Raw genomic sequence first — 72,089 nt, forward strand, 5'->3', positions numbered from 1 at the left:
GAAAAAAAAACTATTGTTAGTAAAAACTAATATTAAAAAACGTTTTTATTAATTTCGTGTAAAACTTTGATTTATAAAACTAACTGATCATGGTGTTTATTTCCATTGAACACGTTTTCTGTTTCGTTAACTTTTCTAAGAAGAGCTGAAACTTTGCCTTCTAAGTACTCCACCCTATTTGCCTGTTGTTTTCTTTTAGTTGTTGATAAACAGTATTAGTAGCACTTTATATTAAATAATTGTTTTTAGTGAAGATTTTCAAAATAAAAAAACTTATTGTTTTAGACTACACAAAAATACACTTAGTAAGAACTTTGAAGTCATATGTTTGACAAAAATTGTTTAAATTACAGTACATTCAGTTTATAATTAAATATTTTAAACGATGTACCAAACTCTTATTTAGACACATTTGTCTATAGGTTAAAAAACTATAAAATTAATAGTCATATATTATGCTTTCTTACCAAATGAAAGCTTTCTTTTTCGTTTGGATTGTCAGTAGCTTTTGATTTGTACATCAACTGAAATAAAAAGAATGAAAATATAGTCAGAAATACCCAACAGTTTAAAAAGTATTTTTTATATAAAATCTTGATAAAATTTTTATTATAATTTCTATCATGTTAGAACATATAAATGTTACTATTTTGTATAAAATGTAAGAATTTGTATTATAGTAGGTGTTTTTAGTTAATTGTAAACTTGGAATCAAACAAATATTTTAATTACTAAGTTGTAAAAGATATATTATGCAATTTAAAAACTACAAATTTTTCAAACAGTTGTTAATACATGAAACGTTTTATCATATAAACTTGTGAACAAATCTTTACTGATTACTTTTACTAATACTGTTAAGCTTTTAAAAACTGTAAAATACTTTGTAAGGAATTACATTTTCAATTTATACTTACTTCAAGTTCTTTTCTCACTTCTTCAAATTCTTCCAAAGCAATTTGATGTTCCTCTATAGCTTTATTCTGTTTGAAGTAATTAATTTTATTAAATTTTTACGGTAAAAGAATTTTTTTTTAATAGTTATTAATTTTATTTTAAATAAAATATGAAAATAGCTTTAAAGTTTATAAAAAAAAAGTTAATAATGTTTTTTTCAATGTTTGTTTTATTACAAAACTATTTTCAGTTTAGCATTTTCAGTTTTCAAATATAATACAATCGAATTTATTTTAATATATTAGTTTAATTACTATTTCTATCAAGAAATTTGTTGTGTAGATGTTGTTTTTAATGAAAAAATTATACCGGAAACAGCGTTTAAATTTGTTTAGAACTTAACTTGCATGCATTCCTCTTAAATTTTCAAATATATTTTCAATGAAAATCGACGTCTAATCAAAAAAACTATCGAAATCTAAGTTAGTAATTTTGTTCAAAAAATTGTAAAAAAAAAGCTTTTACAGATTTACATTAGATAAACAATTTACTTTAAATATTTTTCAACAGCTACGAATTATTCAGTATGTAAAACAAATATAAAGAGTTTAAGGTTAAAATAATTAACTTTATTATATACAGTTTATCTTAATTTTTGCAATGCTTATTGTATTTATAATCATGTTATAAATCTACAGTTGAGTTTAAAAGCAAAACCAATAAACTTTTATATAACACTAAGAACAGTTGTTTAATTATTTACTTTCAGTGTTAAATTAAGTTTACAAGTTTATTAGTAGCAATAATAAAAAATATAAATTTGAAAATTAAAAATAAGTCAATAATCGGTTTAATTTAATATTTCTAATTTTCAAAAAAAAATAATTAAATTACTTTCTGAATTTTAATTAAAACGAAAGTTATAAGAAACTTACCATAATGTGGTTATCGGTTCTTCTAGCTACTGAATTGTTGTTGAAAACAAACTCATTACTGACGCCTACACCTATAAAATAGAAATTATTTTCTCTGTGATACTGTAGATAAAATTAAGACTCATTTTAATGAAACAATTTTAGTTAGTTTAGTACTTTTAGAAGCTTTAATTCACTATCTTAACTATTAAATTAGTTTTTTAACATCAAGCCTGTATTGTTTATTAAATGATAAAAAAAGCTTAAAAGTTTGGTCTACGGACCTGGTGCTCAGAGAACCTTTCAGTTATTGAGTTTACACCACATGCTTTTACAATCTCTTACGTGCTAAAAATTTAAATTTTTTAATCTTACCTTTTAAACTTTAATTAAAATAAGTCTATAAAATGAATTAAAAGAAAAAAATAAACAAAAACTAAAAAAAATAGGGTGTTTGAAAGTATAACAATTCATTGTGTACTAAAAAACTTGATTTAAAGCATAAAAATCGAAATACAGTCTAAGCCTAAAACTTAAAAGAGTAAAGTAGAAGTAGAGGGCATTTTTAGATTTTGAAAATTAACTGAAAATTAATCTATAAAAGAGAGAAACAATACTAAATGCAGACATGAAAATACTTGAAATATAGGTCAAAAATTTTTTAAAGAAGGTAAAGCTATAGTAAGCTGAATCATTTTTACATTGAATTTTATCATATTTTATGCTAAAAGTTAAACTTTGTTTTTTAATATTTTGATTAAAGAAGTTAAAGACGTTTATATTTTAATAAGAAGGTATGCATTTTATCACTTTTAAAAGAAGTGAATTAATCCATTAACTAAACGTTACTTTTATAAAAAATTAGTTTTAAAACATTTACACACTATTATGAACTTTATAAAAAAACAAAGTATAACAACAACAAAAATTTATTCTATTTATTTTTTTGTTAAGTGTTTTTTAAGTTTTAAATGTAACTGTAAGGTAGCAAATAATACTTGCTAAGATAAAATAAAAAATATTTTCAAGTTTAATCAGAAAATTAGAGATAAACGTTATAAGTTAAAACAGTAATCTTAGCTTACTAAACAGTATTTCATCTAATAGTATAAATAAAACATATTTTAAGAACCATTTTTCAACATTCAAAATTAATGTTTTAAACTTACCACAAAAGTATTAGTTTTAAAACAACTTATGATTAAAAAAAAACCAAAGAAGTGTAAATATATAAAATGTGCACCTCTGCCTGAAGACCCATCCACATAGACTACTACAAACTTCTTATCAGCTGGATACAAATATTTGTGCTTTTGTGTTGAAGCTGTAAAATAGTATTTATTATTATAATAAATATTCAGTAAAATGCTTCTTTTTTTTTGTGTTGAGGCTATTAAGAAAAATATAAGGTTTTGTATTTTATAAAAATTATAACAACAAATATAAAAATATTCTTGTAACTATTAAATTACTTAAAAAGTGTTTTTTTTAAACTTTAAAAATTATTATAAAAAAATGTTTTTATAACTTTCTTGGCTAAAGAAGTTTAGTTAACTTACTAAAGAATAGATTTTAAACAGTCCAATATACATCACACATACTTGTTTTGTTATTATCAATATAATTTAATTTAATTTTTTAATAAGATTTACAGCAGTCATAAAATAAAAGTACAGTTGTTTAATACATAAAAATTAAACCTACTTTTAATTGATAATGTAAATAGTGTAATTGAAAATTATATCTATTAACAAAAATATTTTTGCAATGGTAAACAACATAAAGTTTACATAAAATATTTCAACAACGTTACAAATGTTCACTCAATAATAAGATTGATAAAAGTACCCAGTTAAAGTCTTTTAATTCATCCCTATAAAAGTGTTTTACAGTTGAACACTTTAGGTTCAATAAAAAACATAGTTAAAATCTTCCTGAATAAACAACAGAGTTGTTAACAAAATTAGTGACTGATCAATTATTGACTTAGAATTTATTTATACTAAAAATAAAAATTATTCAACAGTACTAACCATTGAAGATAAATTTCAATATTCCATTTTTAAAGTTGCTTCTTTTAGCATCAGCAGTGTTGTAATGATCCTTCAAATCTTTAAAATCACTTGGCAATATCATGGCGTAATCACATCCCTTATCTCCTAAGTTAGGGTTGTTAACTTTGCAACTTATCACAAGAACTTCATTTGTTGGGTATGCTCCCCCAACACTTAGGAAGTAAATCTATGAAAATAGTTTGCATTTTAGCATTTTTACTGTAAATAAAAAGCTTTTAAAAACAAATACTTGATAAAGTTTAAAAATTGTAAAAACATAAGACTACTATTTTAAGCAGGCTCCTGCATACTTTTCAGTATGATATTTGAAAAAAAACTTAAATTTTTAGTAACAAAAATAAAAAATAACACCAAAAATATAATTTAGTTAAAAATTAGAGAGCTTGTTTTAGAAATAATTTAGTTATTCTGAAAAACTAAAATAAATTATTAAAAAAGTTAGGTCAAAAATATAATAATAAAACATTAGTATATCTAGTGTTTCATTGTCAGTAATATTTATGAGACTGTATGCTACAAATTAAAGTTTTTTTAACTTTTCATTATTCAGAATTTGTTTTACCCAGTACTTGCAGTTTTTCATTAGAACATCAAAAAAACAGATTTCTAAACTTTTATTATATTTTAATAAAAGATGCAGTAAAATTGAGCTTTTTCATTTGCAAAAGTTGTAAAACTATTCAACAAACCTTGCCATGTCTTTGTGAGTTGTGGTAAGACATTTAATATATTTTATTACAAGCTAATATTTATAAAATATTTGTTTCTTTTTTACCACTAAAAAGTAGGTATGCAATACTACTTGTTGCCAGCATGCAATGAGTTTTAAACGCTTCACTGAGCATAACAAAGAAATAAAAGTTCAAAAATATTTTTGAAAAAAATTATTATTAGTGAAGCGTGTAAAACCATGTTCTCTGTTCTATGTTCTAATTTCTAATGTTCTCTGAAACATTAGAAATTATTCTTATTTGTTTTAAATAAATTTTTCTCGCACAATAAAAAAAGATAAAAAGTTACTCTAATCATGTTTACACTGATATTTTAAAAATTTGTCAATTAAAAAAATCTAAAACTATAGTCGACTATAATTCTTTTAGCTTTATCACTTTGAAAACTAAAATAGTATAAATGACATTAAATATTTTCATAAAAAACAAAGTTTACTTTAAAAAGCAACCTAAATAAATAGAAATCACTACAATACTTCATACTTTCTGTGTAAACTAAAAAGAAATACTTTTTTTATAAGTCTGCTGTTTTACTTTCTAAACTGTTCACTAATTACAAAAAATGTTAACAAACATTTGTTCTATAAGTTTTTAAATTTTCTTCTCTAAATAAATTAGCGCAAATTAAAAGTAATTTGTAGTATGCTAATATTGATTAAAAAACAGTTACTCTAACATTACTGTTAATACTATTGACAAAAATAAATTAAATGCAATACTAATAAACTAATTGAATGCAATATTTATACAGTAAGAATATATGGTGGTTTTAATCAGTTTAAAGTACTGTTACTGAGTTAATTTTTCTTTTTAGTTTTATATCTAATAAGTAAACTTATGTGTATAGGTTAAGGCTTTTTTCTTAAATTTACCAGATTATTTTTTGTTCAAATCTGAGTAAAATCCTAAAACAAAACAAAATTTACGACTGATATAAAACTTAGTTCAAGTAAAAAAATTGCCATGGTTTAACACAATTTTCTAATATTTCAATATTTAACTAGTTTTATTTCAAACTTCATTGTAAACTTTAAAGTAAAGTGACATTCTATGTTTTCTAAACTTAAGTAGTTAAAAAAAAATGTTACAAGTTTATAATTTTTTGAAAATTTTTTTTGTATATTAATTATTTATAGTGCTTAAAAAATTAAACTTAATGTTCAGTGCTGTTTTTTTATCACAATATGTATTGATTAACTTTGAAAACTGTTTTTAGTAGTTTAAATTCTATATTTAAATTATATAAAAAACAACATAATAGAACTAAACTTCCTCAGGTCGATTACTGTAATTTTAATTAGAAATAAAAGTTATCTAAACTTATAAATATTTTTTGTTGTGTCTTCTTCAAATGGTTGTCTTAGTACATTTTTGAGAAGTTTGTAATAAAGTTATCAAAAAAATAATTTTTGTATCTAAAATGTATCACATGTTGTAGTAAAGCCATAATTATTGTAAATTTTATAAAAAGACTTTCTAAAAAAATAAACACCTTTTACTATTTAACTGTGCTAGTTTTTAAAAAATTTAGGAAGTTACTGCTAATAAGTATATGATTAAAAAATTCTGCTACAGTAAATTACTATAAAGCATATTTAAAAAAATAATGCATACTGTATACTTGTTTACAATAATTCTCAATTCATTGTGTCTTAAAATTTTTATTTCTTAGTAGCCGTACAATAAAACTGGTTGGTAAATATTTATCAAAGCTTTTGGATACAGTTTAATAAATGTATTACAATAATTTCTTAACATGGTATTAAATATTTAGCTAAAATTCGTATGATCATAGTAGTTATATAACTGTTTATTAAAGTTTAACTTGAAAAACATTATAGAAAATACTCTTAAATATAACTAAATACCTAGGTAGTTGCTTGTGAATAAATTTTTATTTTTAGTCCTAATATCTTGAAATACTTTAAAAAAAATTATTCGACCATAAAATTTTAAGTTTAAAGAAACAAAAATTTATTAAGCATGCTGTTTTTAGATACCATAGCAACATCAAAGTTCTGACAACTCAAGAGCATAGTCGCTTATCGCTAGGATATAAAACAAACATTATTCATTAACTGCTTAAGAGAATTTATTTGTGATAACCCTTTATGAGTTGTTAAACTTTTAACAAAAAATCTTTAGTCTTATTAACTTTTATGAATCTTTTTAAAATTAAATAGTAATTTCAGTTATATTAACTACCAAATGATAATAATATATCTTTAAAATGTTAGTTACTGTTAGAGAATAGCTGAAAGCTTAATAAAATAATTAAGTTCCAGTTAGAATTTTTCGGTCTAATCTAATACTTTAATAGAATTAAGCACTAAGTTAATAATTATAAAAAAAGACTATATAAGTAATATTAACAAAATTACCAAATTTTAGTTTTAGGTATTTTAAGAAAAATAAAAAAAAAGATCAAATTCAAAAATTTAAAAAGATTATGATGTAAACGTATATAGATACAGAAATATTGCATTTTAATGTTAAACATAATTCCTAAATACAACATTCGACAAGCACCCACGTATATTTGCTTTATAATTCAAAATAGAGATATAAAAGTTACAGTTTAAAAAAAAATTTCAGACTAGATATATGATTTAAAATGGATGTTTAAAACATATTTTTCTAATAAGGTTCAAATAGTTTGTCTACCAAATTAAAAGACTTATCAAGCAACGTTTTATTTTGTTTTTTGGATTAAATTATATGACAAATAAAAAATAGAAAAGTCTATTCAAACTGTTTTTTAAAGTCGTTAAACTTTTATTAAGTCTTAAAATAATTAACTTTAAAAAAAAACACAACGTATCATTTAAACGTTACTTTTAAATAAATAAATGATTTTCCGTTTGACTAACATTTAAAAAAAGCCTAACTTTTTTTAAAAGATTCTTCATACTGTTTTAATTTCATTAAAAACGCTTTTAAACACTTTTAGAAAGCAGTTTGAAATGCACAACAAAAACGACTCTGGTATGCTAATTATTAATTAGGACTTCCCCAAACTTGAAAATCAAACACTTGAAATAATTTTGAAAATTAACGGTTGGCTGAGCAGCTGCTAGGTTTAATAACATTTTGATATAATCTAAATCATGATCATGTTTTTGCTGGTAAACTAATCTATGAAGTATAAATGGAATGTCTTACCCTGCTATTATAATTGACAAGTAAGAACGTTGTGACTAAATTTTGACTTATATACAGGTTGCCACTTTACCTGGAAACCTGGAATTTGAGAAATTTTGAAATAAACCTGGAATTTCGAACAAAAAATAACTTAAAACACCTGAAATTTTAACAATTTTCACACTTTTAGTAGTAAAATTTCAATTTGACTCAAAAAGTTAATCTAACAAATAAAAAATTATTGTCATCATAAAAAAAAAGTTATTAAAAAACATATTTAAATTAACTTTACAGTGTCTTTTTAATGTTTATATAGTATTTAACACAGTTTCTTACCTTTAAATTAACTCTAAGCTAAAAATAAACCCAAAAATTTGTACTTTTAAAAACCTGGAAACATTTTTGAAAAAAACGAGTGGCAACCCTGTGTATAGTAATATTTTTTTAACAACATAAATTAATTTTTTAAACATTTTTATGTTAAGGTTTGATAACATTTTGAAATAAACTAAATCACGATCATGTTTTTGCTAGTAAACTATTTTTTGAAGTATATATGGAATGTCTTACCCTGCTATTATAATTGACAAGTAATAATGTTATTACTAAAGTAATGTAGTAATCTTTTGCAAATAATATTTACTTATAATTTTTTAAACATTTTATATTACAAAGTTTTAAACTTGCAACATTTAGCGTTTTCATGACAAAAACAAGTGTGTTACATAATGTGTAATTTTACGTTCATCTATAATATTTCACTTTCAATAACTTAAACTAAGGATTAGCATTAATAAAGGAATTAGTCCTGGACAAGACATTAAAAGGTATATGTGGTGTGCAACACAATAACCAAAAAGTTATTTTGTTCACCTGGTTTGAGAACCAAACATTTTGAGCATTTTTTTGCTATTCAATGCTGATAAAATACAAGTAAAAGAAATTGATGGCATGCAATTCAGAGAACACTCACAATAAAAACCACAAAGTGTGGACAAATCATGAAGTTCAAGTCCCCAAGCAAGTAATTACTGAATCTTCAACAAAAAAATCAAATTATCAATTCAGCCATTGAGTTTTAAAAAATATAAACTTTTTAAATTCTTTAAATTAAAAACATAGTTTACATCATAATGTGTAGTTTTGCTTAAAATACAACAGAATTAGTTTTTCAAATAAGTTTTGTTGTGTGGCCTGATGGTTTGGGAGTCCTAATTATTGCTTTAAAAACTCTGTGACTTTAACATTACAAGGTAGTTGACACAAATACAATAAAAGAAGTTTTTTATTTATCCAGACTAAGTCCCATAAAAAAATTAATACAAATTTTATAACTAATTATCTTTTAAAATCTTACTATTACTATTAGCAAAGCATTTATTTAGCTGTAAAATTAAATATTATCATAAACATAACTTTGAAGTAAAGTAAATTAGCATTATAGTATAATTGTTTTTAGTAGAAACTATAAAAAGGTGTTGGAACAAAATGCTCATTATGCTCAGTTTATACTTAATGTTAGAAGCTTTCAAAATTATACTGAAGTCAAGATATTTTTTTCAAGTTATAGACACATTTTATAATATAACACTAAAATTTTTGAATAATTCACTTTTAAGTTTTTAAGTTGTAATAAGATAAATCATAAACATTTATCTTAATAAAAAGATATACAGAATTTATTTCAAAATATGTTTAAAAGTTTATTCATGTTTTCAAGTTTTATAGTATCTTATATAAATAAAATTACTAAGTTTTAGATTAATGTCAGGGTTAGCTTATTAAAACTATATCCTTAAGCAATCTTTTTTTTTCATATTGTGTTTTACAAACCACTCAAGTGATAATATTAAACTAATTTTTTTTTGAAAAATACTGTTTGATACAATATATTTATCTTTAAAAATGATTATTGAAATATTTTAATATCTAAGTTACTCAGTAAAAACAAAATGAAAAGTCAGTTTTCTGTCAACAAAACTCCATAGTTTTCTATATATATTTCAACAAGATTGGCTGTCATTTACAGATAGTTACTATGTAAATAGATAGTAAAAAAGATCAAAAAATTTTAAATGATAGAGTATTTTTGTCTGATTTACTAGTTGTTGTGATTTACTTTTTCTTCTTTTTCAATAAACAAAAAATTTGTGTATATATTGTTAAATTTGTTAGAAAAAATGACACATAGTTTTTTTATTGTAAATAATTATTTACACTTTTTTTAAACTAAAATATTTAATAAAGAAGTTGTTTTCAAAGTTGATCCATAAAATAGAAATAATTTTACTGTGAACAATTTCATTTAATCATTAACTTTAACGAATATATATATATATATATATAATTTATTCAAATGGCGATTTTAAAAATTCTGGAACATATGTTTCACAAAGCTTTAATTTTTCATAAAGCTTTGATCATCAGCCAGTTAAATTCAAAATACAAAGCACTGTACTAAACAAAGATACAAAAGTTATGCAAAAAAACAAAAAACAGTATGACGTAATATTGTACATTACAAATATTCAGTACAAAAATCGATCTACCTTCTAACTAATTAAACAACTAAAATTAACGAAAACAACAGTTAATTGACTATAAAATGCTTCAAAATTTGTTGTGTTTTAAAAGAAGCTTTTTTATATGTCGACAAGACGATATAAATTCGCTTCGCTTATTTAAACAACCTTCCTTTTTTAACGCATACATAACGGCTGTTGATTCTTTTAATCACAGCCTACAAACAGGGTTGTTACCATCTGCTATTGGCTGTGCTCTTTTTATCACCTCCCAAGTTAATTTAAAATCAACGTTTAAAAATCAACGGCCTTAAGCGCAAAAACGTTGATTTTAAATTAACTTGGGAGGTGATAAAAAGAGCACAGCCAATAGCAGATGGTAACAACCCTGTTTGTAGGCTGTGCTTAAAAGAATCAACAGCCGTTATGTATGCGTTAAAAAAGGAAGGTTGTTTAAATAAGCGAAGCGAATTTATATCGTCTTGTCAACATATAAAAAAGCTTCTTTTAAAACACAACAAATTTTGAAGCATTTTATAGTCAATTAACTGTTGTTTTCGTTAATTTTAGTTGTTTAATTAGTTAGAAGGTAGATCGATTTTTGTACTGAATATTTGTAATGTACAATATTACGTCATACTGTTTTTTGTTTTTTTGCATAACTTTTGTATCTTTGTTTAGTACAGTGCTTTGTATTTTGAATTTAACTGGCTGATGATCAAAGCTTTATGAAAAATTAAAGCTTTGTGAAACATATGTTCCAGAATTTTTAAAATCGCCATTTGAATAAATTATTTAAAAGCCCTTCAAGTGGGCTCAGTTGAAAGTGTTTACGTTTAAACATTAACCTTATTATATATATATATATATATATATATATATATTAAAATTACTTTTGTCCGGACTATATGATTGTCAATAGGTTTAACAACATTAAAGACTATTAAGTTAAAGTTTTATGACTTTTAATTGAAATAAATGTTCAAATAAAAATCTTTTAAGCAAAAATTTCTTCAATGAAATACAAATTATAAAAGTTATAAGGACCAATTATTTAATGCACAATATTTTTTTTTTGTGAAAATATATTCTATATTATAAAATAAGTTAACCGTTAGTCAGTTATTTTTATATTTATTTTATTTAGATTATTTTGGTCTTAAAAACTGAAGTTTTAAATTTACAAATGTACCCTAGAAAATTAAAAAAGACACCTAATTTTTTTAAAACATATCTCTTAAAAATAATTTAAAATTATGCAACATGACGAAAATGATTTTTGGAGGTAAGCTAAAAATGTAGATTTTCTGTTGATTATGTAATTGTTTTAGTATTTTAAAAATATTCAAATTCAATTTGTTTAAATTTTTCAAAAAGTGTTATTAACTAAACGGTTTTGTTTAATGTTCACAAATTTAAAATTAATTTTTAATAAAAATTTTCTTGCTTTTTAAAATTCCACAAAATACAAGAACTAACAAATCTTCAACTAAAGTATGAATTTCTGTTATGATTGAAAACTACAAAATTTTTACTCTTCTTTTAGTTATGTTTAAATTTATATAATTTGCTTAAAGTTGTAATAAATCTAAGTAAATTTTAATTAACTATATAAATTTTTTAGCTATGAATAACATTTTGAAAATTTTTTATAAGTATAAATAAAAAATGTTTATTGTTATAAAGGCTAGGTATTGAGACAGACATTTTTTTACCTCTAAACATTTAAGTAAAAAAGTACCACACAGCAAAATGTATAGGTTTCCTAAAAAATATATTTATTTATTACCAAATTAGTTTTTTAACATTAACAAGTTTAATTTGTAATCACATCTAACCTGGTGGTGTAGGGGTCCTAATAATATTTTATTTCAACTACAGCTTTTATTTATTTTGACAAAAAACCTTTCACAGATCAGAAAGAGATAAGAGAAAATTGCACAAGCTGGAAAACAGACTCAGAGATCAGGAGCAAGTATCAAACAAGTTGCTAAACAGGAGTTTTGAAGTTAGTTATGTTTCTTTTAGTTTGCTTGTGATTTTATATGAAACAAATTAAATTCTTAACTAAATTAAAAAGATAATGTCTAAGACATAATATTACAGATCAAAAGTTTAAACAAAAAACATAACTTTTATTCTTGATTGTTAAGAAGTACTAAAGTAGTTTACAAGATTCTTTTTCAATTATAAGTTTAAGCATACATACAAATTTTGTACCATTAGTACTGTGCAATGTATCATTACGAATATGTAAATTAACAGTGCAAAGTTATCAGATTACCCACTGTTTATTTTTCTAAAATAATTTTTCACAGTTAGAAGACCAACTAAAAGGAAGTATGACGTCACAAGCAATCAACGGAGCGTGGAACGATCACGTCATCAGTATGACGTCACAATTGAGAGAACTGTCATCAGAAGTTGAAAATATGAAGCAGCAGGTTTGATTTTTCAATATAATGCGTTTTTAAAATTTAACTTTTTGTTATATAGTTGGGTGCACAATGTAAGGTTTTATAGTTAAGAGTAATACTGAATTATATTTTTAAATATTTTATTAAAAAAAATATTATAATAACTATTAAGTTGACCTTTTGGTAAACTTTTATTATATTTTTGAGTGTGGACCCAATGAAGTTTCATGAGAATTTTAAACGTTTTTTTTTGTTGTCAACTTATATTTGTTTTGAAACTAACATTTTTTTTTTCTTTACTTAGCATTTACAATAATATTGAAATACTTTATTAAAACAAGCATTTTTTGATTGTGTCTTAAAAGTGATATTTTTAAACACACATTTTTGCAACTAAACACACTTAATACTCTCATTAAATTTTTGTCAAAGTATTAAATTCTTTCCATCATTGTCAACTATTGAAATACCGTTTATTTTTCTATTAAAATTTGTTTATATAATTTCTTTGAATTTTTTTAAACTTACTTTTTGATACAATTTTGAAGAAATAAGTGTTAAGTTTTTAGAATTATATTCAAATTTTTTTTTAGTTCTAAGTAAGTATGTTGACTTTAGGTTAACTATGTTTGTTATATGAATGGTTAGAATTTATAATTTAAAACAATCTTTTAAGGTATAAAACAATTATAAATTACAGTCAGTATAAGTTTTTCAGTTATCTATACTACAAATTTTATTAGTACGGTTTTCTTAAAAAATACTAAGTTAAGGTAATGTTTAAAATGTTATATTTTCCAAATGTATTAAGTATTATATCTCTTCATTCATTTTTGAAGTATTTATGTTTTTACAATACATGCTGTTTGGATAGAGCTTCAATATTATTAAAAGTTTTATACAATTGAAAAGGTTTGTTCTGTTTATTTAGTACGTAAAACGTACATTGTTGTCATTTATTTACATGGATATATTGACTTTTGTTTTCTTACTGGTTTTCAATTGCTTTTTTAACTTCTATGCTTAGTTAATATAAACTAAATGTTTTAGTAAAAACTATTTTAGTTTGATATTGTATAAAAACTTACTTTTTTCACAAAATAATGTGACTTAGTTTTTACTTAATACTTTGTTGCCTTTTATTTGGTTTTATTTTCAATTTTTGTCATACATTATTTTGCATTATTATGATCTTGTTCCGTTGTAAATTCTTCAATAAGTTTAGTGTTATTAAATTATTACATAACATAAGTGTATAAGGTAAACTTATATTTCTTTTCGTACAGTGCTTTTTTATCGAACATGATACTGCTGATTATAAAACGTTTTTTGTTTAGTATTCTTTTCTATTGTTTTTTTTTTCAGTTCTTCAAAATTTTGACATTTAATAAAAACTCTATGAAGTTCATTAATTATTTTGATGATAAATACTTTCAAATACTTTTATCAAACATAAATAACATTATAATACAATGTAAGTAAGTTATTTTTTAAGAGTATACAAACCAACAAACCAGCCATAAGTGCTACTAAAACACATAAACAGTTTCTAACTTGTAGTTATTCATATGTAAATATTTATTAAAATCAAACAGATAGCAGTAGCAAATTTGAATGAGCAGCAATACACACAACAAGCGATTGGTAATGTTCAGCAAGCAACTACACAAGGGGTATCTGATTTGAGGGGAAGAGTTGTTAGGTAAATAGATATTATCTTAATGTTAATGCATGTAAAACAACTTTTGTACAAAAGTTGCATTGAATCTTAAATATAAGCTTAAGGTATTAGTCACTTTTAAAATAGTTTTTGAAATAGTATTTATTTATTTAGGTTTAGATAACTTTGTAAACAAATTAAAACAAGCTTGGAATTTAAACATTTTTTTGTCATTTTTTATATCTAATAGTTCAGTAAAACATTTTATACTTTTCTTTTTCTGAGTTAAAAATATCCATTTTAATTAAATATTCCTTAAGTTATTGCTATTTGAGAACATAAATGTTTGAGCTTTTTAAAATTTCAAAAAACCTTGGTCTAAAATCATTACAGTTTTGTATAAAAAAGACTTTTTTTAAGTTAAAAAACAAATTGCTTAGAGTTTTTTACTTGATAAAAAATAAACTTCAAATATATAAAAAACATTGAATAAAAAGTTATTAGTTGAAAGATTTTAATTGAAATATTTTTATTTTGCAGTTTTAGTTTGCACATTTTATAAAGAACCTATTGATTTCACCAGTTTAATCCTTTTCATCACAAAAAATACTGTATTTTTTTTTTACCATAAAAAGTATCTAGTAAGTGAAAAAAATATCTTAAAAATCAAACCAATTTTAAATAAAACAATTTTACCCCCTATGACCTCAGTTTCTATCGTTTGAAAATAAGTAAATACTAATCTATAAGTGGCTTTTCAAAACTCAGGCTGTATTTATTTTATTGGAAAAAATAAAACTTGCTTTTACATTTTTAATAGTAGAATATTTACACATCTGAATGCCACAAAACCTGGAATCCTTGAAAAACCTGGAATTTGACTTTTTAGGTTGAAAATCCTGGAATTCTGAAAAAATACGTAGAAAAACCTGAAATTTTATACAATTTTTACATTTTAAGTAGTAAAGTTTTGAATTGACACAAAAAATATATTATATTGGTAAAAAAAAATTTGTGATCATCAAAATTTTTGTCATATTAAAACATGTTCATAGTAACTTTACAGTATCTTTTCAATGTTGTTATACTACTGACACAGTTTTTTATCTTAAACTTATTGTAGACCAAAAAAAAAGTACTTTTAAAAACCTAATGGAAATTCAAAAAACCTGGAAGAAATTTCTCAAAGACTAGTGGCAATCATAGAAATAAAGTAATACTAATTTTTGCTACCTCAAACTAATCAAAAGGTATCGCTTAAAATATTTGTTAGCTAATACTTATCTTAACTTACTCAAATTAATTTTATTTCTTAATTATCAAGCAACCATATATTATTTTGTTTGTTCACATATGGGATACAAACACAAAGCACATTTATTTTAATGATTAGCTTTTTGGTTAACAATTCTTTTAGTAATTTGGATTGTAAGTTAAGTATATACCAAGCTTAAACTGAAAACTGTTAATAACAAACATTTTCAGGTGTGATACAAACACTATTTTTGATCCAAAACTTTTTATAAGCTTAATATAAAAACATTTCAAATAACAAAGTTAAACTGAAAATTATTATTAAATATTTTCAGTCGTGATACAAACACTATTTTTGACTCAAATCGTTTTATAAGCTTGATATAAAAAAAATTTAAATAACAAAGTTTAAATTGAAAGTTGTTATTAAATCTGTTCAGATGTGACACGAACATAGCGCAGTTAGCACAAGAAATGCGAGCTATCAACAGAAAAACAATCCAAGATACAGATAGGTTACACCAGTTAGCAGACAGCAGTATTGAAAAAACTAAATCCATGCAGCAGCAGGTAATAATAATATTTTTATGTAATTTTTGGTTGTATTGAAAACTGTAAAGTTACAGAAAGATTACATTAGTTAGCTGATAGCAGTATTGAAAAAACTAAATCAACTCAACTATTATTAGTTATTAGTTTTTTAATACTAATATTTTATAAAGTATATATGTGTAAGTTTATGATAATATTTTATGTTGCAACAGAAGATTATTATTTGATGATATTTCTCAATCCCTTACTCTTTAAATCTAATACACTATCCCTAACTATAGTCAATAAAGTTTATAGTTTACTTTTTGAAATAAAAACTGTTATTTTTATACCATATATCTTATTTTATAAGTTTGTAGTTATTTACCGCTCTTTTTAAATCTTAGGTCTTTAATCTTGTTCTTATTAAACTATCAGTCTTTATTGTTATGCCTCTTAAACTGTAAATGTCACTCTTCAATTTCTATTACTTTTAACCGTGATCATTAATTCTCAAACCTACCGTAAAAATATACTCTTATAAAGGATTTATTTTGTTAAATCGATACAAATTGCTAAGTGTAAAATAGTTACGCAGAGCATGATGTGAAAAATAATGTTTATTTTAAGATGGATGTATTATCAAGAAGGATGGATAAATTGTTAAACGAGCAAGAACATAAAATAACCCAAGTAGAAGGCAGTTCTTCTCAACAATTGGAACATATTGATCTCAGAATGAAGGTTTGTTTCATTTTATTCCTTTACTAATGTTTCAACATATTGATCTTGAATGATAGTTGTTTGATTAAAAAATTATTGTCAAATATATTTATCATAGAGTAACAATTTGTTAAACTTTTAGCTGCATTTTCAAAACATATTATTATTTTAAAGAAACTTTGTTTATGTAAACTGTTTCTTTAATCAAAAAATTAAGTACAATCAACTTAAGAGGAAAATAGTTTTGTATATTCTATGTCTAGGTATTAATATTTTCAGAGAGAAAACTCAAAAGGTTTAAATATTAAATTTACATGTTTAAATATTTAAAGGTTGTAAACGGTTTGTATGTCATTTCAATGAGCTGAAAACACAATTTCATTTAAACTTATATCTTTTTATGGTATAAAAGAGTTTTTAGAGAACAGTATTTTTTACTTAAAAGTTTTTATATTAGAAAATTATTTGAGTAGTTACTTGTTATTTAAGACCACAGGCGATTGTGGCTTAACGTTCATGTTTAATGTTTTTCGAATACTTATGTTTAAATATTAGCATTTATTTTTCTTCTTGTGTTTAAGTGGCTCAGGTTTTACAGTAAAAACAATACTTAAGCATATATTAGTTCAATTTTTGATGACTAGGTTTTAAGGTCATTAATAACGGTTACAAATTTAATATGACAACGATCTATAAGTTGTAGTTCTTTCTAAGAATAACAAGTTAAATCAAAACTTTTAAGCTACCTAAATTTGCAAACAGTTGTAATTTAAACAATGATGCTTTTATTTAATATTATCAAACTGTATTATCAAACATTTCACAGGCAATAATAGAGGATGTTAGAATGCAAATAGATAGCAACAAGAAGTTATCAGAATCCGAAAGATCAAGATTAGAGCAGCAAATGGGCAATTTACTGCAACTAAGTACTCAGAATATCAATAATAAACAGGTAACAAACTTATTAAGATTTATAACTTTTAGTACACAAAATACTAATTGTAAGTGGGTAAAAATTTGCCACAACTTACTGCACAAAAATTTTATAATAAACAAGTAAATTTGCTCTAACTTTATTAAAAGAGTATTAATAACATACAAGTAAGTTTTCTCTAATTGCATACAGAGAGTACAAATAATAAAAGTTTAAGTTTGTTACAACTGAGCAACAAAAATATTAGTTATGAATAGGTTGTAAGTTGTCCAAGCTTGTGGTATTAGTCTAACAAAATACTTATAATTTTATTTTGGTTAAGGGTGTATTTTTAAAGTATTTATAACTTACAAAATAAATAAGTTCTTCTGTCAAAAACTTAGTTATAAACAGATTTTAGCTCCATAATAAATTCGTGATATCTAATAATATAGATTAAAATTTTGAAAAGTTTATACTGTTATCTGAATATCAAAAAACAACTAGTTGAAATAAACTGTAACTAGTCAGAAAACAATCTGTTCTATGACTGGTAGGTTATGTTTCTGCTTTTTTGTTAACTTAAATTTGTAATCATCACAATTTTGTAAATAATAGCATCATAATAATTATTATATTTGACATTACTGCATAATAATATAATAAAAATTGTCTAATATTTAAATCACTATAATTTAAAATTATTCCATTAGGAAGTATTTGAGTCTAGGATGAATGAAAGAATGCGAGTGTTGGAAAAATATTTGGAAGAAAATAAAAATGATGTGAATAAAATTCGGTATGATTTGGAAAAAAGTAACAAAAATGACCAAGTCCTAGATAGGTTTGAATTAAATTTTATTTTGCAGTATTCAACTTCACATATATTTTAAAGGTTTTTTGAATTTTACTAATTTAGTTATATGCAGGGTTGCCACTTTACCTGGAATCCTGGAAAAACTTGGAATGTGACAGTTTAGGCAAAAAACACCTGGAAAAACCTGGAATTTAAGAAATTAAAAAAAAAACTGGAAAACCTGGAATTTTTAAGAGCTTTAACATCTTCAGTAGTAAAGTTTTGGTTTGACTCAAAACATTTATCATAAAGATAAAAAATTTAAGTCGTTACCAAAAATTTTTTTATTAAAAAACACATTTTAAGTAGCTTAACAGTATCTTTTCAATCTTTTTATACTATTTAGCACAGTTTCTTACCTTAAATTTAACTTTAAACTAAATTAGGCCCAAAAATGTGTACTTTTAAAAACCTGGAAGAAATTTGAAAAACCTGGAAAAATTTTTGAAAAAACGAGTGGCAACCCTGTATATGATGCTTGGTAAGTTTAACATTTGATAGTAAAATAAATACACATGAATATATTTTGAAATCTAAAAAATACGTTAAAATTTTGTGGGAAAGATTAAAATGAAATAACCTTCTGTAATGTAAAAAGAGTTTATAAAAGAGTTAAAATAAAAATGTTATTAATTATAAGTATGGATAAATAATGTTTCAGTCATAAATTAAAAATGTTCTTATATCTACTAGAATCTAAAAATATAGAATAAAAGTTATAAATCAACTTTTTCCCACTGAAACTGCACCTGAGACTTTAACCAAACTGAAGATTTATGTTTTTGTTTTGTATTTTAATATCAAAGTCGCAGTTTTGTGAAAATCTAATAAATCACAAACTTATTCTATAGTTACTTGTTTCATCATCACTAAAACTAAAAATGTATCTGAAACTTTCATTTTATTTTCAGAGTGGGGGATTTTCAAGCAAGCATAGAGGGCGAAATGGCCAAGTTGAAGCGTGAATACAGGGAAGGCTTCAGTTCGCTGAAGGAGAGTATAAATGCCACTAACAGATTGACTGATACAAAATTCAAGTTGTTCAAAGAAAAAGTTAATAAAGATCTCAAGAGAACCTTGAATAACTTGCAATAAAGCTTTAAATAATTAAAATACTAGATCAAACACTTATGGTTTACAATAGTTTTTTTTTATTAAATTTAATCAGTATCTAAAAGTCTAACAAATTTTCAAAGGTTTTTTTGTGCTATATAAATTTCTATTAAAATCTAATTAAATTTAACACATCTACTAAATTACCAAAAGATGCTTTCAAAATAATAAATAAATTAAGTGGTTAAATAAATAGATAAAAGTTAAAATCAGTTAGACACTTTTACGGAATTAATTATATTATAGTTGTCAAATCTTTATTCATGTTTAATTCACTCCTAAGGTTATAAAATACCTATTTTTTAAACAGTATTTTTTAAAAGGTATGTAATATTAAGGATATTTCTTACGTACTAACTTAAACTATTTGTGTCTTAAAATTCTATTTTGTCACTGTGTATATAAAGATGTGCTTCAAAAGTGATTATGTGCCTTATTTCTATGATTCTATGATTACATGTATAACAAATTGAACTTTATTAAATTAATTGTGGTTGAAAATTTATATAATGTTTTGTGTGTTTCTAATATTTTTTTAAATCACGCTTTCTATTCTTAATTTGTTATTTATGTTGCTTTACTTCACCAATTGTGATCTACTTTAAAATTTGCTTTAAGGTTTTAACCTAAACATACTGTATGAGTTTTATTTCTTATTATTGAAACATAACTCACTTTTAAAATTAAAAATTTTGTATCACTGAAAAACATTTCCTCAAATTTGTACTTTATTTGTAATACTATGGGCCTTTTCAACGTTTTATCTACAAATAAATAAAGTTTTATATGCATAAGCACAACTTAAATCCAAAATTAAAATTTATTCAGATTATCGTCGATGCTTCTTATAAAACTGTTATTTTAATGCTTCAAGTCTGATATTTTTCTCAAAAATAAATTTTGTACATACAATCTTAATTCGTATTAATGTGATATATTATTACTTTTTTTATACTGTGTTCATAATCTTGTTTTATTTCAATAAATAGATCGTTAGCCTAAAATATAATGTTTAAAGAATTATTTTGTTTTACTTAATATTGATTTAGTTTTTAGAAAGCCTAGTTATGACCTCTTAAGATTTTTAAAGTAATTTAAATTAACTTAGAAATACTTTTGGTATTGCATTATAATTTGAAAAGTTAATGTTTCTTAGATTCTACAAAACTCAATTAAAGCGATATAAAATATTGTTATTGAGTATTTTTTAATTACAAAGTTAAAAACTTAAGTTGATTTTTTTTAGTATGAATTTTACACAAATAAAAAACAGTTTAGTTTTTTACATAATTTTATTTATCAGATTTTGTCATTTAAATTAAATACCAATATATTGCTTATCACTACTCTATACTGTTGATAAAATGATATTAGTTAAAACTATTTATTATTAAAACTATAACAAAATAACTAATTTTTCTAAATATAAATACTTTATAATTTAGAAACGCCCAGTTACTATATACAGTATGTGATTTAACTTTAAAGATTGAAATAAATTTGTACTTAAAATATAGCAAATTATTACAAAATACTATACAAAAATAAATAAAAAATGATTGCAAATGTTACGCTGTTTAAAAATGCAATAATTATACATTTTAGAAAGTATAAGTTACAAAATTTTCAGTAAAAAAAAAACTCAAGCACGTTTTAAACTAAATATTTAATTAAAATTCTAGTAAAAGAAAACGTTATCTAAAAACATTTTTTTTTAACAACAGCTCTTGAACGATTAATTCTAGATAAAAGAAAATACATTACAATTGAACAATGATTTTTTAGATAAAAAAAAGAAATAAAGAAATGTATTTAATACAAACTAATTTTTTTAAGTTAAGTAAAAAACTGGAGTATTTGTTTTTGTTGTAATTATATATTTCAATCGTATATACTTAATTAAAGCATACAGCTGCTATACATTTAAAAGTTGTAAAAGTTATTCAAAATAATTTTTGTTAAAAATTTTGTATATTTGTAGAATTTATACTAAAAACAAAAGCTTCGCATTAAAAATTTACATTTTAACATTTGTTTCTTTTTAATTATTTTAAACAAGCTGCGAATATGTTTAGCATAAATTACTGTTCGTGTTTATTAAATTCATAAGTTAGTTGTTCATTAACAAAACGTTTAGTTAGTGTTTTAAAATTCAACACTTATTGAATCAAAAACTGTTTCAAGAAGCTCAATTAGAAACTCAATGAAAAGTTTATGTGAAATAGAATATTATATTTTTTTAATAATTCAAAAGTTTAAATTAAAGCAAGCAAACTTTAAAAGTAAGAGATAAACTAAACTTAAAACTTATGCAAATCTCATTTCAGTCTAAATAGTTACTACAAAAAAACAATACGCACAAATACTTACAATTTAACAAAATTAGAATCAGCATTTTTCACACCTTCAACCTTATTTTCATAAAGATCATACAACGGACTACTCTTAATATTCACTTCATCATTCAAAACATCAACTTTGTTCTTCTTCACATTACTCTTCATCTTCTTGCCATGTTCCTTGCTCTTGTTATGCAGATCTTTCTTTTCCTCCTTGTTAGGAGACCCCTCTTCGACAGATGATGACTTTGTAGATGATTGTGAGTAGGACGATGAATAGCTTTTCTTCCTGTACATCTCAACCTTCCTCGTTCTAGTGAAAGATGTCCAACTTTCGGATAATCGAGGACCGCATAATGGAAGTTTGGATAGTATATCCGATATTGTGTTAGCCCACAGTTTTCTTGCCACTTTGTTGCGGATGCAGAACAAATAGAACATCACTAAACCCTGTGAATAGTATTATTCAGTTAAAAATCTCATTTTCTTATTATTCGTCATAAGAAAACTTGAATTTAATGATATACTTAATTTCAATTATAAAACAATAATGGCTGTCTATACTGAGAATGAAAAAAAAAATGCAATGTGTCTATAACCAATTTAGTAACTTAACTTGTGGCTTGAAAAACACTAACCAATAAGTTTTACTTTGTAAACTTGTTATTAGATCAATATTTTTTTAAACAAAACAAAATCACTTTTTTAAACAAAAATATAAAAATTATCAAATGGAACTTTTTTTAAAAAGTTTGCATCTTACAAGTCTAATAAATGATCAAAAAATAAGTAAAGGTTTTTAAGTATATAAAAGTTATAATTTTCTACCAACCTGCGCAGATATTAGTGTTGAGACTACATAAGAAACAGCAGTTGTAAGTTGGGGTATGTCCCCCAATAAATCCACGGGTATAGCCACCACCCACACAAGACCCAGTAAAAAGGTCACCGTGAAAATTATTGAAACTTGTCTCACTGGCTTCATTTGACCGTGGCTTGATGCTTTTCTTATCTAAGTTTTATTTTTCAAGAAGCTTAAAGTTTTAGTAGTTTAATTAAACCGCAAGAAATTATTGAAAATTTTTACACACGAAAGTTTCAATGCTCTTAGTTTATTTATTAATAGTGTTGATTTAACTTTTGAATGGGTCATATAACTTTAAACTTTAAAAATAAAACAATTTTTAGTTGTAAACAAAATTAGTTGGTTAGCTACTTTTCATACACAGCTATTCACAAATTAGAGCCAAATTACAAAAATAACTAGAAACAGTTAAACAACTATTCTTAGAAAACTTATAAGAGCTCAGCCTACTTGTACTACGTACTATAGGTTATAAATTTTTAATGTTGTGAATAAGGCTACAAAACGATAAAACATTTATCAATTGCGTTTCAAAAAAAACATAGTATGTTTATAAAAACTAAAACTTAGAAACACTGCAACAAGATTTAAACATTTCAATAATAAAGAACTTGTTACCACAAAACAGAAATGCACAAAATATTTCTGCTAACAAAATTCTATAAAGTTTGAAGATATTTTTTTTTAATTAAACTGATATTATTTAATGGTGTTACATTAAAAAGTAATGTAAATACTATTCAAATATTTATTAGCTCCAACCTTCCTCCTTCCCCAAGTGATGCTTCTTACAACAAGCAAACAGATCAGTGTATTCGTCCCTGCTACTATTCCCTGAATGGTGAAATATCCGAAATACAGGGTATTTCCCTTTATCCAGCAAAAATCTGATGACACGTAGTGAGACTTGTACACTGCTTCTTCTGTTTAGTACAGTTATTTATTTTATGTTTGTACTTTTGTTTTTCTTGGCCTGTAATGTTTGATTAAAATACTTGCAACGATTTTGCCAAGTTAAAAGCCTTAATCTAACAGTTTTTTGTTGTTGAAACTAAACAGGTCTACAAACTTTAAAATAATGAATTAAACATATCTAAATAATATTTACTTTAAAATAAACGAACTTTTGCTTTTAATTTACTATTCTAGACAAAATTTTAAAAAGTTCTTATTCTTTACAATAAACTGAATAAACGGTTTTATTATTTTTTTAGTTTACGCTGACTTATTAATCAAATAGAGTATAACATGTATACTTTTAAAACTCTATAAAAAACTATCATCTAACGAAACTTATTTTTTGCTGAAAAAAGAATTAAGCTTGTTTTGTTATGTCCTTAAAGAACTTTTAAATTTTATTTAACTAACTATGCTTTTTAAATTAAATTCAGTTGTTATATGTCACGAAGTTATACAAGTTTGTTATTTAATGTTTTAAACTTTCTGTTTTTCGCATAACCATATCAGCTGGTAGAACTTAGAATTTGGTTGTTTTGAAAACAAGTCTAATTAACATATTCCTTTTCGCATCATTTAACTTAGCTGATTTTAGTGGCTTAATAAAAAAACAAACTTAAAAAAGTAGACCTCAACTTTATACATATAAAAGGGGAGCGTAGTTTTACTTGAAATTAAGATTATTATTAAATAAGATTTTACAAATACTTATCTAATAAACAAAATATAATAATGCAAAAAAAAACAGTTTATATAGACTAAATTGATACTTTTTTCTAAGCTTGTGCCATTTTATAAAAACAAATATGTCATACAAACTTTATTATTTTTTAAAAAGTATAAGCAATTTATAGAAAGTAAGTTTAAAAATTATTTTTAGTTATCTTTATAAAAGTAAATAAATTTGGTGTAGTTTTTTTTTCTTTCAATATGAAAAACATAAAAAACAAATTATTATTACAAAAATTCAATGTATGAAAAAACATTAAATATATTTTTAAATTTAAAAATTACAAACAAACACCCACCATCGATCTGGGTCCAGTTTTGTTGTAGGGGCAGGTTGTCGTAGTAACCAACAGTGACCCCTAGTGTCGTGCCCACAACGCAAGCTGGTAGCAAGTATGAAAATATTGTTGCTCGTTTCAGAAAGTTTTCGTTCAAGTACTGGTGTTTCCGTACTAAGAGTCTGTTAATAATATTGATTGAGCTCTATGCAACTATTAGGATCGATTTTAAGTTAGGTAAGTAAACAAAAACGATACATTTAACTAGAAAGAAACAAATAATAGTTTATGTTTTAACCATACAATCTATTTTCTTTTGTTTCTAGGCCAATCAATAGTAATATATAGAACAGGAATTTTTAAAAAGCTTGTTTTCAATTATTATCAAACAATAGATTAACAAACATATTTATGTCCATGTAGGAACATCCATTTACGTTTATAATTCATGTACATAAAATGTATAAAAAATTTTTACAAACTTGTACATGGAAAGCCCATGAGCAAGCATCCACATCCAACTACAAAGCATGAAATAATGGGTGCTTGCTGCCATGACAACGCACATGTGCTTGTTGTCAACCATCCGGCCCCCGTACAACATCGACGTGAACCCCAACAACAAGCATACGCACAAGTTGATGTGTAGCGGTCCTGGTGGACTCGTTCGCAGTTCTCTGTCGGGAGATAAAAAGATAACTTTTGTTTGATAACTCACAAAAAAAATATTTTACGTAAAATATTTAGCTGGTCAATGTAATTACACTGTACTTGGTTTGAAAAGATACTTGTAGTAGAACTTTTTATATTGTACATACCAACTAACTAAATACTGTAAATACTTTTATTTCAAAGTTTTTGTTTGTTTGTTAAAAGTTGTTAAGTAAATTATTTTTAATGTGTTAAAGAAGTTTATTTTTATAAAAATTAAATTTGAGAGAGTTAATATAGTTTACATTTCTATAGTATTCAAAACTAAGATTTACTTAAACCTATAAGTTTAGTTTTTAACCTTTTTAAAAGTAAGTATAAACGAGAATAGTATAGGTTTTACCTTGATTACTTGTGTAAACAAACTAGATTATTTTTTAAAGTTTAACTAAACTTTTTTTTATGTTTTACTAGTTACGTTAACTTTATTACTTAAACAAAACAAACTTGTAAGAAATAAAGATAAGAGCAGTGAAAAAGAAACCAGCGCAAGATAGTATTCCGATTGTTGTGAAAATTGTGTTTGATAAAATGGTCGGTTTCTCTGAGCGCTCGTGAAATTGCTGTAAATAAAGTGTTTCACAGATCAGTTAACAAATAAGTTACTTAATGAAACAATCTCAAACATGTAGACAAGGTGTTCAAAGAATTAGATTCAAAAGAATGTTTTAAAAATTTTGAACTTAATTTTACCGAGCTTGTTACTTACTTAACAGAGTTAATAAAACTTTAAAGTCTAAAAAACGTATATCTTTAAGAGTTTAAATGTTTTTTAGAACAAAATCAAATATTATTGTTTTAAAACAAACTCACAACTAATAGCGCGAAGTTGGTCATGTGATCGCATTTACATAAATGTTTGCCATCCTTGTTGTCATGGTAACAACCATCTGGGGACCATTCAGATGTTTTGTAATCCCACCAAACACACTGAATAAATCTTATGTCCTGATATTAATAAACGTATTTTATTTTGTATCATACTACTTGCAATATTTTATTCTTAGAAGTACAAAAAAATTAATAGCTTAAGTAAGTCTTATGAACAAAAACTGTCAATAAAGAACATAAGATGATTATTGCGTAAATTTTACATAAACTTCTTAAAATAGAATAAAAATTTTTTAATATACGTTAAAGCTTACTGATTTAGATGTTCTGTCTGGAATTATCATTGAGTAAATTACTGGATTTGTCAAATTAAACAAATGAGCTTCATTTACTTGTGCTGATATAACCTATTAACAAAACATATTTAATTTATTTTTACAAAGTTAAGTGAAATATTAATAAAAAAAGTATAGACTAGTTTTCTAAAAAAGCCCATAAAATTCTTTAAGTTGTGCAAAGGATATATACGTAAAAATCAAAAAAAAATCTTCAAATACAAATTGGATAAAAAATGTTTTAAATATGTTACTTTGCGGTGTTTATTGGTTCTAGCTTACAACTTTGTAGTTAAAGATAAAAAAGGAAAAATTAAAAAACATCTCTAGCAAGAAAACAGTTTAAAGACTTACACCAAATGCATTATAATTGGAAGGAAATAAGTCATCATTGTTATATTTGATGAATGTAACTTTATTAGAATTATTTGTATTTCTTCCCTTATAAATGGCTTCTGAAGGAACAGTTATGAAACAATTTTCAGTTTCTTCTTCATATCTGATATCTTTAGTGTTATTTTGAACTGAATGAATCTGAAAGTAAGTCGGTAAATTTAAAAAACAGTTGCTCTTAAATCAAACAAATGAACTTCTTTAATTAGTTCGATAGACTATTTAAATTCTTAATAAAAAAAAATATTTACCCATTTTTAAAAAAAAAAGGTTTTGTTTTGTTTTGAGAAATCAAAATCTAATTACAATCCATTTTATAATTTCTTTTTTTTTTTTGAGCAAAACAAAACAATTAAATTACAAAAAGAAAAATGTTCGAAACTGCTAAAAGTTATCTCTTTGATTTGTTATTTAGTAACACTAGTTAAAGTTTGTAAAATGAAAAACATATAGTTTAATATTAACCTCTGCACTTATATACCGTGTTGAAAACTTTACAACTTTTTTAGTTTCATTAACCAGCACTTTAGTTAACAGGTTTTTCAAAGTAATTGTGATATTAGAAGCTACCTCAGACTTGTACTTCAAATAATCAGTTGAATTCGGCTCAAATGTTGATAAAACTTTACCGATGTTACCAGCTATTACTAATGACTTGTTCAAAGCTTCGTTAGACAAAACAGTTTTCTGTCAAATGGTTTTGTTAAACTTCTAATACTTTTAAATTTTACTGTTCATAAAAAAACACTTTTTGTATTCTTATTCAAAAAAAAAAAAGAATCATTATAAGAACTGCAAATACAATTTACCTTATTAATTTCTTAAGCTAAAAACTTGTTTTTAACATTTTACTTAATTAGAAAACGTACTTAAATAGAAGGTAAATAATTATTTCATAAATTAAACTAACATTATTCAAATTAGAAATTTCTAGTACTTCGTGATATGATTTGGCCAAATCATTTAAATTTTCCAAATAAGTTCTATTTTCACGAATTTCCTTCAGTAAATTACGAGTTTCGTTTATTTGTGCTTTTACATCAGATAGTTTGTTAATCTGTTGAAATTTAAATGAAAAGTTTTTTTAGAACTTAAAACATAGTAAAATTTTTTTTACTTACTCGTAATTTTTTTTTCCTAGTTTATCAAAAAATATGTTTTAAAAATTTAGATATAATTTAACTATAAAATACAAATTACCTCACAAAATCTTATTGTAACTGTAAACAAGCTTTTTGGATTACTTATAACTCTAAATACTTAACACATTTATAAACAAACTTTTTGCACATTAGTTTTTAAAACGCATAATAAGCAATCTTTTGTATTTTTTAGAACTTAAAATATTTAAATTTATACTTTTAAACTAACTTGTTGTGTATAACTTTTTGTTTTTGTTGTTGTTTCTGGAGGTGCCGGCTCTTCTGTTGTTGTTTGTTCTTTTTCTAAAAAATATTTTTATCCTTTAGCAATTGATACTTTTATAAAATTTAAAAAACAGTTTGTACGTTTATATTTTTGTTTTAGATAAAACTAAGATATTTAATATGATATTTTAAAGCTAATCTTAATTGGGTTTTAATTAAACATGTTTTATTTATTATTTTAATTAATAAGAGACATATTAAACGATAAATTTATATGCTTAAGCTTGTTATTGTTTTTGTGGCAACACTTTGTATTTATAAACACCGAACAAAATTTCGCTTATGATTATTAAAATTTTTAACAAAATTAGTTTGGAGTTTTAAATAACGGTTAACGCACACTTTGTAAAATAAAATATATAACTTTCTAGTACTTAAAGCCAAAAAAAGTTTAAAATTATATCATATATATTTTAAAGTTTTGTTTAATAGCGTTATACCATGAATATTAATTTTGATTAAACTATACTTATACTATTATAGAAGTAAGTTTTGTAAAGTTGTTTATTTCTATTTAATTTTACAAACGTCAAATTATTTACATTAATTCAGTATAAAGAAATCGCAAAAGTTTTATTTGAGAAAAATTGCTTTAAAAAACTTTTTTAAACATAAATATTTGAAATCAATCTTTATATAATGCACATAAAACAATAAAAGAAATTTTAAAACACTTGAAACTAATGTTGATATATGCGTTATAAATCTGTGCGTACATAATTGTGATTATAAGCAGAATTCATTCGTGTGAAAACTTGAAATTGTTTATAGTAACAAATTAGCTGTTAACTACTATAGAAGATCAATAAAAATTCAAAAAATAAAACAGTTATTTAGTTTTTAAATGGCGTAAAACAGGAAACTGTAAAATAAAAAGTTATTTAAAAATATGTATAAATATGTATAAATCAACAAAAACAAAACTTTTGAGAAACTTAGATAGATAAAAATTAAAAAACCAGACGTAATTTAACAGATAGTCACGAATTTGACTAATAAATTTGATAATAATATCACTAAATTTGGTTTTTTATTTTTTCAGATAAACTATAAAATAAAAACGTAATTCTACTCTACAACACTATGTCAAAAATGTTCGTGTTTATTTACGGTTGTAAAAGATTAAATTATAAGCTAATGTAAACAAGTAGGATTAACGGGATTAAAATGAATCATCATTAATTAAGTTGAATGATTCTACGTATTTAAAACATTGACCTCGTTATAAAAACATTGTAAATGATTTTAGATTAAATGTAGTATGTAAAGCTTTTCATTTAAAACCTAGATAAATATAAAGTATTTATCATAAGTTATGTCATGTGTTTGTTTATGTTGTATTTATGCATTCTTAAATGAACTACTATGCTTTTATAACTAAAAAAATAAAATTTTGCTTTTTCTTATAACTTAGGTTATAAACCATCTAAAAAATAAAATGTGAACATAACACAGTTAACTTGATGTGTTTATATCTTTTTTACAAGTAAAATTTAAAAGAAATTTATGCAGTTTGAATTTTAGTTTTGGAATTTTTGTTTTGTTTTCATAGATAATCTTCACTAACATAATTCTCTGCATTAAGTTTGCAAACAGAAAATCAACAAATTCAAACAAACCAGCTTGTAGTAAAAACAGTTTGCTTCTAATTAATAACCGCATATCACTCTTATATATCCTATTTATGGTATGGTAGTCTTATACATCCTCTCTCTTAGCTGTAAAACCACTGTCTTATCAACTTTACAATAAAATTGCATTAACATACTTGTGCAGGCAGGAAAATCACCTGTTTAGGAAGTTTAACGACACAAAGAAAACAGTTTGCTTTTAATTAATAACCGCATATTATCCTTATATATCCGATATGTTAACCACAGACATTTTATCTGAGATTTATGGTTGTCTCTCTTAGTCTTTTACACCAGCATAAAGCGAGGTCGGATGTTTATTTAGTTCTAAGCTCAATTAAAAAACATTTATCTATTAGCAAAATAGATTTTTGTGTTGTTCAAAATTTCATGAAACGATAGATTTTTTATTTGCAAGCTCAAACAGCATAGAAATTTGGACATTTAAAATTGTAATCATATCGACCAGAGACTTTATACATCCGATTTGTAATTATCTTTCTTAGCTTTTTTTACCACCTTAACGTCATCTCGGCCGGATGTTTATTTAGGTAATAAGCTCAATTAACATGCGTTCTACTAGAAAATTTTATCAGTTTAGGTTAAAATTCCTGAAGTGGTAATTTTCGTTTGTCTATGAATTTATAAGTCAATGTTTTGTTTAAACTTTAAAATTTTGTTTCACTTATATTCATCTATTTTTTATTTTTAATTCTCAACTTTATTTTATAATAAAGTATGTATGTATAATACAATGGCAAAGTATTAAATAAAGCAGCCCACGAAATCAAACCAACATAAATTAAATACACTATGTTTACTTATTAATAGTTATATTATAATTTTTCTAAACTTTATCTTAAAGTAAATAATTTATAAAATTTATAAACTATAACAAACAAACATAAAAAACGTTATTAAGAAAATTTTTACAAAACTTTTGTTTTTGTTTTCTATGTGTTAAAAACTTTTGTTTTAAGTTTTCAAAACAAAAAACGGACAAAGTCTGCAATTGGCAATCGAAAGTTTGGTTATTTTTAGAAATACTACGACTGGTATTTTGCAAACCGCCAATTGGCTTATTAAATGTCGCCTACTTTAGAATAGATTTAAAATAAGTACAAGGGGTTGAAAAAGTTTGAAAGATGAAAAAAACAGGTAATAGTTTATTTTTTTGATGAGTCATAATCGTTGTATCTTAAAATAGCTTTTTCTCACGAATATAAAAGGTAACTTGGTTTTAACGGCTAAAACTTTATAAAGTTTTAACTTATGTTTTTATTGTTTACGAGAAAAAGTTTAAGAAATTTATTTAGTTCTAAATACTTTGAAAACTTCTAATTCAAAACATAATGTAGCGGTAATAAAATTTTTACAAAAATGAATACCTTACAAAAAAATGAAATATAAATTAAAAATATTTTACGTACATACTATTAGTTGTTCTACTTCGCTCACTAACAATAACCATTTAACTATAAAGAGAAAGTTCTATTAACTAAACAGAAAAAACATATATTAAAAAGTTAAAAAAATTTTTGTCGTAAGTTTTAAAACAAAAATCGGAAAAAGTCTGCAATTGGCAAACGAACTACTTTTGGAAATACTACAAATTGGTATTTTGCAAACCGCCAATTGGCTTATTAACTGTCGCCTGCTTTATAATATATTACAAATAAGTACAAGGGGTTGAAAAAGTTCGAAGACCAAAAACAGGAAATTAAATTTATAAATAAGTTAAAATCCTTGTATCTTAAAATAGCTTTTTTCTCACGGAAAGAAGAAAGAGCAAGGGTTTAAAAAGTTTATAACTTTATATAAACTTATAATAATGATTTGATATTTGGAAAGCAAAAGATTATAAAACTGAAAACTTAAAAACCCCTTTTAAGAAACTCTAACTTAAAGCTTTATGTAGAGGTCGGAAAATTTTACGAAAATTAAAACCTTACTGAACAGCTTAATTATACATAATCTAACTAAATTGTACATATGACTAGTTGAACTATTTTGCTTACTACCAGTTTTAATTTTACTATAGATATAATAATATCTTAAATAAACAAAAAAAGTTAAGAAATCAAAAACATAACATATATTGAACACTAAAAACAACATCGGATTTAAAAGTTTAAAGTATTATCTTAAGGTAAGGTGTAACACGAACAGATAACCTAAAAAATGTTTAACAAATAATTAATTTAAATGAACTTATGCATTTTCATTTACAAAATTTTATATTCTTTTCGTAATTTGATCATTTTTTTTGTAAATAAGAGGTTTAAATCTTTATAGTATGTTTAAATGAACTACAAACATCTCAAACTGAAAATTATAATAACTTGTATTAAAAAGATTTCTCGACAGTTTTATAAGGTCGCGTAAATTTCTTATGGTTTTTACGGTAATATTTTACGCATAGTAAAAGTTCAAGGAAGTGTTGATTGAGTATGTTAAACATTAAATTTATTTTTTTAATTAAACCGCTCTTTATTCGATCTAAAGTACAAACTAAATACTTATATGGGTATAATACTCAAAACTATAGAAGAAAATATAATCTAAAGAGTAGTTGAAAACTTAAATGTTTATAAGTCTCAAACTAATTAAAATCGACAATTTTTTTTATTGATCATTTATGACTTGAAGTAAAATAAAAATTTTTATGCTGTTGTTTTATTTTAACAAACATGGTTTATTTTTCTTACGCCAATATTTTTCAGCATAAAAGTTCATCAACTTCGCTTAATGTCATTGGAATTTACTTTAAATCACAATATGCGTCACCAAAATTTATTGATATTTTTACAAGTGCCCCACAAAATTGATAACTACATCGTAATGTTTGCAAAATTTTCTACTCTACATATTTTGATCGTGAATATCAGTTTTTGTTCTTAAATAAGCAGATGTTTTATGTTTTCCGCTTAAAGCCGTAACTTTTTAAGTTGCACTAGTTTTTTATTTATTAGAAAAAGTTTAAAAGTAATAATAGTTGCCTTTTTAAAAAAAAGTATGCTTAAAAAAAACTATATTTTAAATGATAAAGTGAATATTCAAGACTTTTATCGTTAAAGTTAAGCTAAAAACTAGATAAAGCTAAAAGCACTGTAATGAAGACTTTTTTACTTTAATTGATAAAAAAATTTGTAAAAAAAACTACTTCACTTCCTATAAAAATACTAGACAGTTTTATAAGGTTGTGCAAAGTTTTTGTTATTAGATAAGATTTCATATGACGTAGGCTGTAAATACATAAAGTGCTGATAACATTCAGTTTGGTTATTTAAAAGATTTTTTGAAGTTATTTGTACTGCATTATTAACTTACAATAACATTGTTTGCAAAAATTCAATACAAAAAGTTATAAATATTAAAAATCAATTTCAAAAACTATTTAACTGTTTTTACTTCAGTCAACCACAGTATGAAATTACAGCTAAATTTACTAATTTTATTTATTATATTAGCTATACTTGTTTTATATTTCAAACAAACCTTCTTTTTTATTTTTCTCGCAAACGACATCGAAGCTGTTGTCGCACTTGCAGTCTCGCCACTCGAGGTCGCAATCTTTGCCCTTGTCCCTGCATGCCATCTCCATGGTAACGCACTCGTTGCTAGTAAGGTTGCTGGGGGCACCACTAGTCCACGGTTGGAAACTGTTGCTAGGGAGTGGTTTACCTGACAACTTGTACTTCCAGGTGTCCTCAGAAGCTCTAACGATTCCCTGGAATAATTAAAAATTTTTGATTTAAAATAAAAAGTATCTTTGATTTGAAGCTTAAATTAACTTTTATTTATAAGTTGTGGTGTGTTTTAATAATACATAAAGCTAAAATTAACAAAGTTCATAGAAGTTTGCATTTAAAGTTTACTTACTAAATCATTTAAAATATAAATTATTATTTTTCGTAAAGAATTAAAATTGTTATGACCTAGAACGTATTTGTATTTTTTTTGTTGTTACCAAATAAACTATGAACAAAAATAAAATTTACTATTTATTTTCATTCTGTTACAAACTCAAACCTGCCAGTATGTATACTTTTTGACATCTTCTTTAGTTTTCTTTCCTTTTGAAAACTTTGCGCTACTCCCCGAATTATTAGACTCTTTCGCTCCAAACTCCATCAACAACTTCAAAATCTCCTTAAGCTCCCCACGTGATTCAACGGTAAAGATCCCGTCGAACCCTAATTCCTTGCATTTGTTGGACGCGTTGGTGAATGTGAGTTTCTGCTGCTTTTCGAAGATGGCCACATCCTTACCACTGCTCTTTAATTTGTGTCCTACAAATAGGTGAATTTTTTTTTGTTTGAATTTATATGCATATTTTAATTTGTTGTAAAGGTTTCTTATTTTAATTACTTTCTGAAGTTAAACTAATTTTTTTATAAAAAATAAACTTAAGCTTAACCAGTTACAAAATTGTCGGAAACGGTTTATGATTTAAAAACCTCAACATTTTCTTATAGTTGGAAGTTTAGGTAACAACAAAATAAAAGTTTAATTAATTAAAGCTAATAAAACATTATAAGTATTTTACATACCTGAATACGATTCAGCTGTTTGAGTTGCTAGAATAAATATTAAAACAAACATCAAAGCAACTGGAACACTACTTTTCATGCTTTGTTTAGGATTTTACAATTATTAAGTTAAATTAATTACCTAATATTTTGTCTGAAAATATTGTTTAAATTAATAAGGAAGCTTATAATACTTTTAGAGCATCTAAACATAAATACTTTTGAATACTTAAAGGTTAGTCACATTAGAAATTCTACTCAAAAGGTAATTTAAGTTTTTTATTGAATTCTAAAAACTATAAAATAATTTAAATGTTAAAAAAAACCAAAACTGTTAGGAAAAGTTCAATACATTTTTTTATATTTTTTTTGTTATGGATCTAGTTAAAATATTATTAAAATAAAACACGACTAAACGAAACTTTTTAAATTTTAGCTAAGCAAAACAAACTTATGCTAAAAGATAATAACAAAGTAATGTTTATCATATCTTTACCTCATGTTGAAATAAGTAGTACAGTAAAACTGATCTCACTATATTGCGACAAAATTAAATGACGACAACAAAATATTTGAGAGAATTGTAAAAAAGTCGAGTTGTTTAAAACAACACAACTTGTTGATATATCAATTAACGCTTGTTCGAAAACGTTTTCTAAAAAATATTTGGTGTTACTGATTTTTTTAAGCTTTGTATTATATATAGGTTAAATATCATTAAAAATATATATATTGTAGGTTCAATTATTTATCATAGTTTTTAAAAAATTATAAAACATATACAATTGGAAATAGTTTTTTTAAACACTACCATATTTTCAACCTTTTTAACACAATTTGTTGATATAAATTCTCAATTAACCCTTGCTTTAAAGCTTCTTAAATATTTTTGTTTCTTAGTCATGTTTTTTACTTTATTAGATAATAACATTCATCGAAATTTATAACATTCAATGTTTTTATTTATTGTAAACTTGTAAAGTACTCTTTTCAGTAATAGTTTTAATAAAAAACTTACATATAAAAGTTTTATATATTTTTTATTTAACTTTTTAGCTTCTTTAAAAAGGTTTGTGTAACAATTATATGTAAAACTAAAAATAGTTTGTCTCAAGTCTTTTTAAACAGCACGACTTGAAAGGAAACCAACTAAACTTATTTTAAAGTAAATATTAATTTGTAATAGACAAATAATTAACTCCCAAAGTATTATTTTTAGACAAATACGTAATTTTTTGACAGAAAACTTTTTAAGTGTTTTCAAAGTATATTTCGTTTAAATATTAAGACTAATATATTAAGTGTTCTACAAAGCTATTAATATACATTTTTTTTGGTTTTACTTTTCTTTTGATACATTCAACTTTACCATTTTTTAGTCTTATTTCATACAATCTAAATTTTAAATTAAAGTTCGACATTTTAATAACTTTTTAACTGTTTTGTTTACAACACGTTTTCTTACATTCGGAATTACGTAATGTATCTAAAACTAGCTTTCAATAAATACTTTACAAAAAATGTTTATAAAATCTTTACTTACAAAAAACAATATAATTAAAAAAATTAAATCAGATAAATTACTTTATAGAAGGTGTTTTCGATTTACTTAAGTTTAAAAAAAACATATTTTAAGCATTTCGTTAAAGAACTAATTAAATTGTTGTAATTGTTTCAATTTAACTGCAGTGGTTTTGTTAAGCACTTTAATTGCTCGCCAAAGACAACAAAATCACAAATAACCTTTCATTAATATGAAATTCACTTATTCCCATCATTTATAGGCGCCGGTATTATTTGTATTAGAATCGTTACGAAATTTATTACCTATTTAACAACTCTAAAAGTTCTATTGTTGCGTAAGCTATTTTTTATAAAATTTATCAATCGTTATCTGAAAAATTTTTAACAAATTTCCTTTACCTACTAAAATACTTTTTTTAAGTTCGGTACCAGTTATTCACAAACTTATATTTTTGTAACAACTATTTTCTACATATTTTTATTAAAGTTAAACTCTACATAACTAAATATAATTTGTAAAAACTAATATTGATGTTCTGAAGAATTCAACAGTTTTTTTTTTTTTGTAAACAATTTTTAAACAGTCTGTATATAAGTAAGGTAAAAGACAACAAATAATTATCACTTTTGAAACGAAATGAATTCAAAACATAATTTTGTAGATTAATATAAAATATTTTTTTACAATACGACAAAACAAAATTTAATTAATCAATCATTACATTGAAAATAAAATTTAGTATAACTTTTCTATTCGTTAAAACATTATGTATTTGAAACGAAATAATAAAAATTTAAAAAATCAAGAATTTAAACATTGTTTTGATACTTTTTTTTAAATTTCAAAATTTAAAAATTGTTCTGCAGGTTTAATAGTTGCTACCTAAAAGTAACTAAACAACAATAAATAAAAACTTATGAAGTAGTAAAACTTGGTTAGTTATAATTAGTACCAAATGTAGTTAACTTTTAAAAATACTTCTTTAAAAACAACTTAAATTTAAAAAATAAGTTATATTAGTAACTGTACAGGTTTCCGTTTATATTTTCCTTAAGAAGTACTACATATAAAACTAATTATTTTAGATGCAGTTATTATTTCCTATTCTATTTAAAACTTAAAAAAAAGGTTCACCATACAACAGCGTTCGGCAAACTGCGACTCTCGGGCAAAAGGTAATTTACTAAGAAAAATCTGCGGCACGGGATGTTATTTACTAAGCTTAAAAAATAACTAACACATGTTAATTACTAGTGTTTTATTGTTGCTTCTTTTGTCTTAGTTTTGGCTTAAAATAGTGTTCTTTTATGGGCTTCTAAAATATAAATATGAATATTGTTTTTTTTTTTATTTCAACAAGGTATAATTACGAGAAACTTAGTAAATTAAAAAAAAACTCAAGCTAAAGTAAAAGTTACAAAACTGTTGTTGAATGGCCCACTTTAAATATTTGGTCAAAGTGAATTTTAAGTTTATAGTTTGTTTATATCATCTAAACAAAACTAAAAAAATTTGTTAGAGAAACTGTTCTATAAATTCATAGTTTATTGAAATTTACCAAACTGTATCCAGAAAATAGGTTTCTAAAACTTTTAATTCAAAATAAGAATTAAGCTAGCAAAATTTATAAAATTTTGTAAGTCTAAATGTCTTTAAACGACATAAGTTTTATATAACAAAGTTTAAGTTATAACAATTATTAACTAGTTTATTAGAACAACTTATTTAGAAACAATATCTTTTCTATTATGAACACTAAGTTTAAATACTTATAAGTATCAAAAAAACTTACGAAAATAATCACAAAAGTAAACAAAAAATTTGCTTGTGTCAATGTAGTTATTAAAATAATGTGATATATTTTCTTTAAAGAAATATGTGACGTTTTAATTTTACTTACAGTGTTTGAAAAGAACTACTTATAATCACTTATACTCCTGTATTAAGAGCTTAAACTTATTAAAAAATACTTTTTTTTTTACAAGTTCATAAAAAGTTCTGTTGAAATTTTTAACAAACAATAAGTTAAAAGTTGTATACTTGTGATAAGTTGGTAAATAAGAATTTTATAGTAACAAAATATATGTATATCTTAAACTGAGTTCTGAAAATAATATGATAAAAGAAAAGTAACAAAATTAAATAATACAGATCAATAAAAAAAAAGCCATTTTAGATGGATTAAACAGTTTGAAAGCTTTAATTAGAAACTAATTTTATTGACTGTTAAGTATCTCACAAACTTACAACAAGTTATCTTAAGTTAAGTAAACAAAAGATCATTATATAAAAACAATGCTTAAAATAATGTGTTCTACTTTCGTTAAACAAATGTGTGACGTATTAACTAACAAACAGTTTTATAATTTTATGATAAAATTAAATTTGCTAGAAGTTAAAACATATGAACTTTTCTCATGCACTTTGTACATAAAGCATAGGACAAATATTTTAATTGTCACTTAGTGAAATCAATTACTGATAATTTAGAAGAAAACTAGGTTTTAAAAACAATAATAAAAAAGATAAATCTAATGTTTGAAACTTATAAATGAAAGTAACAACTTAAACAGATATAGTCTTATTCAAAATAAAACATGATAATAACCGATATATTTTTCGTGTTAGCTTCTGCTATTATATTCTCATCAGCTGAAATATTGGATGTCTGCAGTGATTCTTGTGTTCAACGCAACGTAAGTTTTAATTGCAATTAACTTGTAAGTCTTTTTTTAGCGTAGTTTCGATATGAAATATCTAAAAATATATTAAGACTATGACTTTACAAGAACTAGCTTTAGTGATGATTCTTACATTAAACCCCGTAAACATCCGCATAGTTAGTTTTGAAATAATAAAATACACTTTAAACGAATAGTAAAGAAGGCTTTGTAGTTGTTTAATTAGAGATTATACTAAATTAGTTAACTTTTCAGAAGACTGCGTCGGGAAGATGTTTATTTTAACTCCAGCAAAAGCAACATTTGATAAAGAAAGAGGAATGTGTCTTGTACTAGGTGGCGATATAGTGCAACAATTTTAACTGCGTTTAGTTTTTAGAGCTTTACAATGAGAAACATATTTAAAGACTTAAACCTCTGTCTTAACATAAATTTAGATTAGTTTAGTTATTGCCATTTAGCTAAAATCCCAACATTAATCGTTATTATGTTTAACTTTTAGCAAAACTAAAATGAACACCAATTGCCTTGTTACTGTCATCAAAGTGTACCTACAATTAGTTGTTACAAAATGATTTAACAACTGATAAATTACTCAAATTAAAAACTTCTAATTGACTATTTACAAAAACAAACTTTTATTTAAAACATTCAACTAACACTTTGCTGGTAACTAAAATTTTAATTGATTGTTAAATCTTGCAAGCTGCACAAAAGTTGGAATAAATAGTATATCTAAAAAACTTTACAATAGCTAAAGTAAATACATTTACATAAGTATAACAAAAACTTTTTTTATAACACAAATAAAGTAAACGGTTAAAAAAATATGATAAACATACTAGGCAGCAAGATTAAAACAGCACAACTTTCAGAACTTTTAACTTTAGTATAAAATTCTTAGGAATAGACTCAAAACTATCTTACACCCTCTAGAACAATAACCAAAACTTTAGCTTCATTAATTAATTTTTAGATTATTAACGTTGTTAGGTTATCAGAACTTTAACAAAAATTTATCAACTAGTTACTAATAAGGTCCTGAACATGACATTAGACCCTGGTGTACGACTACCAAAATGTTTTTATGTATACCAGGGACAAGCTTTTCGATTGTTAGTTGTAGTTCAGTAAACAACTAAGGAACTTACTATCAAAGTACACTTAAAATAAAAAAATATGTTCAAAACTGTCCAGCTAAGCTGTAAACATCTTTTACACAAAATTAAACTTTGGAATGGTATAGGGACGATAAAAACTGGTGCATTACATTTTTATCAGCAAAATCTTATTTTACTTATATTTTTTAAAATGTCAAAAGTTTTACCAAGAACAAATATCATTTATACAAGTAGTAAGAAAAACAAAATTAAAGATGTTATATAGTCAACAAAAAATATTTTACCAATGAAAATTTATTTTAGTTCAAGGTCTGTAAAAATTTCAAATAACCTTAAGTTTCAGTGTATTCGAATGTTAGCTTGTAGCATTTTTTCAAAGATTTCAACTTTTGTTACAAAGTTTAAATAAATGAAAGTGATTTAACATTACTGTACAAAATTTTTGAAATATGAGTTACTCTACAGCTTTTAAATCATGAATAAATTTTTATAATAACAATATAAAACCTATCATAGGGTTAAGTTTAATGTATGTAACGCTTAATATTTTAAGTAATCTTTATGAGTTTTTGTAATCTAGTAACATATGTGAAATACGAACTAACATATGAAAAGAATCATTAAGTGATATATTAATTTATAAGACTTTTTATCGAAGACCCTCGATAGTCAGCATTAAAATGTTTATAAATCACTATTTTATTTTCTTTAACTGTATGTTTAGTCAAGTTATAATAAAAAAAAAAAAAACAAACAGAATTTAGTTTATTATATGACCCTTATTAACTCCTTAATACATAGTTAAGCTTTTGTATAATAAGGTTTTAATTAAAAACAGGAGTTATTTTATTACTATTTTTTATACTTGAAAAAAACATGTGGTGTCTTTCTTTAAATAAAAAAATAGTAAAAAACAATCTTAATGACTTCGCTTACCAGTAAAATAAAATAAATACAACTTTTATGAAATTTTTACTTTAATTTATTAAATATCTGTTTAACACTTGTAATATAAATGGTTTATAGAAACTATAAACTTTTAAATTTACTTTAAAAACTAACGATTATAAAAATTCTAGTTTTACAATAAAAAGAATAAAAACATTAATACATCAACCACCAATTTATTAAAATAGAAATACAGATTAAAAACACATATTAATTTATCCAAGACTGACTACAGATTTTGTGACTTGCTCGATATCTGCATTTGACATGATTATTGAAGACTCTTCACCGAAAGCTGAAAAAAATAATGTGACTGTTTCACTTGAACATTGTTTAAATGTATTATGTACTACAAATGATAATTTGGTTTAAGAATTATATCTGTAAGTTTGAAAGATTAAAAATACTACACATAAAAAAATAGTTTTTTTGTTTACAACATGACTAACAACCTTAGTATTTATACTATATATTAAGATATATAAAAAACGATTTAGTAAGTTAAAGCAGTAAACAGTAAATTATCAAAATACCACAAACAATTACATGCATACTATATAACATTATCAAAAACTGCACCAGATAAATAACAAAAAAACGTTTTCATATTTATTCACAGGGTTTAGGTAAAGATGAATTGTTTTATGCCATGTGCCGATTAAAATCTAACATTATTCATAAAAAATCTGTAAAAAAAACATTAAAAATCAAATTAATAACAGATCAAGAAGCATTAAGGAACAAAAAATACAACAGTTTTTGCAAAATAGAGTGTTTTTAGTCAACTAAGTTTATCACAAAGTTAACAAGTTATAAATTGGTACTATTTATTATGTTTTTTTTAATTTGAAATTTTATTATTTTTCAAATAATTATATAAAATATTTTACAGCTTGGTTTCTTATTGAGCAAAAAAAATATTATACTAATATTATTTTACGATATCTATCTATAATTTAATAATGCTAAGTCATTCTATTTAGTGAGTTTTATAAGCTACAAAAAATTTCTGCGTATTCTCATTAAACATATATAGGAAACTATGTTAACAATATTAATTTTTACTAAAAACATACTTAACAAATGTATAAACTTAAAGCATACTGATATAAATAGATCAGAATCAATTTCATATCTTTATTGTACCATTCTATAATTGTAGTAACAAAAAATAAAGTGTGTACATTTTACCAGTCTTGAATAACTGTTTGTATAACTTAACAACTTATATACTATTTTAATGTTTTTAAAGTGAAGAGACATTGAGGGCATAGGTGGAGTTAATCAGCTTTTTTCACATTTCAGTCTTATTTTATTTAGGCTTAACTAAGCTACAAGTTGCATTTAACAGATTAAAAAAATTCAAAACAATTTTTGAGATATAGCCAGTCGGAGACCACAATAGGTTCTTTATGTGAGGCGCAAACTAAAACGACAATTAAATAGAAGTAATTAAAAATCTATCTCCTCCTACGTTTTTTGAGATATTTACCTCAAACTGTTAGGAAATGTTCCTTGCAGTATTTAAAAAAACCGCCAGAAAAAAATAAAATAAAATAGAAAAAATAAAAAAAAATAAATAAACAGTTTTTTTGTTTATTTTTTTTATTTATTTTAAAATTTTGTTCCAACAGAAAAATAAAAAAATTAAAAATTTATAAAAAAATAAATAATCAAAAAAATGTTTTTTTTTAATTCATAAATTTATATTATTATTATCATTTTCTGCCAACAGAATTTTTTAAATATTGCAATGAAAATTTCCTGAAAGTTTAAGGTAATTATCTCAAATAACGAAAGAGGAGTTAGATTTTTAGTGAAATAGTCTTTTTTTGTCTTTTTAGTTTCCACCTTTCAAAAGGAATTTGCCAGGATTGCCCAGTGTTTTCTGAGAATTTTTTTCCAGATTATTCGATTTTTTCCAGGTTTTTAAGTTTATTTTTAGTTTAAAGCTAAGTTTAATATTAAAAACTGTGCTAAGTAGTATAAAAAAAATAAAAATTTACTGTAAAGCTACTTTAAATGTGTTTTGAAAATAAATTTATTTTGATGATGACAAATTTTTTTATCTATAAGGTAGATTATTCGTGTCAAATTAAAATTTTACTGCTTACAGGGTTGCCACTCGTTTTTTCAAAATTTTTTCCAGGTTTTTAAAAGTAAACATTTCTTGGTCTATTTTAGTAAAAGGTTAATTTTAAGATAAGAAACTGTAAAGTTACTATGAATGTGTTTTTTAATAAAAAAAAAGTAATTGAAAACAATCTTTTTTATCTATATCATAGATTTTTTGAGTCAAGTCAAAATTTTACTACTGAAGATGTTAAAATTTCAGGGTTTTTCTTTCTTAATTTCTAAAATTCTAGGTTTTTTTATTTTTTTTTTACCTAAATTGTCAAATTCCAGGTTTCCAGGTAAAGTGGCAACCATGTACTTAATATATAAAAGTTGTTTAAAATTCCAGGTTTTGTAATGATTTTTGTTAAAAGTTCCAAGTTTTTTTCAAAAGTTCTCAAATTCCAGGTTGTTAGTCTTAATTGTCAAATATCAGGTTTTTAAGGAATCCAGGTTTTTTGGCAACCTTGCTTTGACCGTTTATATCTCAAAAGTTATTTTGAATTTTCAAAATCTGTAAAAAGCAACTTGTAGCAAAGTTAAAACCCAACAAAAAATAAAACAAATTGTGAAAAAGTGATTTATCCCATCAATGCCCTTAACAATATGAACAAAGGAAATTCAACTTATTTTTTCAAAAAGTCAATGTAAACATCTTTGAGTTATTTAAGTAAACTTTAAAACATTTTATTGAACACATTTTTATCAATTAAAAAAAATTAAAACGCAAAAAATAATAATTTTAACAAACTGAATATAGTAAACAAATTTTAGGAATTATATACCTTTTTATTATGAAGTTTTATTTTATAACCAACTGTTTAATAAAAATTTTAAATTGAAAAAGTTCTAAAATATTTATTTGTAGCAGTCAAAAATTAATTTGTATACTAATACCGCTGATTTTTAAAGTATAAAATTATAATATTGTCCGACTTTCAGAGATTTTAAAAAATACAAACACCACACCACTTTTTGAGGGTGCATGACGGTTCAAAATCAACTTAAATATTTTTTACATAAATTAAGAGTTTTAAGGCCATAGGGGGGAGGAGGGGTAAAACACTTTTTTTTCAAAAAGTAACTTTGGCTTTTATATGAGTTACTCCATATTTCAAAAAAAGTTTAAACAAAAAAAATGATAGAAAAAATTTGAAAAGTTAACAAAATAGATAATTTATAACCACTCAGAATTTAAAATGTCATACACATTTAGTTAGCAAACAAAACCGGTTTAAAAATTTTAATAAAATCAGTTTTTAAGTATACTAATATATTTCTGAAAAAATTTAAAAAAAAGTTTACAACTAAATTACTTTTACAAAAGTTTTAAATGGATCTTAAAATCTATGTGTTAAAATAATATTTAGCATAAAAAAAAAGGAAAAGTGCATTAAACTGAATCAAAAAACTAATATGTAGTAATTAATGAAACAGTTCATGCTAGTTGTATAAATTTAAAAACAAAAATGGTCTAAGAACAAAAAAAAGTTTTATAACATTGTTTTTGTTTTGTAGTTGTTATGCAAAATTATGTAAAAAACATTATACTTCAATTAGTTGTTCAGAAAGTAAAAATTATAATTCGGTAGAATTCTACTACATATTTTACTACAATTGTGGATATGGTAATCTTAAAATGTTAAGTTTATTATTTTGTAAGAGACTTAACTTATAAAATAAATAAAGCTCCTCAAAATACTAAACTAATATCAATAAAAGCAACTTATAAAAATTCATAAAGTAAAAACTAACAGCCAAAAATGTTCAAAGTAAAATATGAAAAAATGTTTACTAAATTATTTTACATTTAGAGTAATTATATTTTATATTAGTACACTAAAAAGTACTAAAAAACAAACGATATCTAACTGCCAATTGGGGCTCAATACCACAACATTTTCTTACAAGTTTTAAAATACAACAATATACAGGAACGTATTATCAGTAAAATATAATAAACTTCTCACCATATCTAGCAGTTAGTTGGGGCTCAATACCACTACATACTCTTACAAGTTTTATAATACAACAATATACAGCAACGTATTATCAGTAAAACATAATAAACTTCTCACCATATCTAGCAGTTAGTTGGGGCTCAATACCACTACATTCTCTTACAAGTTTTATAATACAACAATATACAGCAACGTATTATCAGTAAAACATAATAAACTTCTCACCATATCTAGCAGTTAGTTGGGGCTCAATACCACTACATTCTCTTACAAGTTTTATAATACAACAATATACAGCAACGTATTATCAGTAAAACATAATAAACTTCTCACCATATCTAGCAGTTAGTTGGGGCTCAATACCACTACATTCTCTTACAAGTTTTAAAATACAACAATATACAGCAACGTATTATCAGTAAAACATAATAAACTTCTCACCATATCTAGCAGTTAGTTGGGGCTCAATACCACTACATTCTCTTACTAGTTTCAAAATACAACAGTATACAGCAACGTATTATCAGTAAAATGTAATAAACTTCTCACCATATCTAGCAGTTAGTTGGGGCTCAATACAACTACATTCTCTTACTAGTTTCAAAATACAACAATATACAGCAACGTATTATCAGTAAAACATAATAAACTTCTCACCATATCTAGCAGTTAGTTGGGGCTCAATACCACTACATTCTCTTACTAGTTTCAAAATACAACAGTATACAGCAACGTATTATCAGTAAAATGTAATAAACTTCTCACCATATCTAGCAGTTAGTTGGGGCTCAATACCACTACATTCTCTTACTAGTTTCAAAATACAACAATATACAGCAACGTATTATCAGTAAAACATAATAAACTTCTCACCATATCTAGCAGTTAGTTGGGGCTCAATACCACTGCACTCTCTGACGAGAATTGGAAGTTTTGGGTTGTCAAGTTTCATCTGAACGTACTTTTCTTCAATGAATTTCCTGCGTTTGATTGTATCGTATACAAGTAAGAGTAAAATATGAATATGTGTTTTGATTATCATAATCAACATACTATGTTTAAAAAAAGGTAAAGACTTATTCTATTTAACCATTATTTCAACAACTTAAACAATGGTTTGGCAAACTGCGTCCAAGGATAACATTCAAAACTGCATTTAAATTAACACATAAAAGTGTTAATTTAAAAACATTATTTTGTGTTTACAATTGTAACTTTTTAAGACTTATATTTCAAAGAAAATTTATTTCTCAAAAACTGGCCATAATATGTTGTTTTGTGCAATTTTAGACTTTTATTTTAAGAAACTGTTGACTACAGATTTAAATATGTGATACATAATCATGATTATATAATAATGTAATAAGGAATCATTGAAAACGGAAGCATCAATAAATGAATAAATACTGTAATTAAAATAATGAACAACTAGTTTTATATTTCTAAACAAGAATTTATATCACTTAACAAAGATTACTTAACAAATTATCATAAAATGTTTTTTTAGCTTTGTTTCATAAAAGATGATTATTAAAGAAATTCACCTGAAATATGTTTATACATAACAAAGTCTATTATGTCACTTAAGTACTAACTTGTATCAAATGTAATGATATTACTAGGCCCGCGGACCCTTGAACAGTAAAAGTTTGTCTGCTAGAATGTTTTTGCTTTAAATGTAATGATTAATGGGGCCCCATGAAAGGTGTTACCTGTGGCCCACAAGCATGCAATTGTGGCACACAAAAAAAATGTTGAAAGGTACATTAAGTATTCTTAGGTTAAAAAAAAAGAGCAAAAAATAAATAAAGGTGCTAAATTTACAGAAAGTTAAAATTTTATACTAAATATGGTGGGTTTGAGTGGCCTGCAAAAAAAAAGTATAGCAACAAAAAATACTACAATTAACAGAAAACTAAACAACAGAAATTCCTACTATAGAATAGTTTATTGTTAAGTCAATATTAAACTAAGAAAGTTTGAGTAAGATTGCATAAAAACTGTATGTGAAGATAGATTTTTAAAGAAATAGAAAATTTAAAGAAAATTTTGTCATTTTAGCTTAGCCCTTACATAAGTATCCTACTGATCTCTGACTTGATCCGCTTATATCTCAATAAACAAATTCATTATAAGGAACGGTAAAAAGCAACTGTTTGCTAAGACAAAGAATCTTAAAATAAGATTAATATGTATAAGTGCCTTACTTCCCTATGTCATAAAAATTTAACTTAAAATTTATATCCTTTAAATTACAGTTCAAAGGTTGTGAAAAAAAAGTTTAAAAAATTTGACTCGTACATTGATGTTAAATTGTATTTTTAATGCATTTTCTAAGGAACGAACACAAAAAATATCAATCCGTTTTTGTTCATCTGATTGAGATAGCTAACAAAGATAACTATACCTTATACCAGGGGTTAATAAATCGCTGCCGCAGGCCAAACGCGGCCCTCAAATAAAAAATCTGCGGCACGCAAGGTACTTTTTAGCTAAAATCATACTTTTTTAAAACAATAGAAATAAAAGGCTTGGTAATAAAAACTTAGATTTAGGTTCTCAGTTCAATAAATACTAATTACTAGGGCTTTGTTATTGCTTGATTTATCATTTTTATGGTTAAAAACAGTATTTTTTAGTGATTATGACAATTATTTTAAAATATCTCGGCCCCTGGAGAATTTTTTCTAAATAGTGCGGCCCACAAGCAATTTTTTCCATGAAAATTCCCACAAGTCACTAAATGCTGCCAACCCCTGCCTTATACTTATATTATATTTTTTATTGCATCTTATACCTTGTTATTTGACAAAAAGTAAAGTCTAATACTGTTAATACCAATTGTAACATTACATTAAGTTAACTTGAGTGGTTACATAGGTCTTAGGAACTCAAATTTTAACAATTTAAAACTGAAAAACTATTTAAGTTGCCTAATTTTAAAAAATAATTTTACATACTTTTAGTAAATAAAAATTACTTAGTATGTCTAATAAATAGGATTATAATGGTATAACGTTTTAATTTTTTTTAATACTTAATAAGACTATATATAAAAACTATTATATTACATAAAAATTGACAAAGTTTTTATTTTATACTCATGATATCGTTTTAATTCTTTTAGATTCTTTTACAGCAAACAAGTTCTATATAAACTGAATGAAGACAAAGTTTCATGCATATAGAAAAAAATTGACATACCTAATTTGAGAATGTTAAATGTTAAAATATTATTACTGTAATACTTATTTAAAGATATAACCAAAAAAACTCAAGTGTTATTAAAATTCGAGTATTGGATTTGAATTGTCAGAATTTTAATGGTTGTATCCCTAAGTGTAACATTATTTAATGATTAAAAATAATAATTTTGAGCTTATATAAAATTAGATTTAACTTGCAAAATATTGACCAACTAAATGTTAAAAAAAAAAACTATTTGTTATGGGTATTGACTGAATTATTTTTTTTTCAAACAGTCGAAGACCAGGAATATATGTGCTAAAAAGTAATAAATATTTAATGTTTTTTGAATTCTTTATAAATAAATGATACCAGTGTTCAGAACACTATAAAAATATCTTAATTTTAAAGATAATACTATATAGTAAAAGCAAAAACAAAATTCAAGATTTTCTCTTATGCAATGTATAAGAAAGATTTTTTAGTAACTTTAAAAAACAATAATTAAAAAACTAAAAACTGTTGCGTACAAATTGTTCAAAATTTAATGGCATAGGGGAGTAAATTTTTTATTCAATACATATAGTCTTATATTTTACATAATTAAATAAGCTACTTGTTACCGCTTGTCAAAATTACAAGTAATTTTTGAGATATGAGTGATCAAAATTTGAGCCTTCAAAAGGTTCTTTATGTTATTTTAGTTTTTGCAAACGAAATTTTTTAATAAAAAATATGCAATAAAAATTGTTTTTTTTTTAAATTTTGGTCATAAAACTTTTTTTAAACTTTTTTTCAAAAATCTGCTTTTTATCTGTTTGTAATATTAATGTGTACACTTCTTAAAAATTTTAATTAATTTTTAAGGATAAAGAAGGAGATATTTTTTTGGTGAATTTTTAAAAATTCCAATAAAAACAATTTAGAAAATTTTGATTTCATACTCGGATTTTTTTTTACAAAAATTGTTATATCTCATAAGTTAATTGAAATGTTTATCTTCTATAAAAGATTTCTTATAATACTCCAAGCTTTGAAATAAGTCCTAATGTTTATTTTTGTTATAAAAATGTTTGAAAACTTTTATAAAACCACAAAAATCTATTTAACAGCTACATACTATTTCAGGACGCTAGATATGTTATTAACTTCATTTAAAAAGTGTTAAGATAAAAACAATATATTTTTACCATTTTCAACATTTTATATATATAAATATTTAAAACAATATTAACACAAAATTAAAAAATTACAATAACAAAAATTTAGATTGATATTCACAACAATTAAAAACAGGGTCCACTTTTTGAATCAAAATAACTGACTTGAGTTACCAAAAACTGTTTGAGTTATCCTGAGTTCTTTAAAATCCTTAAAACTTTTTTTTTCAAAATTAGTCTAATTTAATTTTATCAAAAAATTCATAACAAATTACAAAATATTAAAACTAAATCAACTAAAGCTCATTCAAAATCTAGAAAATTTTTGTCTGAGATTTTTAGAAATTTTAAAACTATACTGAGTTTTTTATAATTTCAAACAAGCCTGAGTTATTTTGAGATTAAAAAAAATTAACTGTATTTAGTTATCCTAAGTGTGTGGCAACCTTGTAAATAGAATGTTAAACATACTTTTTTATTAAGTCAGAAAATAAGTTTCATGATAAAGTAAATAGTACTCTTAATACAATGAAAAGAGCAATTACACTATGGAAATTAAATTCATATAAGAATTAACACTATATGATAAACATAACAAAACACAGTTTATTGTTATTAAATCAAGTACTTTTAGGTAAGGTCTATGAAAAATTGCATCTTACTAAATTAAACTAAATTTAAACTGAAATAAAATTATTTTGCACTTATAACAATAAAATTTTAAGATAAAAACTGATGTAATAATTAAAAGTAGATTTGAAGAATTACTTTAATGCTAAACAACTTTTCTGTAAGTACTATTGAAACTTGTTAGGTTAAAATCAAACTAAAATGAATCAATAATAAAAGCTAAAAATAATAAAACTACACTTTTTAAACACTTAAAAACAACTACTATAAACCTACTTATTAAAGATTAAAAAAGTCTATGAAATACAAACTTTTTTTGTCATATCAAATATTAAACTTTAGTGTTCTAACTACAATAAAATTTAAGGCCATAGGGGAGTCCAACATTTTTTTTACAAAAATTAACTTTTGCTTTTATATGAAAGCTTTAAGTACATTTTACAAGCTATTTTTTATAGAATTCAAAAATATCATTTAACTTTTGAGATACTTAATTTTTTGTAAAAAATTTCCAATATAAACGTATGAACCGCAAATTTTTCCTGGTCAATTTTCTTGGAAATTTTAAAATTCACTAAAAATCTATCTCCTCCTTCATTTTTCAAGCAATCTTCTTCAAATTTTCAGGAAACATACCTTATAATAAATAGAAAAAAATGTTACTTTAGAATTTTATTTATTTTTAAAAATAAAAATTTTATCACAAATATTAAAAAAAAAAGTGTTTTTTTTTTTTCAAAAAAAAAATTTTTACAAAAATATTTTTAAATTCCAAAGTATCGATTTTTGTTATTATATAAAGATTAGACTGTGAAAGTTTGAAGAAGATTGCTTGAAAAATGTAGGAGGAGATAGATTTTAAATGAAATAGTCTTTTTTTGCTGTTTTAGTTTTCCCTTCCCATAGGGAACCTGTTATGCGGCCGGACTTTGACTGGTCATATCTCAAATAATAATTCGATTTTTTTAAAAACGATAAAAAGCATCTTGAAGCTTAGAAAATACTCTATAAAATAAGATCAACTTGTAAAAAACATGGTAAACCCCCCCTCCCCCCTATGCCCTTAATTTCAGTCTCTATTTAGTTAAATTAAGTAAGATTCAAATTTTGATAAACCTTACTTAAAAGTATATAAATTAATAATAATAATAATTTAATGTTTTGTTATATTTTTTTTATAAGTTATTAACTGAAAACAAGTTTTTCTAATACCATATGATTTAAAATATGTTCAACTACATGTTTTTGTAAATAATTCAACATGCTGAAATAGGAAAGGTGATAAAAAATTCAAATAAATATATAAAAATAACTAGTTTCTACTAAACAACCAGAAATTGTAGGAATTCTTTATCTTAAATTTATACGTTTAAATAACTTAGTAAGCACAATTAAATAGAAATCAACTTAAGTAGACTACTCTAACTAGTTAAATTAATTACTTATAAAAACATTAACTTAAAAATTTATCAAAAAAATTTAATACATTTCTAATTCTAATAATTAATTTTTCTTATCTATAAAAAAATTAAACCTAATTTAGTTATACAAGAAAAAACTAAAAAATAATAAGTTTACAGAGAACTATCAATCTTTTTAGTAGTTAATCTAATTATGTAGGAGCAGTATTATAATTTGTGTTGCTTATCATTTTAGAATTTGAGTAACTTGAACAGAAGAAATGAATTATAAAATGACAAATGCTATGTGAAAAAACATACAAATGTATTATAATATACTAAAAATAAAGAAACTAATAAAAAAATAAACCATGGATGTTTTCTTGGACATCAATCAAAATTAAATAGAAAAACAAAAGAAGATAAGAAGACAGAATTTTCTAAATATTGCAAGGAACGTTTCCTAAAAGTTTGAGGTAGTTATCTCAAAAAACGTAGGAGTTAGATTTTTAGTAATTTTTAGTTATTTGCAGTTTTAGTTTGGGCCTCACATAAGGAACTTATTGTAGTCTACAATTTTGACTGTCTATATCTCAAAAATTATTTTGAAATTAAAAAACCAGTAAAAAGCAACTTGTAGCTTAGTTAAAACTCAATAAAATAAGACTAAATTGTGAAAAAGATGTTTTATCTCTCCTTTGACCATAAAAACTAATTTTGTTTAATATCAACCTTATTAAAAGTTGACCTGTTTAGTTGCTATATTAGAATCTACTAAAAATTAATACTTACTTGACACACATAATTTATACAAGTAATATATAAATATACATAATTTATTTAATACATAATTATATTATTTAATACATAGTAATATATATTTATATATGTATAATATATAAATACATAATAGATAAGTAATATAGTTATCAACAAAATTAAATTTTAATATAAAACACTCACCTGACACCAGCACTGGATGGAGATGTTTGGCACAAATGAATCCTCAGTTCCAACAGCCTCTTCCCCAGCTTTCCAACATTTGACATTATTTATTTCTATTGTTTGCTGAAGTACTAGGTAGTTTACAAGTGCATGTTAAAGAAAACAAAAAAACTATAGATATTTAATAACCGCTATTTGCTATTCTATTAAATGTATTTTCATAAATTGATTTAGATATTTTTGCCTTTTAAAACCTCTTTCCTAACTTTAAAACTTTTTGAAAATATTTACTTTCAGTGTTTGCTTTAAAAAATGTAAAATATCTAAAGTGTACATATCAGTTTTTTACAATATAACTAGAATATAGTTGTTTTTTGACTTCTCTTGATGACTTTTTTAATATTTCTTTTATGAGCATACATTTAAAACTAAAATTCATTTATGACGCAGAGTTCTTCAATTTAAATATTACTTTTTTTCAATCAACTTTATAATAAGGTATTACAAAAATAAATTTTATTTTTGATAAAAAAACAACTTTGTAAAAAGTTTTTAATACAAGTGATATATGTGCCTCATAGTTTTTCTTGTTTTTTTTTTTAATTCACTCTAAAGTTATATACTTTTTGAGTTAAAAACCTTAAATATTCAAAACAAATTTCTTTAATAAATTACAAGCTTCTACAAGTAATGTCTAGTTAATTTTGAAAAATAAAAACTAAACAGAAAAAGAGGGTAGGTTTTAAACAAAGTTAATTTTTTCAAAAACAGAAAATAGCTTATAAGTTGAATAATTTAAATTATAACAGATCAATTCCATATTTAAATTCTGATGTACAAGACGTCCTGAAATCCTGGACAAGACGTTAAAAGGTATAATTGGTTTGCGCCTTGATAACAAAAAGGTTTTTTCGTGCACCAGGTCCTAGGACCAAATATTTTAAGCATATTTTTTTCTTGTCCAATAAACTACATATAATGAAATTTTATTGTAATAAATAAGGTATCAGAAAGTTCAATAAATAATGTTATGATGGTAAAAATATAAAAAATGATAAAGAGTAATTCCTAAAACACCTTTTTATTTTGTAAGTCTTAAAATTTATTTTGACAACATTTTAAAGATAATTTAAAAATAAAAATTTTAAAAGACCAAAAGATCATTATCAAAGGTAATTTAAAAATACTAACCTATTATAGTTAAAGTAAAAAAATATTTTTTAACTACGATTTATCAGAAGTTTAAATGTAAGTTATAAATTGTAGTCCACTAAATTTAAATATTGTTGAAGGCCTAACCATAGGAATTTAAATGTAACAACTAAGTTACAACTACACAAAAGAAGAAAATGTTGTATTTTTCTAAGTTTTCTTTTAATTCAAGTTTTCATATTTTTGAAATTGCAATTTTTCTTTCCCCTTTATAAATTTTAAGTAAAAAAAAAAGTTTTTATCACTATAAAATTAACAAACTAGATTATACTTAAATACTACTTTAAAGTAGTTAAAAAGTATATGACTTTTAATTAATATAAATTTTGTAAAATTTATTTGTTATCTTATTTATATTGTGTTTATTGTTGCAGAGTAAAGAGAGAGTGAGTAAATCTGATGTTTTTCTAAATTAAAAAAAATATTCAAATATATTACATATGTTCTTATAAATATGGCAACCTTTGAGTTTATAGTTATCTTTTTTTATACTTGGAAAATATCACAAAAAAAACCTGTACTAAACTTTAAATGATTTGAAGAAACTTTCACTTACGCAAAAATCATCTGTCTGAAATCCTGCCCAATGCAAACTGTATGGGACCCAAAAGAAAAGACTCTATGAGATTTTAGCTAGATTTTTTTTACATGTGGTTTTATTACATAAAAACATCGTGCACAACTTAAAATGATTTAAAGAAAGTTTTATGGGGGAAACTGTTGTTTTATATATTTTTAATGACTCTTATTAAGTTTTCTTGAATTTCCAGCTATTTTTTCAAAAAATCAAGAAGTTCCACCATAAAACTTTCTTTAAATCAATCTTTAATTGTGCACAGTGTGTTATTGTGAGAATTACCACATGTAGAAAATCCAGCTAGAATTTTTAAGTCACAATTTTTTGATCCCATACAGTTAGCATTGGGGTGGTTTTTGGAAACTTGAATTCTGTCAAGGTCAAGTTTTGAAATGAATAGCATTAGTATACAAATCAAACAAAAAAAAAACAAAAAACTAGACAAAATTTTGTAATGTTTTATGGTGTTATATGTGCACTAATGTTTATCTTTTCAAAACTGAAATAGCTAAGAATTAAGGCATTTAGTTTTTTGAAACATATGTACTGTGAATATTAAACATAACATTTTAGAATAAATAATGCAGAATTATTTATGTTTACATGCAAAAGTTTTTTTAATGATTTTCATTTATATTAAAATTTTTAACAAGATTTTGAAGTACAATCAAAATTTTTTGAAAGCCTCTACCTTAAGTCTGTTTGCTAAGACTTTTTTTTAAATTGATTTTTAATTGTTTTTAAACTAAGAAATTTTTAAGCATTTATTTTGTTATAACCCTGATATTATTTAATTTTCTACAAAAACTTTTTTTAGATTAAAAATAAATTGAGTTTAATTCTATTCAAAATAGAAACTGACTTTAAAACCCATAATAGAATTTTTACAAAAAATCAAACACTTTACAGCAAATGCTAAAAAATATATGTTTGATTTAAGGGAATAGGGGGTACATTTTTCTTTTAAATTTGATTTTATTTTATATAGTTTTTACTAAGCTACAAGATGCTTTAAACAGATTCCAAAAATTCTAAATAATTTTTGAGATATAGCCCGTCAAAGTCGGAGGCAACAATAGGATCCTTATGGGAGGCGCAAACTAAAACAGCAAATAACTGGAAATCACTAAAAATCTATCTCCTCCTAGGTTTTTTGAGATAACTACCTCAAATTTTTAGGAAATGTTTCGGTTGTGGTCGCTTTTAGGGGCACATATTTTACTTATTAAATTCATTTTTTAGAGGTACTTTTTGACATTATATCCAAATTTTTATATACACCCTGCTTATATTTACATTTATTATTAAAGTTACTACATTACTAAACTATAATTACTTTGGGAACAGGTCAAAATTGCATTACAACAAAATTGCACAAGATGACAAAATTTCACAACCCAAATTTTTTTCCAAGGGTCAATTTTTGAACAAAGATACTTTTGCTCACAGACAAAATTGCACATTGGTACTAAATTTTAAAAAGATATATTTGCACAAAAGGACAAAATTTCACAAAGATAGTTTTGCATCAAGGGTCAATTTTGCACAGGATACTTTTGCATCAAGACAATTTTTTAACGCTCAGTTCAGCCATAAGACTGTGCAGAAGGCACACAAAACTTTAGACTTAAGACACTAATTGCATTTAGGAACATTTTATGATTTTCATTTTATAAGATATTTATACTTATTTGTATTGTTTTGTGCTCAGTTTAGCAATTGCATGGTTGCCACTCAAAAAGCTGAGAAGAATTTCCTGACTTTTCCTGACTTTTTCCTGACTTTTTACCAAAATTTTCCTGACTTTTCTAAATCAAACTCTTTAATTAAACTTATTCTAAAATAGATAATCTAACACTTAAAACTATATAAAACTTCCAATCTAACTTTAATACAGGTTAAAAACAATAGTTTTTTTGCTGAATTCTATCATCAAACTTCCAGTACATCACTTAAACCATCTGTGTATGATTGATGTTTGTAAAAAACAGCTCTATCAGCAAAATTCTTGTATTATTACCTTATAAACACAGCTTGTCTGAAAAAAGAAACAATTTTTTAGCAAATCCTAGCATAAATGTATCTAGATAAACAAACGACATATAAGGAACTTTTACAATTAAAACCTTGAATTAATAACGAACTTTCACAACTAAAATCTTAAAACAATAAAAGTTTTTACAGTTGAAACCTTAAAAAAATAAAGAATATATGTTCAATATGTTAATAGAAAATTTTTGCAGTATTATAAAGGATATTTTACTAATTTATACCAGCTGAAGGCATTGGAAATAAAACTAAAAATTTTTGTAAATTCCTAGGAAAATTTTGGAATTTTTTTCTGACTTTAAAGGACTTTTAATTAACTTTTACCACTTAAAGGCTTTGGAAAACAAGGAATTTTGTAAATTTAAACTGACAAAATCTGACTTTTTTTATTTTATTTTATCAAATTTCCTGACTTTTCCTGACTTTTTTCAAAACCCCCCATTTTTTCCTGACTTTTCCTGACTTTTGTAATTTTTTCAAATTTTTCCTGACTTTTCCTGATTTCCTGACTTTTCCTGACCGAGTGGCAACCCTGCAATTGTTGTACTTGAAGCACAACACATATTAAGACTCTGTATTATTAGTAAGACCTGTTTTATTATTTAGTATTGTGACATTCAGAACATTTTAATTTGTAGAATTTGGTGTTTACTTTTTGTGTTTATATTCGCAGTTTTATTGAACTGACATATTAGCTGCTTTACCACTTCTGTTTTCTAGTTATAATATTAATACCTTATGCAAAATTGACTTTTGGTGTATAATTGTTGTAGTGCAATTTTGTCACCTTGTGCAAATTGACGCTTTGTGCAAAATTGTCTTTGTGCAATTTAGTCTCTTGTTGTAAAATTTTCTTTGTGAAATTTTGTCCTCTTGTGTAAATTTGTCTGTGAGCAAAAGTATCTTTGTTCAAAATTGACCCTTGGTGAAAAATTTTGATTGTGAAATTTTGCCATCTCATGCAAATTTGTCTTTGCGTAATTTTGATGTAATGCAATTTTGACCTGTTCCCAAAGTAAATATAGTTTAGTACTGTAGCAAATTTTATAATAAATGTAAATATTAGCTAGGCTTAGCCCTGCTAATATAAAAAATTGAATATAATGTCAAAAAGTACTTCAGAAAAAGATGAATTTAATAGTAAAATAAGCACCCTTAAAACCGACCATAACCAATGTTTCTTGCAATATATAGAAAATTCTGTCGGAACAAAATTTTAAAAAGTCAAAAAGTAAAAACATAATATAACAAAAAACAAAAAAAAACTTTTTTTTGTTTATTTTTTATATTAAATTTTTACTTTTCAATTTATTTTAATTTCTTTAATTACCCCCCCCCCCCCCTATGCCCTTAATGAATTCAATATTTTTTCGTATCAAATAAAGAAACTGAAACACTTACAACTATGGTCAATGGATTAGTGTTGAGAAAGACCTTTTGGTCATCAATCCTCACTCCATATGTTTTGTAAGTAACTTTGATAGGTTTAATTGGAACTAAAATAAAACTCAACTTTAAGATCAACTTAGTTTTGTTTTCATACTTAAAACAAATACAGAAATTTATTCTAAAAGAAAAAAAATTGTATGCACTTTAACCAAATTTGGGTTATGGTTAACTTTAGGTGAGCACCAATATCAAGCTGAAAATATTATACATTCGATGTCTTTTAACCATAATTTTATGCTATGAAAAAACATACTTTGTTTTAAACAAGCTATATAAATACATAGAAAAAACTAAATTATTATATTATAAACTAAAATATTTAATCAATTTTTTTTACAATATCATAATCAATATAAATTATTGTATTGATATAATCACTTTTAAATTGTAAATTAAAAGCAATAGTACATAAGTATATAAGTTTATTAGTTATGATATATAAGTTTAATTTTATTCATGTATTTATAAAAGATAAATTTTTAGCCTAAAATTTAGATTAAATAAAACATTAAATGTATTATAATGTCAGCTTGATATTGGTGCTCACCTAAAGTTAACCATAACCCAAATTTGTGTGACCTGGTGGTGTATGGATACTAATAAAGACCTTTGAATCTTTCTGAGTTAAGAGATGCAATATTAAGACCTATGGTTGACACAAATACAGAAAAGAGAACCTTTCTAGGGGTAATTTAATTACATATGATTGAAATATAGATTACACTTGAATTTACTTAAAATGGTAAATTGTGAGTAAATTTTTGTATAGTATTTGAGAACTATTTCAAAACATATTTTGTAGCTTGATTAATAATATAAGTTAGTAAAATTTATTTATTTAGATGCAGTATAGATTTTCAACTCTTTGACATTCAAATAAGGGAAATTTATTCTTTACTGTCAGTAGAAGTTGTCTATTCAAAATTTTCATTTAGAAAAGTTAAGTGTTAAACTCTATATTATCAATAAAACTAATAAGGTAAACAATGAAATACTTTTATACATTTTTTGTGTACAATTTGTTTTTAGATTCGATCTAGATACTATAAATTACTAATCATAATTCTAAATTGATTGTATTTTCTTTAAATTAACCTAGATATATCAGCAAACATAAAAATGTAAACAATGCATAACTGCCACAATTCCAAAACAACGGTTATGCTGATGTAATAAACTTTGTTAAAATAAACTCAAAATGTTTTTTTTTAATACTTTTAGCTGTAATCTTATCGCAACAATGGCAACTATGCTTATTGCTCATTTTATAATCAGTGTTGTCAATGGACCTGATAAGATAAAATATTTTTATGCAGTAAAACATTATGGCTAATCTTTTTATGAATAAGCAATGTTATTATATGTATTAATTTGAAAAGGTCTTTTGTCATAAATAAAGACCATTTGCAACTAAAAAGTAAATATAGTTTTAATCATTGTTAATTCGGAGATTTTCGTCTTTCATTCATAAAACTTTATCAAGAATAAAGATGAGTTAGTAATTAAGTTTGCAATAAGTTTGTAACTTGTAGTGTTATGAGTTTAAAGTCTTAATAACTATGAATAGTAAATATTCTAACTAATTAAATTTTAAAACAAATTTATAACAAAGAACACTTAAAATATTTTAATCGATATATACTTAAAACTGTTCGTTTTCCATTTAAATTTATTTGCGTATTTAACACAGGACTTTCTTCCTCAATGACCGTTGATTCTAAACTATAGAGGATGCTCATTTTACATCGCTTTAAAACTTAAAAAATTCCATAGATATTTGTGTTTTGGCAGAATTTGCAGTTGTTGATATGTTTAAACAATGCGCAGTTTTTTCAGATCCTTTGTGGTCTTCGATTTGTCGGAAAAATTGTCCAGAATCTGGATATTTCTCCCACGTAAGAGATGCTCTAATTTTAAGAGCAGATATGTTTGTAAATAACAATCGTATCAAGTACTTCCAAGCAATTGCTTTTGTTGATTTTGAAATAATTGGATATTTTTCTGCTAGTGTATTCGGATTCGATTTCTATGTTCTACTTAAAAACTTATTAATTGTTATATCAAAAAAATTATAAAACACCAAACTACAAAAGTGTCTTTCCTTAATATTTCCGTGCTAAATTGATCTTGTTTTAGTTTATTCTAGCGCTTTCTCCTAACCTAGCGTTGTAGTTTAAAGATAAATTGTTTTTTTTTAAGCAGATTATTATATAGCGAATGTATATTAACTTTATTCCGATTGTATTAGGTTTCACCAAACTAGGTCCTTAGTATTTTTTATTTTTATTTGGCTTTAAAAAAACGTATTTATACTTATAAACAATTAATGTAATTAAACTTATTGTATCCTTTAAACTTGAAAATCATTGATTTTTTCTAAATTTTTGGTTACTTAAAAAATCAAGACTTTTAAAAATATGTACTTTATGTTTAATAATTATAAGAGTATATGATGATTTACACAAAAATATCTATACTACTTAATCAAAATTTAATAATTTATTAGTTTTTGCACATAAACCAACAACAAAATGTTTTCAAAACTATAATTTATAAACTTTTGTTTATTTGAAAATATATGAGTTCTACAAGAAAAACTAAATTGCATAACAATTATATATACTTCTATAAATTATTTTAAAATATAACAACGACAAAATTCTATGTAAATTGAAGAACCATTAAAAAATTGATAATACTTTTCAATATGTATTTTGAAACACATCAAAGCACTAACCAATCAAATGTTTTAAAATTTAAAAGTATACACATCTAATAAATTAAAAAACATTTTTGTATATAAATCCTTGAATTTTCGAATTTTTACAAAAAAAAAAATTGCTTAAGAATATTAAAAAAGTAATCTAGGTTCAAAACTAAATATAACTTAGGATAAAATTTTGAATACATTTTTTATTATACTACCAAAATTAAATGTTGCAAAATTCTTTACTAGATGTTAATAAATATATTTTTTAAAGTTATAAAAAACCTTAAAATTACGTTTTCAATAACCTTTTTTTCTAAATGCATTAAAAACTTTAAATACAGTAACCTCTCGCTTATTTACGCACATTGTGTCCACAGAAAAAGTGCGTAAAGATATGAGAGATCGTAAATATACGAGAGGTACCAAATATACTTATTATAATGGCTTTTTTTTGAAATTGCTTCTGGTTAAAAACAGACTGGGAAATTTCTCGCTTTTAAGATTTTTTTAATTTATTTATAATTATGAAAACAAAATACAAAACTATACATATATCAAAAAAAGGATTTCAATTTATATAAAATGTTAACACTTGTAGAAAAATTTATGATATGTTTACTAAAAAACTTATTTGTGTTAAGTGTAAGCTCTATATTTATTAAGTATCACTGCTACTTTTTGCTAGGAAGTTTCATTAGATTTCTTTTTCAGATGTTTATTCATACATATGGAAAGATTGCTGTATTATATATTTGTGTTAAAACTCTCGTTATTTCATTATACTTTCATTATTTAACATAGTCATATTTTTTTAAGAATCTTAATTTAATCTCTTATTGCTAACAAAATTTCTGATATACTGAGGTATAACTAAATGTTTATAAATTAGTCAAGGAACATAAGTTTACAAAGTCTATAGATATAAAGAGGTGAGTTAGCATTTGAAAATATATTTCAAATTTATTCAGCTAAAAATATACAATAAACCTAATTTGTGTAATATTAAAAAAAAAAAAAATTTTGAATTTTTGAATTCTAAAATGCGTAACTAAATGAGAGTGCGTAACGTCACGAGTGCGTAAAGATTTGAGAGGTTACTGTACTTATAAAGTAAAAGTTTTCAAAAGTGATGTAAAACTAAGACAAAAATATCGATTCTAAGTTGTAACTAAGGTGCATTTAAGTATAACGTACAAAACAAAAAAGTTTCGAATTCACACTCTACGATTTCTCTTTTTAAGCGCAAAATTCTCTGCTTTCTTTTTTCTCATTGGTCAGTCTCGGTCGTTTTTTATTTTGCAGCCATTTATCATAATCTTCACCGATTGGTTCGATCTTCGAACTCCCGCTTTCTGACTGAACAGAGCTTCTGATTTGAACTGTTGCTGGAAAAAAATGCTGTTGTTTTAAAAAATTTACTAAATATAGTTATGGTCAAAGTAGCAAAAAGGTTTCTTGCTTTTAAAAGTTTTTTTTTTGATTTAGCAAAGTTTAAACTTTAAAACTATTTTTTCTTAAGTTTATCGGCTTAGATGTTTGTATGGTTGATATGCATTCTATTAAAACACTTAAATTTTAAGTTTTACCACTAAGTTTTACCTTTTCCTGTTAAATTGATGGGATAATCAACTATCTCACTAGCATCTGGCAGTTCTTTTCCTGATTTCAGCATACTCATCAGAATGCTTTGATTGTTATGCCTTGCAGGAGTTGATTGGGAAGCTTGCTTTCCGACTTTAGTTGCATTGAATCTATCTGAAGGTGCCGAGCTTTTTAAACCAAGTAGTTCACCTTTTGATAATTTTTTCTTGAAGTTTTTTGAATTAGATGCTTTATGTAAAGTAGATGGACCGATATTTTTCAATTTGTTCTTCAAACTTACTGAATTTGACTTACAAACGGATGTATCATGTGATTTTGGTTCAAGCAATTTTTTCTTCAAACTGCTTTCTTTGACTTTTTTGGCTAAAAAATGTTTTATATTTAATATTTTGTAAACAATATTTTACAATGAAATAACTACTAAAACCTAATTTAAAGCTTTAAAAAACATAAATTTTTTTTTTTTATTTTCAAAAGTTGTTGAAAAGCATTTTTATATAAATGTTTAAAACAAAACTTACATGCTTCTTTTACTTCAGCAAAATATTTTGGTAAACCTTGTCCCTGAAAGTTTTGCACATCCATCGAATTTTTTCCAATATTTTCACTTGTTATTGGATCAGGCATATATTGATAAGCTGCTAAAAATTGTTATTGTAACAATATCAAATACTTCTTTTGTATAGCTATATTTGCACTTACTGAGGTTACAGAAAACATACTAAATATAAGTTCATATTAAATATTGCTTTATTTGCTTATACAAATTTTTTTAGTATTGAAAGTAAAATACTTAAAATCAAAATATGTTTTAAACTCACTGTTTTTCATAAAACTATTGTTAGCTACTCTAGGCGCATAAACATTCGTTTGAAATGACACACTTTTTCCAGCTAAGCTTGAGGCTTGATAATTGTTAAAGAAGCTTATATCAGATTTATTTGTATGGTTTAGTGGAACACTTGGCTTGGTAACTGAGCTATTTTTAGCATTAACTTGACCTATTGGGCTATACTGGTTTAACATTTGATTACTTGAGCTTGCTGCTTTGAATGTGTTTAACTTTTGAAAATTTCCAGAATAGCTTAATCCAGCGTTCATGTTCTGTGCATGTTTCTGGTTAACTGAACCATATGACTGGTTAATTGAACTAGATATAGATGTCATCATGCTTGGTTTAGTATGCCGAGTTAAGTTTTGGTAACCTGAGCTTGGTTTTCCAACTGTGTTTGATATTTTAAAGTTTCCAGGGTAACTGAAACCAGGAGCATGAGTCTGAATAGCTGAAACATGCTTCTGATTATTTGAAGTATAAGTACGGTTATTTAAAGAATGTTGCTTGTTAGTTGAACTATATGTCTGGTTATTTGAACTTGCTTCAGTTGAAATTTGATTCGGATTAGTGAATTGAGTTACCATTTGCTTACTTGAGCTTGCTTTTTTGAATTTATTCGATGTTTGATGGTTTGTACCGTAGCTTAAACCAGCAGTATGAATTTGATTAGTTGAACCATGTGGATTAATAATTGAACTATTTTTAGTTGTTATCTGACCAATTGGGTTGTTTTGTATTAAGTTCTGGTTATTTTTATTATATTTTTTCACTGTATTCAGAGGTTGAACATTTCCATAGTTGTTTAAACCAGCAGCGTATGGCTGGTTACTCTCTAGAGTTGCTGTTGGGTTTCCTGAGTTGTTTGGAATCTGGTTTGTAATTTGTAGTTGGTATTTTTTGGCAGCTTCCATGAATGCCAATTGGTTTGTTGTTAGCTTTGGAAGAAAATTAATTTTAATATAATTTGTTAAATGAGACGTTGCCTTGTTTTTTAAGCTGTTCGATACCAAGCTCATCAAATCACTGCCATAATTAACATGGTCACGTGTCGTTGCGTTTACACGGTTCACTGAACTTTGAGGAAGCTTGTTGAAATTTGCGAGCTTGTTTGGTTTGACACTTGCAACTGACTGACTGTTTGCTGGGTCAGGTGGTGCCTTGGTTGAACCGTCCGACGCCAGTTTCCTCAAATCCTCGATCATCCGTGCAAGTTCGATATTTTGCTGATCTGTTAGTTTGGATCAATTTAGTGGTTTTATATAAAAAAAGCAAATGAGTTACAATTTGTTGTTTCACATAACTCTTTTTAAATAATGTTTTGACCTTAGTTTAAATATGAAGTTATTTTTACTGTGAATACTGTAATATACAGTTATTTAACATTTTTGATAGTGATTTTAGTTTAAAAAACTAATATGTAAAACTTTTAAAATTCAGTAAAAAGCTAATATTTTTTTAGTTATTTTTTATACTAACTTTACTTTAACAACTTAAAATCTCGCGAAAATTATCAAACTACGATTTAAACTTTTTCTTAAGTACTTTAAACGTAAAAAAATTAGCTTATAGATTCTTTTGGACAAAAAATCAAACTTTTTTTAAACAAAATCTTTTGGGAAGGGTAAAGTCTTATTTTTTTAATACTATTACTTAAAATTTCACCTAAGCATTTAAATAATTTATCAAAGCAAAGTAAACTTTTAATAAAAAAAAAACTGTATTGTTTTTTATCCAATTTTTTTTAGACTACATATAGTGCTTATTGTAAAAGAAAAAATTAATATTTGCTTGACTTAAAACTAAATATTTTAAAAATAGTTGTTAATAATCAAATTTGCACAGAATTTTTCTTATTTGTAATTTTTACAGCATGATAAGTAAAGAGTTTATATTTTTGTAACGCATTCTTATGAAATTTAAAAGCTCTTTCTTTGTAATAATAGATAATAAATACGTATAACCCAAAATAACTAAACTAACTAATTTCCAGCCAAGTGCCTTTTCCATGCACAGTTCTCAAAAACTTCACTGTAAATATGAATAAAAATTTCAGTGAAAAACAATTAAAATATTGTTAGTTATATGTTGTTAATAGCTAGTTTATAATAAAACTAGTTGTTGTATTTGGTTTCAAGTTATTATTTTGAAAGTTTAAGTTGTATTAAACATAAATTTAATAACAATTTCTTTTAATTAAAACTTTAAAAATTAAAAAAAAAATAGTATATCAAACTAAAAGCTAAAATATTTTCCGAAAACAAGTAAGTTTAAAAACATTACTACATCAAAAAAATCTTAACGAATCAGCTAATTTTACCAGACTAAAACAATTTCAAAATTATTTTACAAAACTATAACTTACAAATTTTATCAGCTTCTTGCTTTATGACAATGAAGTTTTGCTGATTGTTAGCTTCAGATAAAACATTATGTATGATATCTTTTGCGTGCATCTGAAACGAGAAGCAAGTTGTTGCAGTAAACTGCTCTGCTAACTGTCTTTGGTAAATTTTGACTTCACCCTCCAGAAACTTATCTGAAAATTGTTGTTAAAAATTTTTTATTACTATTAAAAACACTTTTAAACATGTTAATAAGTCTAGAACAAGTTAAAGACAAGAAGAACTACATAAGAATTTTCAATTCAATTAAAAAGTTATCAAATAAGTTTAAAATTTTTTATTTCAATAGATTGGTTTAAAATTGCACTAAGATAAATACTTTTTTAGTACAATTACTATCATTTAATATATTACATTTCAAAGTTAATACAAATACTTTATTTTTCTTATATATTCCGTACTCTTTTTACTTATATATTCCGATATTTAATTTAATTTGACAACTTTCAAAGCACTATTTGTTGAATTATTTATATTATATAAACAAACAACTGTAATGAACAGAAACATTTTATATACAAGCTCAGAATCAGAAATAGAGATTAAGTAAAAAATACTGAAAGTTAAAATTTTTATTTCAGCTATAATATTATATAACTTACTGTGCGCAACATAATGTTCTAGTTGTTTAAAGAGTATCACAAAATTTTGCCAAAAATTTTGCTGACGATCATTCAAGTTTTTGTTTTCGTTTTTAGCTCGCTCAAGTTCTTGTTCAAGTTCAAACACAGCTTTCTTTCCATATTTTCTTTTCTTTTTCGGCTGAGACATTACTTATTAAATCTATATGAGTAAAATAATCTAAAAAATGCTGATTAACTCTTATGAAGCAATTAGAAGTTTTGGTTAATTTTAAGTTAAAAAGCAGCCAAATAAAAAAATACTGAATTTAGTTAATAAAAAAGCATCATTTTTAATTTTTTATTGCATTAGACAGTGAAATCGAAAATATTGTTGTTTTATAATAGTAAAAGATGATTTAAAATTATAATAGATATATTAGAAAAGGACGTGTCAGTCAAAAAGCTAGAAAAATTGATTAAAAAAAAAAAGTAGTAAAAGTAAAAAAAGTTAATTTAAATTAATATGTTATCAAAATTATATAACTTAACTTTAAAGGCTAAACTGAGTAACGAAAGTTATATTTAAATATTTTTTTTTTTACTATTTTGGTTAAACCCCTTGGTTAAACTGTAGCTGGCATACAAAACAAATTTTAAAATTTGATATCCATTAAAATTAAGTAGGTATAATCATTTCTAGTATATTTTATTTTGTTTGTCCACTGTTATTATTAAGAAAGTAATGTAATTCATACATGAATGTAAAATATTATTTGAACAATTCAACTAAACTGTTCAACTAAGATATATTTTTAGTACTTGTATTTAAAATTTATGTAAAAAAAAATAAATTTAAGATAACACTTAATCATCACTTTTCTGGTATCAGTGTATTTTCGAAATAAGTACACTTTTTGGAGTGTTTAAAGTTGTGTATTAAAAGTTAAAACAACAATCAAACAAAATTGTTTACATTTAAGCATTAAAAAAAATATCAATTACTATTTTAACCAACCAATCACTTTTCAGTGCTTTTATACAAAAGCCAAATGTAAATTTTATAAAGATCTATCAAACATTTACTAGTTGTGCCTTTCAACTTGAAACGCAAGGACAATGTAACACATTATACAAAAATATTAAGATACAAGAATGTAAAAGTTGATAAATACAGCAATGCTTAAATGACTTTTAACTTTATCTTGAATCCTAACTAAAAACTAACTCATACTTTAAATTGTGAGTAATAAAGTATAAACTTAAAGAAATAAACAACAATAATTTAGAATTTTCAGAAATGGATTTTTATCTAACCGTAACTTCTGAAATTTTTTTAGTTGTTTACATGTTGTTTTACTGTGTATCAGGTTTATTAAAGATAAAAAACATTTTGTAGCGAGTAAGTTTGACTTGCCTTCAAAAAAGAAAGCATTGTTTAAAAGTTTTTTTGTTGAAAAATAAAATATCGACAAAAGTTCTGAAATGAATTGTGTAATTTACAGTTGTTAGATTATTTTTTGTTTGTTTAAATTAGTGGTTATTAAGTTAATCAAATCTTTGCACCTCAAACCGCAAATAAAAACCTTGTTCACTTAAACAAGGTCTTCATCAAGAATGTTTAGTGTAAAATTCACAATTAGCCTTAAAGGCACTTAAAACTTTTTTGCTGTTTATCAAAAACTTCAAAATGTCCAGTATGAGTTTTATATTTAATATTAGAAACACTTATAACCTGTTTTTTTTTTAGTTACATGACAATTTAAATTCGGACGACTCAATTTCGGACAATTTAAATTCTTAAAAAAAGTATTTAAAAGATAATATCTCAAAAATTAATCTAAATAAAAAAGAACACATATGTAGATCTTATTAATATTTACAAACTACTTTTATCTTTTTTGCAAAATCTTAAATACTTTTCAAGATATTTTAAAATTACTAAAAATAACTTTGTTTTTTACTTTATTAAAACTATATCTCAAAAAATATTCAATTTGTTGAAAAAGAAAAAAACGGCCTGTTGATATGAAAATGATTTACATAAATATTTTGTATTTTTGACAAATTTACATTACTTTTTTATTTGTGGACGTTAAATTTACTTTTATAAATTTGAATTGTCTGAATTTGAATAGTCGTACACCCGTATTTTTGTTTTACAACAAGAAATCCAGAATAACTAATTTAATGAATTTAATTTATACTTTTCAGAAATTTTTTACACCCAAAATATATTTGATAACTTTAATAACACTTGGCTTAAAGAAACAACATAAGTTTTTAAATATTAAATGTTTCGTACTTTGTTCATGTCCCTACTGTATTTTATATTTTAAATTTAAGAGACTAACTGCATTTATTTCTTGAGTATAAATTTAAAAAATGACATTTTTGCGTAAAATCAACATGAGTTGCAAATCAAGAGTAAGATCACTACACATACTTAGTTATAAGTAAACGACATACTTATTTATATTATTTTGACAAAACATTAAACTGTATCCGTAAATTTCACTGTATTACAGAAAAGGTAATTTTACACCAACTCCTTAGAACAAAATTTTAGAGCAATAATTTCTCTGTTCAAATAACGAATTATCTTTATAACAACTAAAGTCCATTACTTTTGAGATTTAAAAACTTAATTCAAAACTACTTTAAATATAAAGATCACTACAATATAGTATACACTTGTTAAATACAGTTGTTTAGAAGTATTAGGTTAGAAGTTTATGGTAAGTTAAATGTTAAGAAAGTAGTAGTATAAATCATTAGGCAAATAATAATAAAAACAAGGTTCACTATGTAATATATATACATAATACTTATAAATATATATATTATTCATTAAGAAAATTCAAAAGTAAATAGAACAGAACATATGTTACATAAAAACAATGAAATTGTTTTTAAATCATCAGCTGTAGGTTCGAAATAATTTTATTTCGCTAAACTTTAATACATAAGTTTAAATGTGACGTAACTATGAAATTTTGTTAAGTACAAATTTCCATTAAAAAACCAACTTTTTATCTAAGTTCTAAACAAAAAACTATAATTCACAAAACTACAAGTAAGTGACTATCAAATTAAACACTTTAAAATTTATTGAGTTTTAAGAGTAGCTTTTTCATATGTCGAAAGGACGAAATGACTTCACTCCTCTTATTTAAGCAACACTTTTTTTTTAAACTCATACCCAATCGACGTTAATTCTTTTAAGCACAACCTACAAACATAGATGTACTCTTTTTAAAACCTCCCGAATTATTCTAAAACTAATGTTTTTGAGGTTTTGTTCGCTAACGTAGGTTGCATTTGGTGTTTAGAGAACATTATTTACTAGGCAACGGTTAACTCTGATATTGAACAAAAGTTCTACATCGGCTTATGCTCAACTAAGTTCAATTCCGATGTGATGACCATAATTTTTTTATGGTGTATATGAAAATGAAACTAAACTTTTTAAGTACTTTTGCGACCTAAACTGCGAAAAAATTGATTTTAAACTAACTTAGAATGCAGTAAAAAGAAAACAGCCTATATCAGATGGTAATAACCCTGTTTGTAAGTTGTGCTTAAAATAATAAACGGCCGTTGTGTATGCGTTTATCGTCTTGTAGACATATGAAAAAGCTCCTTTTAAGATATGAAAAACGTTACAAGTATTTAATCACGACTCGATAACCGAAAGGTTTTTTCGTGCACCAGGTCCTAGGACCAAATATTTTGAACGTCTTTTTTGTTGTTTAATGAATAGTTAGTTAATAATTAGTTAATAATTAGTATTTTAATAAGCTGCTGAAATTTTCAAGGGTGAACTAAATACATTTTTCAATTTTCAAAAAACAAGGTTGCTTTACTTTCTAATATATACGGGCAACATAAAAGCAAAGTGCTTTATTTGAAACTTAAATTGAACTTTATTAAAGTATGACCGATGCTTTTAAAGTGAATACAAGCGAAAACGCAAACAATATTAAGTCAAATAAACAGCAAATTAATTATAAACTTTTGTAGGAGCACAAAAAAAAGTCGCAATAAAGTTTTAAAAATTTGTTTTACTAATTGATTAGAGGTAACTTATACAAAGATTACGTAGCTTTTGATAGTATTATAATTATTAGATCAAATGTCCCCAGCAGTTAATGGGTAAAAATGTTTTTAACGCTAACATAGTTAAACATTAAAAAAAATCTCAGTAGAATATTAAAAGCAATCGTTTAAATTATTGAATGTAAATAAAATAACAATTTATAAGTCTTATAGTTTTATATCTCCGTATAATATTTTTGTTAACGAAGTTTGCTAATTATAAGGCTTATTGTAGTAAATTCCTAATTAAGAAATTGTCAACTTAGCTTGTTTGCTGTTAACATAAAAGTTTTTTAATTTTTTTATTACAATGGTTCGTATAATATCAAATGAAAGAAAAAATCTTGATAAATTAAGTTGTTTATACCAAACATAAGCTACTAGATTAACGTCATTAGTAAAAAAATGCATTTACCTTTTATTATATTATCAACTTATTGTTATTGTGAAAAAAAACTGCCATACAGTAACAATAAAAACCATATTATTTAAATTGGTCTCAGAATTATAACTCACTTAAGAGATATTAATATATCAGGTATTCATAATTTCGTAAATGCAAGTTTTCAGTGTTTTGAATATCTTTAATAAATAATTCACGAGATATGTTTAACGTAGAAATAAATGCGAATATATATATCTCTAGGCTCTCATGTTTTGTTTAGTTGAAAACAAATAAATACTCACTTTTTTGTAAGAGTTCTTTTATTATATATCTAGTACAGTAATCTATTTATCTATGTTCAGTTTTTTTTTCTTTTTGATTGCTACCTACGTTATTTTTGGAAAACCATTTTGACGTTTATGCATTTTTAATCTATTATTTTGATTTTTACCCTAAAAATTTTAAAAACTTAACTCTACATAAAAACATTTTCACACATAGTTCGGCCCAAAAAAGAATATTTCCGGTAAGTATGAATCGCTGACAAATTCTACTAGCTTAGCTTTAGTTTAAATATCAACATAATTTAACCGAATTTATAAGATTTTAAAAAGTTAAAAAAGTTGGATTTAACTTTAAAAAACAATCAACATATTAAAACAGTTGAACAAAATTTTATATAACTAAGATTATAAATTAATAATTAATACACATATATGAGAAAAGCTCAGTTTAAGCTGTTTATAAAGATGTTGCTTGTATTTAAAGTAAAGTGTACTTTCAAACAAAATAAATAACTACGCAAAACTTACTCAAGATGATTTAAGTTGTAAAATTGTCTATTTTTCTACTTAGCATGAGTTTTATACGACAACCATAACCTTTCTTAACTTAATTTACTCAGAGTTTAAGAAGTTATTAAACATAGAAACAACAAAAATCTATTTAAAATAAAAAAAACTTAAAAGTATTTAAAACCAACAAACTACTGTACTTATAACAAACTTTCAAAATACAATACTATAACTAAAAGCTTGTGTTAACAAATCAGGTTAACATCTTAACAATTGTTTTTACTTTTCTAAAAATTTACGTTTCTACAATAATCTTTAAACAATCTCAAGAGATACAATTCATACTTTAAATAAAGCTAAATCGTGTTAAAAAAATAGTATTTGGAATATACAAAATTCAACTCACTCTATGTCAAAAAATTCTAAATGTAGGTAGGTTTTTTGAGGTTTGGCTTATAAATAAAGTGATACTTAATTTTGACTTTTTAACAACGTGTTATTTTGATAATTATTACATGTTAAACTTTAACAATGTTTAAAGTTAATTTATTTTAAAAGTAGTTTGCTAATTAAAATCTTTTAGATCTCTAAATTTTAAATACTGTTGATATAAATTTTAAAACTTTAAAAATCATTAAAAGTAAATATCATTTTGATAAAAGTTTTTTAATAAGTGTCTTAATGTATTATAAGTTTTAGGTAATTAATAATAACATTGTCTTAAAGAAAACAAATTCTGATTATCCGTTTACAAAACAGTTTCAAGATAATAATTAAAATTAATTAGTATTAAGACTGCACTGTTTTAACATTTTGTTGTTGTTTATTTAGTTTTAAAAAAATTCCTACAAAATACAGTGTTTCAATAAAGCATACATTAATTATAAACTTAACTTTATTTTCTTCAACAATAAAACAATTTTGTGCTTCTTAAAAGATATAATGAGTGTGACTTTTTGTAACGTT

The 72,089-nt window shown here is 24.1% G+C and overlaps 3 protein-coding genes across 3 annotated transcripts; 1 reads left to right on the forward strand and 2 right to left on the reverse strand.

Annotated features, from left to right (window-relative positions):
- The first annotated feature begins 7,710 nt into the window (after nt 1-7,710).
- LOC145840666 (protein FAM81A-like) lies at nt 7,711-20,553 on the forward strand. The gene is made up of 9 exons (XM_082947988.1): nt 7,711-7,799; nt 12,195-12,288; nt 12,599-12,724; nt 14,293-14,399; nt 16,052-16,181; nt 16,773-16,886; nt 17,692-17,820; nt 18,495-18,625; nt 19,549-20,553. The coding sequence occupies exons 1-9, from the start codon at nt 7,771-7,773 to the stop codon at nt 19,730-19,732; spliced, it is 1,044 nt and encodes a 347-aa protein (XP_082804114.1). The 5' UTR covers nt 7,711-7,770; the 3' UTR covers nt 19,733-20,553.
- A 1,262-nt stretch (nt 20,554-21,815) lies between these two features.
- Nucleotides 21,816-34,930, reverse strand: LOC145840747 (adhesion G protein-coupled receptor E3-like). Its single transcript, XM_082948074.1, has 15 exons — nt 34,800-34,930; nt 34,279-34,538; nt 33,745-33,976; nt 28,560-28,633; nt 28,099-28,245; nt 27,654-27,875; nt 27,150-27,329; nt 26,775-26,867; nt 26,443-26,577; nt 26,077-26,192; nt 25,401-25,595; nt 24,940-25,100; nt 23,717-23,877; nt 22,922-23,101; nt 21,816-22,539 (listed from the first exon to the last, which is right to left on the reverse strand). The coding sequence occupies exons 1-15, from the start codon at nt 34,876-34,878 to the stop codon at nt 22,117-22,119; spliced, it is 2,658 nt and encodes an 885-aa protein (XP_082804200.1). The 5' UTR covers nt 34,879-34,930; the 3' UTR covers nt 21,816-22,116.
- A 6,279-nt stretch (nt 34,931-41,209) lies between these two features.
- LOC145840636 (NADH dehydrogenase [ubiquinone] 1 alpha subcomplex subunit 2-like) lies at nt 41,210-52,583 on the reverse strand. Its single transcript, XM_082947953.1, has 3 exons — nt 52,469-52,583; nt 46,003-46,109; nt 41,210-41,348 (listed from the first exon to the last, which is right to left on the reverse strand). The coding sequence occupies exons 1-3, from the start codon at nt 52,552-52,554 to the stop codon at nt 41,269-41,271; spliced, it is 273 nt and encodes a 90-aa protein (XP_082804079.1). The 5' UTR covers nt 52,555-52,583; the 3' UTR covers nt 41,210-41,268.
- Between the last annotated feature and the right edge of the window lie 19,506 nt (nt 52,584-72,089).

Source organism: Thalia democratica, chromosome 7, assembly GCF_965202585.1.
Source record: "Thalia democratica chromosome 7, ktThaDemo2.hap1.1, whole genome shotgun sequence".
Taxonomy (NCBI): domain Eukaryota; kingdom Metazoa; phylum Chordata; class Thaliacea; order Salpida; family Salpidae; genus Thalia; species Thalia democratica.

Bases quoted from the DNA above. Each gene is read 5' to 3' on its own strand.
- LOC145840666 (XM_082947988.1), top strand. From the start codon at position 7,771: ATGTCTTACCCTGCTATTATAATTGACAA. The intron at 7,800-12,194 runs GTAAGAACGTTG...AACCTTTCACAG, and splicing joins CCTGCTATTATAATTGACAA to ATCAGAAAGAGATAAGAGAA. The intron at 16,887-17,691 runs GTTTGTTTCATT...AACATTTCACAG, and splicing joins ATATTGATCTCAGAATGAAG to GCAATAATAGAGGATGTTAG.
- LOC145840747 (XM_082948074.1), bottom strand. From the start codon at position 34,878: ATGAAAAGTAGTGTTCCAGTTGCTTTGATGTTTGTTTTAATATTTATT. The intron at 23,878-24,939 runs GTGGGTGTTTGT...TGTACTAAACAG, and splicing joins AAACTGGACCCAGATCGATG to AAGAAGCAGTGTACAAGTCT. The intron at 22,540-22,921 runs GTTGGTAGAAAA...TACTATTCACAG, and splicing joins CAACACTAATATCTGCGCAG to GGTTTAGTGATGTTCTATTT.
- LOC145840636 (XM_082947953.1), bottom strand. From the start codon at position 52,554: ATGTCAAATGTTGGAAAGCTGGGGAAGAGGCTGTTGGAACTGAGGATT. The intron at 46,110-52,468 runs GTGAGTGTTTTA...AATCAAACGCAG, and splicing joins CCATCCAGTGCTGGTGTCAG to GAAATTCATTGAAGAAAAGT. The intron at 41,349-46,002 runs GTGAGAAGTTTA...TATTTTTTTCAG, and splicing joins CCAACTAACTGCTAGATATG to CTTTCGGTGAAGAGTCTTCA.